We start from the raw sequence: 71608 nt of genomic DNA, 5'->3' as shown, positions 1-71608 counted from the left end.
GAGCACTGTCCTTGGACTTTCTCAAGGCTAGAGCTTCACCGCTTGAGCCTCAGCACCACTTCTGGCTTTTTTTTCTATGTATGTGGTACCGAGGAATTGAACCTGGGTCTTCATGCATGCTAGGCAAGCACTTTAACCCCTAGGCCAAACTCCCGGCCATTGAGTAATTTATTTTTATTGAGTTGAAATTCTAAAATATAGTTTAGATACGTGTGTCTTCTTATTTTAAATTTTATGTTTACTTGTATTGGCAGTACTGGGGATTGAACTTAGGGTCTCACACTTGCAAGGCAAGCATGCCACTACTTGAGCCACTCTGATAGCCATTTTGCATTGGTTATTTTTGAGATAGGGTTTCAATTTATAACCATTTGGCTTGGACTGTAATCCTCCTATTATGCTTCCCCAGGTCATTGGGATGACATGTGGCACTTTACCCAAACAGAGTCTCACTTCTTTTTTTTTTTTTTTTGGCCAGTCCTGGGGCTTGAACTTATGGCCTGAGCACTGTCCCTAAGCTTCTTTTGCTGAAGATTAGCACTCTACCACCTGAGCTACAGTACCATTTCTGGCCTTTTCTGTTTATGTGTACTGAGGAATCAAACCTAGAGCTTCATGCATGCTAGGCAAGCACTCTACCACTAACCCACATTCTAAGCTCCCTTTTTTTTAAAAAAAAAAAAAAGAAATCTTTTTAACTTATTTTTCTTTTAACCTACTGAAATGTTTCAGTAAACAGGGTGTAGGTAGAATATTACGGATGAAAATAAAGACAGAAATTCAAGTAATGTTAGCCAGTGGAATTCTGATCTTCCAAATGCAAATTGGAAGTAACCAAAATAGGCCTTTTGCTTCACCTTCAAGTCTGATTTATAGGGCAGAGTCCTGTTATACTTAGGGACATATTTTCAGTAATTCATTACCATTTGTATGTGCATTAGGATATAATGGAACTTAAGGTAATTGCAAACTGTTTATTTTAAAAGAAATATATGCCTCACTCTATTTTCCTTGTCCTAAAAAGTAAAGTATAATGAAAGAAATTGTAAAAAGCCTCCTATTACTTCATATCTGACCACATGCCCTAAAGCAATAAATCATACATTTATCAAATGAAAGCTTTCATCAGAGATAGATAAGATATCTAAAGCCAGAGTGCCTGGATTTGCAAAAACACTTAAGGCTTCCATTGAGGAATGGTGAAATATTATGGAACTTAGAAAGTTTCATTTTGTGAGCTCTCTATGGAAAGATGATGTAGAGGTTACTTTTTTGGGGGGTGGACTTGAACTCTGGGCCTGAGTGTTGTTCCTGAGCTCTTTAGCTCAAGGCTACTGCCCTACCCCTTGAGCCACAGCACCACTTCTGGTTTTCTAATGGTTAATTGGAGATAAGAGTCTCACAGAGTGTCAAACTGGCTTTGAACCACAATCCGCAGATCTCAGCCTCCAGAGTAGCTAGGATTATCCTAGCTATTTGTAGAGGTTATTTTGTATTTCATAGAGAAACAAGAAAGTGATAAGTATGCTGTGTAAGGCTACAGACTCATTAAATACCAGTTCACATCTTTACCAGTAAGGCTGAGTTCTTTGATTAATAGAATTGTTCCACTGGAACAAAAGGTATCAGACAGTTCATTTGTCTGATCTCACAAGTACACAGGCCCTCTGGGCATTTGTGGCCACATGTGCACAGAGTGGAAGGGACAATCCACTCAGATCCCAGCCACACCCACTAAGGCTAATTATTGACAGATCATCAAGCTTTTAATACAAAGGTTGAAGCCACCATGTTGTAAAAAGATATAAATTTTTATGCTTTTGTACTATAAAATATGGCAAGAGTGAAGATACAAGGCAAGAGTGAAGCATATGACAAGTGTTTGTATCTGAAATATATAAAAATACAAAATATTTAGGCCATTTTATACAAGAAAGGACTTAAAAAAATCACCTGTGACTTACTAGAATCTGAATTATTATAATTCTTTTGAAAAGTAATCTAGCATCATGTATTTAAATTGTAAGTACACACTAACCCAGCAGTCCCATTCTGGAATGTATGCTGCATTAATAAAGGCTTGGGTGTCTGAAGACATATGGAGCAAAATATCCATTTGAGCATTACTTGTAAAAATGTAAATGAATGGGGAAGCTGGAGGAAAACAAAGGAAAAGGTAACATTATGCAAATAGAGAAAAATACTCATTACCTGACTTATGAAATGATAGCACCTCTATACAGCACCTTAATAATAACAAAAATATGTTTTAAATTTTTTTCGTGTAAAATAAAAAAAGAAACAAATAGGCATTCATTAATTGAGAGAAAGGTTGAAATATTTGATTAAATCCATACTTGTGACCTGGAAAGATGATCTGTAATACCGATGAAACATATTTTAAAATGAAGCAAATGAAATATAATTTGTGAACTCTAGTTCATATCCATAAAAACCAACCAATATCTGTATTTTGTATGAGTGCATTATTTAAACATAATTAAAGGCATTAATTAAACAATAATGATTTATTAATCCAGTTTTCTGTATCTAATGCCTCCTTCTATGCTCATAAGTCATCTAAAAAGTCATGAGAACAACAGTGTTAGGTAAAAATAATTGTATCCATAGAATTTTTGGTCTGTGACTCAGCATCTTGTCAAGATGTAGCCTCCCATATCACTTTTTCTTGTGTCTTCCTTGTAATTTACTATATGAACACAAAACAATATGTTTAACTAGTTGCCTGTTGATGAACATTTTCAAGAGGTTCAGAATGTTTCGCTTAAGGACTGATGCTATGAATGTAACTATACGTAGACTTTGTATATTGGGATTTGGATATGAAGTTTTCATGAGAAAGGTGCCTGTGTGAGGGCATGGTCCCCCGCGTTATTAATCAGTACTTACCTCATGAGGACCCCACCTTCACAGTTGGCTTCGTCCATTGATGAGTTCCCACTGGAGGTGCTGTTAGGAAGCAGGCCTCACTGGAGGAGGCAGGTCACTGAGAACATGCCTTGGAAGGGTATATCTTGTCCTCAGCCCCTTCCTGTCTGTCTCTGCCTCATGGCTGCCATCAAGTGAGTCACTTTTCTCCACCACATGCTCTCACCCTGATGATCTGCCTCACCATGCTGGGGGCCCAGAAGCAACAGAGCCCAGTGACCAGGGACTAAAACACCTGAAACAATAAGCCATTCCTCCATTCAGTTATATGGTGTATTTGGCTGCAGTGATTTAAAGGTGATGGAAATGAATATATTTCTAAGATTTATTCCCCTTTGCATAAATCCTTAGACCCAGAACTATTATGTTAAAGGATATTTACACACCCATACACACACACACACACACACAGGTAGATTGATGGGTGGATATATTTACACACATACACACATACACACACACACAGGTAGATTGATGGGTGGATCAATAGATACAGGTCTAGTGATATGTATATTTAGTATGTATATAGATACCTTTTAAGTGACTAAGTTAAATTTTTAATTCATTAGAATGTTGATATATATATACTATATATATGATAGTTATTTAGTATTATATAAACCCAGAATGGTCTATATATTTGTAGGTAGACATCTTACAACCCAGTAGTTATTACTTTTCTGGTTGTTTAGTGATATCTAACATACCACCTTAAACAATATTTATTTTACTCTTGAAGTCTAGAGAAGGCTCGGTAAGGATGGCTACTTTTTATCCCATTGGCTAAGAAATTGAAACTTCCCAGGACTCTTTGCCATGTTCAGTGTCAGAGCGGAGCCACCTTGGGCTCTGCAGACATCTTCCTCTATCTGAATGTGGCTGATGTTTGATTTTCAAAATGACTGGGTTTCTGATGTGACCACCCAGGGCTTTCGGCTGGTGTCTCAACAGAGCCAAGTGGAAGCAATGCTCATTTCCTAACTTAGACTCAGATAGGCAGGAGGCACATTGATGCTACTTTCTAACAGAAGAGCATTCGTGGTGCATGCTAATCCTGAAGAACATGGTGAGGAAAGCCTATGGTGCTGGGTTCCATGCCTCCTCGGTGTCTCTATATCTTCAGAGCTGAGGACATTGCTTTTCTCTGGAAAATGGGGCATACCTCTCAATGGTGGGTATGGCTTTAGGCGATGAGGTCAAAGGGAAGGCTAGTGTGATGTCTCTATTTCTGCTATTTTTGCCAATTTGCTTGTGTACATTGTGTCCTGGACCTCTCAGTATCTTCTTCTAAGTTGATCCTGACTTATGCAGGTCTTCATGTGGGCTGAGGGTCTGCCTAACAGGTGAAAGAGAGCAAATGCCTTTGACATGTAGCTTGTCTCCCTTTGTCTTGCCTTCCTTTCCTGAAGTAGAAGAGAAATGCCACCATGAAGGCCAAGGGCATCTCTACACAATAGTGTTGAGTAGGGTGGAGCCAGGCAGAAGGAAATGAGAAAGACTTCTAAGTCTTCTGCTTTTCTCAGAGAGGTTTGACTCCTGTTGATTTTCAGAATTTCATGGTTTCTTTGCAACATTCTGTCCCCTCAGGAAATAAATTCTTTCTAGAAAAGTAGCCTCCCATGAACTAAAAAAATAGATAGTAGTTTCTTGGGGCAAGATCCTTCTTCCATTATCTTTTTTAAAAATTGTTGTTATTGGGCCGGGAGTATGGCCTAGTGGCAGTGTGCTTGCCTAGTTTGCACAAAGCCCTGGATTTGATTCCTCGGTACCACATACATAGAAAAAGCCAGAAGTGGTGCTGTGGCTTAAGTGGTAGAGTGCTGGCCTTGAGAAAGCCCAAGGACAGTGCCTAGGCCCTGAGTTCAAGCCCCAGGACTAGCCATAAAAAATAAATATAGATATATATTGGTATTATAAAGGTGATGTATAGAGGAGTTACAGTCGTCTACTCCAGGTAAGGAGCATATTTCTTTTTGAATAGTGTCACCCCTGACCTTGCTGTCTCTCCCAGTTTTTCCCTCCCATCTTTACCCATAAGTTCTATAGTTCATTTTCAACATAGTGTCCAGTGAATACCATTGCTGCATTTTTTTCTACCCTTTGTCTCTCCATTTCTGTGCTTCCCCTTCCCCTCCCAAAGACAGGTAAATGAACAAACAGAACAAAAAGGAAAGAAAACAAAACAAAACAAAAAGTAAAAAAGAAAAGGGAGATCCTTCTCATTTTCATTTCCTGGAGTTCATTTAGATAAATATTGTTTTGTTTGCTCAGATGCGTGTAGGCATGACTTATTCTGTTATCTTGATTCCAATTCTGTAAACATTCTGTACCAAGACACCAGCATGTGCCAAGCAGTGTGGTGATCAGACACCATCCCGTGTGTCCTTGTGAATGGGTGCCACCCATCTGGTGTGGTCACAGATGTGCAAATTGGCCTCTATTATAAAAGGTCGCCATCTGTTCTGTTTTTGTCTGAAAAGATAGAGCTCCATCCAACCGCCCTGTCCCCCAGGGTCAGCTGAAATACACCCAAACATTACCGAAGGATATTTGAGTAGAAGTGAAACAGCAAAATCAGGATGTCTCCGTACCTAAAAAACACAAGTATCTAAATCTAGAGATGAGTTAGGTATGACCAAGTTAAACCCACCTTTGTAAAACTCAAAGTAAACCACCATGAGGGTCAACCAGCATTTGTTTCAGGATGTCCTGGGACCTTACAATCCCCGCCCTCAACCTCTTACCTCAGCCTAAAATTACAAGTTCTGTCTTAGCCAGGCATCAGTGGCTCACATGTGTAACCTAAGGTACTTAGGAGACTGAGGTCTGAGGATCACAGTTCAACCCAGGCAAGAAAGTCTATGAGACTTATCTCCAATTAATCACCATAAAGCCAAAAGTGGCTTTGGCTAACTAGGGCTCAAGTGGTAGAGCCCTTGTGGGGTGGAGGTGGGGAGGGTGGAGAGGGGAAGAAGGAAAAAACAAACAAACAAAAAGCAGGTCCTGTGGCTTTGAATTCAGGCCACAGGACCATACCAAAAAAAAAGAAGTACCATTTCTCAAGAGTTATAAACTTTGGGCATATAAGTCTAAAAATGTACACATTGGCATCTGCTCTGCCAGTTTTCATATGTGAAATGAATCGACTAAAAATCATAAATTTACTAGAGCTATGTTCATTATTATAGGCCTATTGCAAAGCAATTAAACTGTGAATATTTGAAGTTCATAAATTACCAAATTGTTCATCTAATATGATCTAGGCATATACTAAGAACTGAGAATACAGAGTCATGAGGCATAATATTCATTTATTAAATATGTATACCCTTTCTTGTCCCAAAAGTTACATAAAATTCTTTATTGTTAATGGTATCCTTCTCAACCTCAAGAAGTAGAGAAGACTGCCAAGGCCAAAGACAATAAAGAAAGAGACAAAAAGCTGGGCGCCAGTGGCTCACACCTGTAATCTCAACTTCTCAGGAAGCTGAGATCTGAGGATCACAGTTCTATGCCAGTATGGCACAAAAGTACGCAAGAGTCTTATCTCCAATTAACCACCAGAAAACCTGAAGTGGTGTTGTGGCTCAAAGTGGTAGCTCACTAGGGTTGAGCTGAAGAGCTCAGGGACAGCTCCCAGGCCCAGAGTTCAAGCTCCATAGCAGATAGATGAAAGGAAAGAGGGGGAGGGGAGTGGCTGGGTGAGGGGCATGGAGCATAGAAGGAGGTTGAGCAATCCCCTGAGAGATAACATGGAGGAATAAACTGCACAATTCAGCAACTTTATGTGTTTTACACACTTACTCCAAGGACACTAAAGAACAAGGGACTTTTATCTCCAACTAACCTCTAGAAAACCGGAAGTGGAGCTGTGGCTCAAGGGGTAGAGCATAGCCTTGAACTGAGAAGCTCAGGGACAGCGCCAGGCCCAGAGTTCAAGCCCCATGATCGACCAAAGAAAAGAAAAGAAAAGATTCTTGGGTTTGTCTTCTGCTACATTGCTCTTCGTTTCAGAAACTATTAGTGTAACTGTGGCCAAGGCCTTGTGCACAGCCATCACAGCTGGGGCCATCTTGCCACTCTTCTCATGGTGAGTGACCAGGACAGTGGCAGCTTTCAAAGACTTTAAGCAGTGAAAGAATTAGCTATTGGTCAAAGTCTGTCTCAGTAGCTGTCATTTTGCTCTGTGTGTCTGTTATGACAAAGGGAGACAAGAGTGCTCGTAGTATTTTTCGACTCTGCGCCTCGTCTCTCCACCAGGGCTGTTCGTTACAGGGCTGGTATGCTTTCTAGTCTATGAACTCCCAATATAACCTGGGGGCAGATATCTGCTCATTCCAACCCAAGGTCCTTGGCTAAGAAGATCCTCACACACAAAATTGAGGCATTTTTCTAACTGACCAGCAATTGGTGGTTGAACTCTTCAAGATAAATGTTCATTTCTGAAATTCCATTTAATTGAGTACTAAATTTAAGAAATATTCTGTGCTTGCTCAGTCAGAGGAAGGAGTGAATAAAAATAACCAGGGTAAGTAATGGCACTCTCTGATTTCCTCTCTCCAATTTCATTCAGGGACCCTTCTATTTAGAAACCAGCATTTCCTTTGTTCATTCAATAACTGAATACGTAACTAGCCACTGCTGTTCCAGTATGATTTATAGATGCCAGGATTGTCAAGAAAAACAAGACCTGGACCTTGCCCTCCAAGAGCTAATGGTTTAATGAGGGAGACTGACAAATAAAAGGATGGTTATCATATAGCTAGTATGTGTTATGGAAACCCACAGATGCAGCAGCCTTTGGAAGAGCTCAGGGTGGGGGTCAGGGAAGTCTTATTATATGACATGACCCCAGAATAAACTTAGGAGGGCTCTAGATTTATGATAGATGGAATCTATTAGGAGTTAGCCAGAGGAAGAAACTTTCTAGTACTGTATTTTTTTTAAAAAAAATCACTGAGATAATCAACTTACAAAGAGAAAAGGTCTATTTTGGCTCACAGTTTAAGAGACTGCCTTGGTGTTTGGGCCCGTGGTTCTATATATGGAACAAAATTTCTTACCTCATGACCAGGAAGTAAAAGAGGGAAAGAGGAAGATCCCTCATTCCCTCAAATGGCATGTCTCTAATGATCAGAATGACTCCCCTGGGGCCTGCTTCCCAATAGTGCTAAATAGAACCAAGCCTTTAACACTGGGCCTTTAGATAACATTCTAGATACAACTGGAATGTGCATGGGCCCACAAAAGTAAAAGCAGGAAAGTGAAGAAAGTCAAGTGCCTTCATGTGAAATAGAACATTTTATTTATTTTATTTATTACATTCAGGACTTTAAAAGTATTTTGTGGCCCTCAGGGTGTGATTCACATGGTAGGACACTTGCCTAGCAAGTGCAAGAGTTTAATCACTCTCCAGCACTGCCAAAAAAATGATATGCAATTATTTATATTTTGAAAATACTTTTGCTGGGTGCTGTTGGCTCACACCTGTAATCCTAGCTACTTGGGAGGCTGAGAGCTAAGGGTCAAGGTTCAAAGCTAGCTTGGGCAGAAAAGTTCCTGTGAGTCTTGTATATCAAATTAACCACCAGGAAACTGGAACTGGTACTGTAGCCCAAAGAAGTAGAGTGCTAGAAGGGCTGTGACTCAAGGGGTAGGACAGTAGCCTGGAGCTGAAGAGTTCAGGGACAATGTCAGGCCCGGAGTTCAAGCCCCACAACAGACCAAAAAGAAAGAAAGAAAAAAAAAAAGAGAGTGATAACACTGAGCAGAAAAAGCTCTGACAATAGTCATCATAGTCATATTAACAACAAATAAAAAATTTTTTAACTTTATATTAGAAAGGCACTTTTAGTTACTTTATTTCTAACCATCAAGTGCCCTGAAACTCTTTTCACTGTTCGTTTGGATGCTTATGGAGGTCATTTGTAAAGGGAAAAATGAAATTCAATATAGATGTAGTAGGTCTTTGAGGGGGGTGACATCACACTTGCCAGTCTTTGGTTTCATTGCCAATAAGCCTTTTAAAACTTACTTTAGAAAGAAATGTAATTAGTGGTTCCTTGGTGGGGATCATGAGTGTATACCCACAGGATGAGCGGAAAAAATATAACTGTCCTTATTTTAAGCAAATGGATATTTGTGGCTTGAGATAAAATTTCCAGTGAGAGCATCATATACAGATGAGAAACAGCTTTCTAAGATAATAGAGAGAAAGCTGTTTTTTAGTGTTATCTTTTGTCTAAGCCATCAAATAATAGCAAGAGTCAGAAAAACAGAATTTATCTTTAATGATACTAGGAGATATGCATAACTCAGACAGAGAATCTGTGAGGACTGAAAGTTTTGAAGCAGTGGTAGCAGAGCAGGATGGAAATGCCCAAGTTCCCGTTAGAACCAGCACCCAAAGAACTGAAAAGCTCAGTGAAAACTGGGGAGCACAGGAGACTGGAATGGGTGAGAGGCTGAGAGTAGGGATTGTAGAGGACGTCTATGCAGGAGCAGCTAGACTCAATATCTCCTCCCCCATTCTGCAGAGAAAAGTAACCAGGCCGCAACCAACATAGCCAGCCAGAATTAATTTCCTGGAGAAATGAAACTGAGGGCCACCAGACTTCAAGGCCCTCAGCAGGGGCAGGGCAGGAGTGAGCAGCCCTATTGAAAATGGTGGAGTGCGTGCAAGTTTCTACATCACAGGGGGTGCAGAGAGAAACCTTTAAAAGTTGACCATCGAGCTCAAAGAAGGCCCCCGTGTCCCCTATCATCCAGTCTCCCTTTACCCTCTTTACTACCAGAATTCTCACCTGTTTTTGGCAAAGAATATGGCTGCCTAACTAGAGGCTCCCTTTCCAGGTTCCTCTTGAGTGTGGTCAGATTCTGCTTCACTTTTTTCTTTTTCTTTCTTTTCTTTTTTTGGGGGGCCTGTGATGGGGCTTGAACTCTGGCGCTGTCCCTGAGCTCTTCATCTCAAGACTACCCCCCTACCTCTTAAGCCACTGTACCACTTTCTGGTGGTTAATTGGAGATAAGAGACTCACAGACTTTTTCAGTGCCTGGGCTGGCTTTGAACCATGATCCTCAGATCGTGACCTCCTGAGTGGTTAGGATTACAGACATGAGCCACCGGGCCCAGCTTCTGCTTCACTTTTAGCTCCAGCTTCCATCAAAATGATTCAAATGGCTCATCATTCATTCACTCCTTTCAAGGGTAAAATGTGGCCTGGCACTGGTGAGACAGCCTCAGCCATAGGGACAGGAACAATATGGGGAAAAGAACAGCGATGTCTATTTGTCATACGCCACTCATCAAATTATGGGATGTTAAAAGGTAGGGAAGAAGCCAGGCATGATGGTGTGTTCCTGTAATCTAGCCACTTGGGAGGCAAAGAAGGTGGGCAAATCACAAGGTCAAAGCCAGCCTAGGCTACATGAAGAGACACTTTCAGGTCTAGAGATATTGATCAACTGCTTGCCTAACAGAAGACCCTATTTAATCCCCAGTACCACAAAAAAGAAAGGAGGGCCAGGAGTTTGGCCTAATGGTAAAGTGCTTGCCTAGCATGCATGAAGACCCGGGTTCAATTCCTTGGTACCACATGCACAGAAAAAAGTCAGAAGTGGTGCAGTGCCTCAAGTGTTAGAGTTCTGCCCTTGAGAAAGTCCAAGGACAGCAGTGCTCAGGCCCTGAGTTCAAGACCCAGGGCTGGCAAAAAGGGGAAAAAAAGAAAGATTGGAAGGAAGGAAGGAAGGAAGGAAGGAAGGAAGGAAGGAAGGAAGGAAGGAAGGAAGGAAGGAAGGGAGGAAGGGATTAAGGGAAGAAGGAAAAAGGAAGGAGAAATATGAGATAGCGAAGGAAGGAGGGAGGAAAAGAAGGAAGGGAGGAAGGAAAGAATAATTGGTTTGAGACATTGTATTTTAGAGGGCTCTTTAATTAATATTGTATAGTTTTTAAAAAGCAAAACAAATATCCTGGGGTTTTGCCCAGATATCCCAATTCACACCATAGCTTCAGATTTTTAGCATGTCCTTATTAAATATGAAGGGATAACCAAGGCTTTTGATGAAAGCATCTATCATGAAAGACTGAAATCAGAGTAAAGAAACAGAAGAGAGAGCTCGAAGGAATCAGAATGCAGGGAGCAGCAGAAAATTCAAAGAAAATGCAGCTAAATCCTCTGAGAAATCAGCAAGATATACTGCATACATGAATAGAGAGCAGAATGCTGCTATTCATTCAGAGAACAAGAAAGAACTCTTAGAAATTAATCATTTAAGAAGCAGATGGTTCAATAGGAGGGTTGGGAGATGAAGCTGCAGAAATTTCCCACCAAGTTAAATGAAAGGGGCAAAGCATGAACAACAGAAACAAAAACAGGAAAGAAAATGAATATACCTGTAAGTCTAAACATATTCCTAATGAGTTTCAGAAAGAAAAAGAAAGGTTAGGATAAGGATATAGTTGTAGAATACCTGCCTAGCAAACATGAAGCCTCGAGTTCAAGCCCTAATACCAAATAAAGAGTGAGGAAATAGTAAAGGAAGATTTTCAATAGTTATCCAAAATTTGTATATTATTGATTTGTAGAACGTGAGACTGGAATAGTGCAGTTTTTCCGAATTAATATGTTACTTTAATTAGATTTATAAGCATAGATAACTTAATGACATTTAAGGACATACTTGATTATTTCCTCTATTCCAAAATAGTACATATTTAAGTTTATACCCCCCCAAAAAAATCTCCCAAAGGTTTTTGGAGGATAGGAAATGGGAAGGAAAATGGACCGACTTTTGCATTCCTTGATGGATTTATAGTGTGATAGCATCATTGAACAAGGGATAATTGGGAGAAAGAAAGTCATTGACTCCTGTCCTAGAAAGATACACCACCTTGCCCCTTCTTCCCCCCTCCCTCCTTCATGGCTATCCTGAGGCAAATGATTTCCCCTAACATGTCCTTCTACCAGTCCTCATGTTCTGTCTTAGTACTGTGCCATCCTGTAATAATGGAAGAAACCCACCACACTAAAATGTCTAAAACCATGAGACATGTTTAATTGATTTTGAGACAGGCTTATGTTGTTTTGTAATTCCTTACTTCATTTCATTTTATTGGTATGTAATAAATATTCAATTGCATGAATATATAAAATATGTTTATATTTCTTTTGATGGGCAGAGGAACTGAGAAATGTTCGCCATTGTCATAAATGTTTTTGTAGAAAAAAGTAAAAATAGATAAAACCATGAACTAAAACTAAATCTTTTTTCCTTTAAGTTGTTCTTAGGTATTTCTCACAGTAATAGAATCTGATAGACACACTGTCTAAGTACAGGCCCAGTTTACAAATCTTAGATTCTCTTTCTTACCTCTGTCTAAAATGCAACTTGCCTACATGAGGCCAACTGTATTGACTGGTAAAATTCTGAAATATTCCATATGCGTTGGCTAATGGTTCCTGTGCCGTACATGACTACTCCATCCTGAGATCTTCAGGGCATTCTGTCATCCATCAATCACAGGATTAATACCTGGACCAGAAGTTGTCTCCAACACCCCCTCCAGTCCTGTGGCTGTTCTTTCTGCTCTAATAAAGTTCTGAACCACACTCCTGTGTGCAGATGGAGTAGGTTGAGCACCTACCACATGGTCATGAGCTTAGTCTGGGTTACAGCCTTCTACCAGCCTGGTCCCCAACTGATATTCCAATCTAACTGAATCCCACTCCTAACATCCCTAGGCTTTCGGCAATCTTGCTCCTCTTTGCTCACTGCTGATCTGCATTTTCTCACCTTCATTATCCAGAGAGACTTTTCCCCAATTTCTGATCATTCTTCAAGGATAATTCATTTTCCCTTCAGCCAGAAATCCTTCATCTACAAATGCTAGCGCACTATTTACCATAGCAAAGATATGGAACCAACCCAGATGTCCCTCAGTTGATGAGTGGATCAACAAGTTGTGGTATTTGTACACAATGGAATTCTATGCTGCTGTCAGAAAGAACAACATCGCCCCATTTGTTAGGAAATGGAAAGTTTTAGAAAAAATCATATTAAGTGAAGTAAGCCAGACTCAAAGGAACTTAGGCTCAATGGTTTCCCTCATTTGTCATAATCAGTAGAAACCTTGGGCTCTCCTAGCAGAGATTTGCAATAGAGCAAAACCTTGATACATAAGGCCATATAGTATGAAGCTAATTTAAAGGACCTCTAGGATATAGAAACAAAAGCCATATAATGAATGATTGCTGTCCTTAAGGTACTATGTTATCTCTCATCTCTTTTGCAGTCCCTTGGTTATCTCATATTGTTACAGTATCTGATATATTGGATATATTTGTATTTGATTATTTGAAATTGGAGAGGGAAGGGGGGAAAACAAGATGAGGGGTGGGGGGAGGGAAATGGGGACCAAGACATGTGAAAGGGTATCAATGTATGTGAATTAATGCACCTTCTATCTGGCAAATATCATGTAACCCTTTTATTAATTACAATAAAAAAATATCAAAAAAAAAAGAAAGAAAGAAATAACCACTGTTTCTCATGGAGAATATCACCTCTGACATTACATTAGGGGTGTCTCAGTGTTTTCTATAATTTTATTATAGTGAATAGGAAGCATATACTTTTTTAATGAATGGGGAAAGTATGGATCTAAATTCAAAGACCCTCTTCCAGTTTTCATTGGTCTTAGTTGTTAGCATTTTCATCACTTCTTTAGATCAGTTATGTGTAATAATGTGAATCCTTGAGAAATCTCCCTGAGTCTGATACTTCTATTTCATTGCATACCAGAATACAGGATAAAACAATTCAAATCAAACAAGTGTAGAAATGTGTGTTGGTTTTCTGTGCTGAAGCTGTTGGTACTTCGAAGTGTGTTTTGCTCGCCTCTCTTTAATGTGAAATGGTAATAGTGGATTTCCACATTCTTCATTGACTTCAATTAATCTTCTAGAAATGCTAGAACAGAACTTTTCTTCTGAGGAGTCTTCCATACTTGCTCCAGTGCAGCAAATCAAGCTTCTACTGTAACTCTGGCAGTCAGGATGAGTCATTGCTTTGGCTGGGATGGAGTTTCCTGAAGTCAAACACTGGAGAATGTGGAAGGCTACTTTACTACCTGTAATCTCTCTCCAACACTTATTCTCCTCTTGCCCTTCAGAGAATAAAATGAAATGAAACACCTCCAATGTTTGATTGAGATAGCAAATAATTTCCACTTAAAGTCATTGGTATTTTAACAAATTGTATTTTCCTAGCACACAATGAATGGCTTTTATATAGAGGTTGTGATATGTTCTTTGCCTTAGGCTACTTTTCCAAAAAGGCAGTGTCTGGCTTTTGCCAAGGTAGATATTGATGGATGGTGGGATGGGCAGAAGCCATTGGCTTACAGGCCACCTAAGACTGTGATTGCTTCCTGAGCACATAGCCAGATCCCACGAAGTAGCTCTCAGCAATTTTTTTTTTGCCAGTCCTGGGCTTGAGCTCAGGGCTTGAGCACTGTCCTTGGACTTTCTCAAGGCTAGAGCTCTACCACTTGAGCCTCAGCACCACTTCCGGCTTTTTTCTATATGTGGTACCGAGGAATCGAACCCGGTTGTTCATGCATGCTAGGCAAACACTTTAACCCTAGGCCAAACTCCTGGCCTTCTCAGCAAATTTTTATTTTGTAGTTGGGAGGGTCTGGAAACTTCATTGAGATGTCACTGAAAGCCATTAGATAGAATAAAAGAATCTAATCTCTTTTTCATTGACACTTTTAATGAAAAGTTGTTCCCTTCTCCCAGGGGCCTTTGTGGAAGGTAAATGTCAATTAGCTTTGCTGACACACAGGTGACTTTGGGCTCAGGGAGGCATCCTAGGGATACATGGAGACAGTTATTGCTGCTTCTACAGTGTTTCTCAGAGCAACTGTCAAAACCAGAATCCTGGGGTGGGTGTGTCCTCTGGGGGCCATTTTCTCCTTACTGGAATTGGAACTATGTCAAAAGTCAACCCAACAGAGTCTGTGCTAGCCTGACTCTAACTGTAGAAGTTCAATCATAACATAAAACTCCCACGGTCATCAAATGAGACACACTCACCTCACACTACAGCATCTCCAACTGGGCAGGCTAGCCAGACAGACAGAAGATGCTCAAATGTTTGACTGGGAAATTTTAGGCTTTGTGTAGCCCAGAAGGTAAGTGGGGGGAAATGGGAAGGAAAGAAAAGGCCCGGTACCTTGCCCTCTGACATTGGAAACAAGAAAAGAAAAGAAAAAAAAAAGATTAGCCTAGTGACAGAATATGGCTTCCAGCTTTTACTTCTATTAGGTCTTTTACGATGGTGTATCCTCAAAACACGTTGTGACATTCTTCAGTGTATTCATTGTGATCTCTCTGGGTGACCTGGGTGAGGACTTGCTTTTGTGGGGGGGCGGGGTCATGGGGCTTGAATTCTGGGCCTGGGCACTGTCCCTGAGCTCTTCATCTCAAGGCTTGAACCATAGCCCCACTTGGGGATAAGTGTCTCAGGTTCTTTAGTGTCTGGGCTGGCTTTGAACTTTGATCTTTAGATCTCAGCCTCCTGAATAGCTAGGATTACAGGCATGAAACACCATGCCCAACTGAGGACTTGCCTTTTAAAAAGTTTTATTGACTATGAAAGTAAAAGCTGTGAACAAGGAAGTCGCCTGTAGTCCAGGCTCTGTGCTTGGTGATCACCCTTGCCAGGCGGATGATGAGTGAAGGAAGGCCCTGGGACCCTTCTGCCTTGTGATCTAAGAGTTGGGGCCCAGGTGTGGGCAGGAAGCTTGTATATCTCTCATTAATTTGTCCTGTTGGAAGTTCACTCTCCTGCTGGCTTTTCTTACTCTACCTTTATTTCCTGTGCTGAGTAGTCAATAATATATTAGCTACTTTTCCACCTGGATGATTTGGCAGTTGCTGAAGAATCTGAAAAGGTGCCGGTTTGGGTTTTTAGAGTGGCATGAAGGATCTGTCCTTTCCTCTTCCCCATGGCTGGCAGACTTCCACTGAAGAGTTAGGAGTGCAGAATTCCCTAAGAGAATCTCACCCTAAAGCTGGCGGGGGCGGGGAGGGGGTGGAATATTGCATGGGATGTTCAGCAGTCCACAGTAGCTGATTGAGCTAACACCTGGGAGAGTGAACTTTGCAAGGCTGAGGATTCTGTATGCTGCACACAATGAGATGGCTGAAATGTCACAGCCATGCCAAAATGCAGAATTCATCTCTCCAATGACAGAGCCATGGGATCCCATCAGAGAATCCTTATCTGCCTAGCACAGGCTCTTCTTGTAAACAAGAGCAATATGCTTTCCGAAGAAGAATCAGATTGCCAGTGCCATTTGTTTTCAGAGACATGATTATTAGAAATGATTCTTAGAATAACTCATCCTGAATCACAGCTGACAACCTGCTAGGAGGAAAAGTTTGTGATGGCCTTGGTGTTGCTCATATTTGGAAGACTCTATTTTAAATCCCTAATTAACTTGCTCACTTAAGGTGAGTAGGAAATATGTGTTGATCTCCGGCCTTATTCCTGTCACAATTAGATAGGTCACAGTTGGGTAAGTGGTACTGGAAGGCAGAGGTCAGGAATCCTGCTCTTGTATTTATTTTTGTTGGGGAGTGAACCGAGAACCTGCATGTGGTAGGCAAGTACCCCACACAGAGCTATATACTCCAGTACAAACATTAAAAACAATTAAGACTCAGTCAAGTCCTGGCATATTAGAAACACTAGATTGTACTGAAATACCTAGACCTACAATGATGGTTATCTTGCAGAGACTACAAAATCCTGGGTTTCCACAAAGGCCTTTCTGAGCATCTGGAGCATCTATAACCTAGCTACTCAGGAGGTTGAGATCTGAGGATTAAAGTTCAAAGCCAGCCTGGGTACAAAAGAACCTGAGACTCTTATCTCCAATTAACCTCTAGAAAACTGTAAGTGGGGCTTGGCTCCAGGGTAGGACAGTAGCCTTGAGCTAAGAGCTCAGGGACAGTGCCCAGGCCAAGATCAAGCCCCATGACTCCCCACCCCCACCCCACCAAAAAAATTTTTAGTGTCACTGTGAGGAGAGAGTTGGTTTCTAGCTCTCCTGGTAAAAAGCTTTGTCTCACAGTTCTTTGAACTCTGGTTTTTTTCCTTCTTTTCTTTTCTTTCTTTTTTTTCCCCCAGTCCTGGGCTTGAGCTCAGGGCCTGAGTGCTGTCCTTTCTCAAGGCTTTCTCAAGGCTAGAGCTCTACCACTTGAGTCAGCACCACTTCTGGCTTTTTCTGTATATGTGGTACCGAGGAATCAAACTCAGGGCTTCATTTATGCTAGGCAAGCACTCTATCACTAGGCTATGCTCCCAGCCCCTAAACTCTCATTTTAAATGCTGATACATTAAGCCATTACTGGCTAGTGGGGTGTGTGTGTGTGTGTGTGTGTGTGTAGAATTGGAAAGAATGTGAAGGAAAGCTAACATTATTTTCTCCCCATCTGAATACTATCATATGTCAGTGAGATTTCTGATATTCTGGGTAAAAAAGAATAAAAAGAAAACCTTATTTATGTCTTCTAGGTAAATCTATATTACTCTGAAAAATATCTAAAGCTCCAATTTCCCTTGTATGACATACTCCTTGGTGATCTTTTCTTTCCTTTCTTTTTTCTTTTTATCCTTCCTTTCTTTCTCCTTCCTTTCTTTCCCTCCCTCTCTCCTTCCTTCCTTTCTTTCTTTGCATCAAAATATTGAATGTTTCTCCTTTTTTTCTCTTCTTCTTTGTCACCTCTCTTTTTTCATAATGACAAAAAAAATGCCAAAAAGAAAAGTCAAGACCTATCCCTTCACTGATTCAGTGATTTCTATACTAGCCAGTGCTATCATGACTATAGTCTTTGAAATCTATTACTACATTGTAATAAATTCTTTATAAATGTAGTATCTAACTTAATACTTATTAGTTAATAAACATCATCACTATCATCATCGCTATTCTTGCTTTACAGAGATTCTAGAACCTGCTCAAAGTCTCAGATCTGAAAAAAATAAATAAAATAAATAATGAGAAGACTAAGACTCAAACACAGTATCTGTCCCTTGCATTCACAGGTCATACGAGCTCTCAGTCTTCAGGTTTCAGGAGTACAGCTGAGTGGTTAAGGGCCTGGTATTGAGAGCTGGATCGAATCTCAGCATACCAGTTACTAATCATGGGACAGACACTGCATCAGCTCACCTCTGTGAGAGGCCCTTTCCAGTCATCTAGAAACTGGAAAATAATACTGTGAAGCAGAACACTTGCAAAACTCTAAGTAAGCATGACACACGGCCAACTAATATTATTACAGACAGAGGAAAAAATAGCATTTGCTTCCTCTGGCCATCTTCAGTTAATTACAAACATAGTTTAAATTATTATTTAGTCTTATGCAGTGATTAGAAGTTCTAAAAGGTCTCATGAAGGAGAATAGTGAAGGACTTCCATGCAACAGACTAGGATGGTCTCCTTCGACTCTTGCTCAATAACTTGGTGCTCTTTATATTGGCCTGGGAACAGAACTTCTGAAAACCTGAGAGAGAGGAATTGAGGCTCCCTCAACAGGCTGAGTCTCCTGATCTGAGCCCCTGCCTGGCCCAGGGGTGGACAGAGCAGAGCGCGGGCTCTTCCTTCACTTGTCATCTGACCATCTCCAAATCTGATGTAGACATTACTAGTGACTTTGTCACTATTCCCAACTCCTTGATGTTATTGGAAAGCTGCTAAGAATGACAAAAGTAAAAGCAGGTAGGGCTGGGATTAGCTCCGTGGTCAGCATTTGCCTCATGTGCAAACACAGCAATGTACAAACAGCCAAGTAAAAGCCACCACGTGGTGAAATTCATCCAAAATGAGTGTAGTCTGTGCAGAGTTGATTTCCTCTAACCCAGGCAGCAATTTTAGGTTGACTGTAAAATGTACAGAAAAAGTAACAATAACACTTTCTTATAGGTACACCCCAGATGATGAGTTTTGAGTTACGTCCAAAAGCATTCTCAGCAGCCACTAAACTCAATTATAATGAAGCTTTCTTTAATTAAAATAAAGTTTTCTTCTCTCTTTAATTATGAGGTGGAAGATTTTGGTTCTTAAGAAGCCAACTAATCAAAGTCAATCTGGAGATTACAGCCCTGAGAGGCATTAGCTGGGCTTTGGCTGTGCTGCAAAGCCTATTTCATCACTGTGGCCATTCCCAGCCTATTTTGAAAGCAGTGCTTTCCCTTCTTCCATTAGCCAAACTGACTGCCACAAAGGCAGTGTCCTGTGTGGGTAAATAGCTGTTGATTCTTGCATTGAAATGCTTAGCTTTATAGGACACATGGTCACGTTCCTCAACAGTTTCTCAAACGTGTTTTACTTGGTCCTGAGTACGAAACACATTTTCCAGTCTGGCGTAAAATCTTACCAACACAGCTATGTGAAAGATACAGGTAGGAGGATCATGGTGCAAGGCTAGCCCAGAGAGATGTCTCATGTATATAGTATGATTCTGCATGATATTGTAGGCAACATCTGAAAGTTGTTATGCTATAGCCCTGTCCTGGGACAGCTTCAAAGGATGATGGGGAATAGAAATTCCCCCACTGGGTAGAACTTAAGTATTGCATCTGATGGTTCATATTGCTTGGGAAAAGAAATGCTAAAGGTATGAGGCTATGTGGATTCCAAAAGATTGATGGTTAGGGACTTGGAAGGGATACAATTGAAACAAAACAAACAAAGCAGTGACAAAGAGGACCAGGGAAGAGGACTGTGGATGGACCCCATAAAAAGGACAGTGTGTCAAGGTATTTGTCCCTCAAGAACACTAACTAGAGGATTACCTGAAGGCAAATTCTTTAAGTCAGTATCCACTGTTTCTCTCATAGCCAGACAGCGGCCCCAACAATCAAAAGATATAAATAGGATTGCCTTTATTTGTCATGACCCTTAGTGGAAGTTTTGTTTCCCATCTGGAGGCATGCCTATGTTCCTAAAGGAAGAATGCTTCACCGGGAGCCACAGCAGTGATCCCCTCAGTGCCAGCTGAGACTGGCATCCAACTAGAGTGTTCCCTTAGCAGACAATGCAGAAATTGCTATAGTGGCTGGAGTGAGTGATCCTGATTACCAGGGGAAATTGGGGTGGAAGGCTGGGGGTGGAGGGGTGCTGCACAGTGGAGGTGACAAGGTTTGTCTAGAATACTGTGAGCCCCTGAAGGCATCTTTTAGTACTCCCAACATCCTGTGATTAAAGACAGTGAAAGCCAGAACAACTCAGGATGTTCAATGACTCAAATTTATGAGGGATTCCGCTATGGGTTTTCCGCCTAGCAGAGAACCACAGCCAGCTGGTTCTTGCTGAGGGCAAAGGTACTATAGTTAGCAGATTATCAGCCATGTACACATGACTGCTTGGGGAAAGAGGGACTCTAATAGCTGTAGTTCTTCCTTATTTGTTATGAGTATGTTTGTTCATAAATTAACCAAGGATTTTTGCTTTTGTTTTCTTATTTTATCCTTTTATCATCCAATGGAAGAGACGATACTAATAGTTAACTCTACATATTATTTTTGTTTGTTTTTGTTTATGCTGGTCCTGGGACTGAACTCAGGGCCTGGGCACTGTCCCTGAGCTTTTTTATTCAAGGCTGGCTCCTTACTACTGAGTCGTAGCTCCATTTTTGGCTCTGTGTGTGTGTGTGTGTGTGTGTGTGTGTGTGTGTGTGTGTGTGTGTGTGGTTATTTAGAGATAAGAGTTTTATTGACTCTCCACCCCTCCTGACTTTGAACCAAAATCCTCAGATCTCAGCATTCTGAGAAGCTAGGATTACAGGTATGAGCCACAGACAGCCAGTATATATCATGGTCTTCTAAGCTACAGGATATCAGAGAAATGCAAACATCATCCAGGAGCTAGACTGACATCCTCTTCTGGGAAAGGGTAGTATATTTTCAGATGCATGTGGGATATTGGAATCATGTAAGCACAATTATGACTTTGCTGTTGACTGTTTAGAGATCCAGTTTTATTTGAAGTCATTTGTCTGGATGCCAAGTTGACAAAGGGTGGAGTTTGATGAGCTCTCTGATGTGTCGACTTGGCTAGGTTAGGGGCCCAGTTACTCCAAAAGAACTCTAATGGTTAATTAAACCATTGCTGTGTGGTTTTTTATAGATATAATTAAGGTCCATAGTTGATTGGCTTTAAATAAGATTATTCAAGGTAATCTGGGGACCCCTGACAGAACATACTGGAAGGTTTCAAAAGACTTGCGGCTTCCCTGAAAGAAGCCATTCTACCTGCAGTCAGCAGCTTTATTCCAGGTGTGTGAACTTCAACCTGCACTTTCTGATGACTTGCACAGAGATTTCTCACCTTCGTTGGCCAGCCCCCATCTCTATCAATTCCTTTCAACAAATCTCTTCATGGATCACCTGTCATATGAAAAGAGATAGACAATATCTGTCTGTCTCTTGCTCGTTTTATATCCTAGTTGAACTCCTTCAGGGTTTTGGTTTTGGGTTTTTGGTTTGGGGGGGGGGTTGTACTGCCAGATGGGGCCAGCACAGATCATCCAGGAATCAGACATTCAGTGTGTGTGGAATGGAAGTAGTTTTCATGAGTTCTACCATTGTGGATTTGCTCCCATTTTTCTACTTGCAGTAGCAAAAAAACTTACAAGGCCAAGTAGCAGGCACTCCTTTGCCGTTTTTCCACTCTGGGTGGATCCTGATTCACAGCATCCTAGGAAACTGGCCAGGAGAGAAACGACCGCCCACGTGGCTTCCACTCCGTGGGAGAAATGTTTCCAAACACTGAGGCTTCACATCAGAAATCCTCTCTGCCTCTGTTACTAGTTCTATTATTTGCTTTCCTTTATAAACCATGAAGCATATGTAATTGAGAATGTTGACAGACCCATGGACAAAAACCTAGAAAGGTGCAAACATTGATGTAGCTTTGAGAGCTGGGTAGAGGTGAGAAGCAGCCACAGAACAGTCATTTTCAAAAGGAGTAGGTCCTTGCCTAGACCTAAGTTAGTACCTATGAGCCATTTCAGGAGATTGTGTTCAGGCACAGTCAGTCTTTCTGATGCAAGTGATGGGTCTATTACCAAAAGTCAAGTCATTAAGCAAAAATCTCGCTGTGAACATCACAGCACTGATTCAGAAAGTTCATCAGTGGCAATGACAGTTTCCAAGCTCTTTGTAAGTGGGGCATGAATCTATTTGTTAGCTTAAATGTATATGCTTTCCAAAAATATGGCATTTGATTATAAAGTACTGTCTCAGAGTTTACTAGTATCTCAGGAATAAACTTGAATCTTGATTTTTAAAAAAGGAGAGGAACTTAGTGAAAAATATAGCACAGTGGTATGGATGTGAATGGTTAGAAATGCTTACGTGTAATAGATGTGTCATTTGACATTGAAGAAGTAAAGTTTGCTGCAGATAGGAACATTTGGAAAAGGCATCTGGGGATGGGGGGCAGAATGAGGTGGTGGAAGGAGGGCTGTTGAAAGTCAAATGGAAACCAAGAATACCTGGTGTAGACAGGCATATCTCACATAGGCAAGAGACTTGGGGTTGTGCTGATAGGAGCTTTTAATCTTGTTTCTCTATACAGTAGTTTTCTCTATTCCCTGACAATTTCTCTTTTTTGATTTATTATTATTTTATTGGTGGTGGTGGTCATGAGACTTGAACTCAGACAGAGCCTGGGCTCAGTGCCTGAACACTTTTGCTCAAGGCTAGCACTCTGCCACTTTGAGTCACAGCACCACTTCTGGTTTTCTGGTGGTTAATTAGAGATAAGAGTCGCCTACTTTTCCTGCCTGGGCTGGCTTTGAAGCATAATCCTTAAATCTCAGCCTCCTGATTAGCTAGGATTACGGGTGTGAACCACCAGCGCCTGGCCACCTGGTGTTTCTTGTGGATGAGATGTCACACATCAACCACATTGGAACAAATGTGCATTCTCTGAACAAGGGAGATTGCGAGACCAACCGAGGAGCATAACGGAATCTCTGTCCTTTATCTGCATTGTCAGTGTCCCAACAGTTCTTTGTAAGTCTGGTACAAACTCATTGGTTCACAAAGCTTACTGTGAACATTGACATTTCCAAAACGACTGTGTTTGATGGTGAAATGCTGTGATAGACCCTGAGAGAATCTAAATGTACTTTTATGCAATTTGGAAATTGCTGACTTCTCAGCTATCTGGCTGAACAGAAGATCCATATTATTGAGTAGCAGGCACCATGCCTGGATGCTGAGGATAGAGAGAGATCAGGCACAGTTCCCAGGGGGCCTGACCAGTGAGGAAGCTGTCACATGCTGTGCAGTATGCCAGCAGACAATGGAGGGAGTTGCACTTTCTGGTTGGAGTGTTCAAGGAAAGTTTTCTAGAGAACATGGCACCTGAATTGCCTTTTAGGGTGGGGTAGGGGGCATTATAGGAAGGAGGACTGGAAAGGGACAAAGGCACCAAATTTACAAAGACACAGAGCTGAGGTGATTTCTAACATTACACACCTACAAGGAAGTGTATTAGTTTGCTAGAGTAGATTAAACACCCACTGCTGGCTTAAACAATGCAGTTCTCCCCCTCACAATCCTGGAGTCAAAAGCCCATAATCAAAGTGTTGGCAGTGTTGCTTGTCTTCTGAGAGCACTCTCCTTGCCTTGTGCATGGCCACCTGCTTTGTCTCCACCATCATCATCTGTGTGTGTCTGAGTCGATCAACTCTGTGAGATCCTGGTTCATATTTGACAAGTAATCATTTTTACCTCTTTACCTAATTAATCTTAAATGCCTCTTAAAGATCTTGTCTTCAGATAGTCAGGTTTTGAGGTATAAGAGTTAGGATGTTAAATATATTAATTTGCGGTCCACTGCCCTAAGTGGTATGAGGAAGCCAAGAGTGAATGACCCACATGGGGGCCAGAGGAAGGCATGGTAGATCACCACTGGGTTGGGTCATGGGGAAATGTTTAAGGAAAAGATCTCAGAGAATAAATAGAATCGCCTCCGCTTTAAAGGGGGGCCCTGGTGGCTCACGCCTGTAATCCGAGCTAATCAGAAGGCTGAGATCTGAGGACTGTAGTTCAAAGCCAGCCTAGGGAAGAAAAGTCCTTGTGAGACTCTTATCTCCAATTAACCACCAGGAATCTGGAAATGGAGTTGTGAGTGCTAGCCTTGACCAAAAGAGCTCAGGGACAAAGTCCAGGCCCTGAGTTCAAGCGTGAGACTGAAAAAAGAAAAAAATAATAATGAAGTACAAATCCGAGCTTTGTGCCTGTTTCAGAGGACAGGGCATGCACCTTAGCCTGAACCCTCAGGTGACCTGAGAGTCCTGGAGATGCGTTTCTCATCACACTCTCTGCCTCTGACTCCTGATTATGACACACAGTCTCTACTGTCCCTAAGACTCTCCCTGTAGTTCCAAAGCCCCCCCACCCAAGGAATTCCAGAGCTGTCTCTTCATTTTCTCACTTAGCAGACAGCAAGTATCTTCCTCCAATTCTTCTTTCCCTTAGTAACTCAACCAGCTCCATACCGCCTCTCCCCTTCTTGTCTGGAGGTAGGGCTTGGGCCTCAGCCTTGAAATTGCACAGCCCTGCACACACTGCATAGCCCGTAGTCATCACTGCAGTGACCTGCGGCTGTGGGTCCCGGGTGGGATGGTCATGCCATCCTGGCAGCATAGTGCGTTCTTCAGGGTTTTTTGTTTGTTTGTTTGTTTTTGTGGGTCGTGGGGCTTGAACTCAGCCTGGGCGCTGTCCCTGAGCTCATCAACACAAGGCTACCACCCTGTCCCTGGGCCTGGACATTGTTCCTGAGCTCTTCAGCTCAAGGCTACCGTTCTACCCTGGAGCCAAGCCCCGCTTCCCATTTTCTAGAGGTTAACTGGAGATAAGAGTCTCCGGTTCTTTTATGCCAGGGCTGGCTTTGAACCTTGATCCTCAGATCTCAGCCTCCTGAGTAGCTAGGATTACAGGCATGTAATCTTTTGTTGTTGGTGGTGGTGGTGGTGATCTTGGAGCTTGGACTCAGGCCTGGGTGCAGTCCTTGAGCTCTTTGCTCAAGGCTAGTGCTCTATCACTTTGAGCCACAGCCCTACTTCTGGTTTTCTGGTGGTTAATTGGAGATAAGAAGCTCACAGTATGATAGGGCTGGCTCTGAACTGAGGTCGTCATATCTCAGCCTCTTGAGTAGCTCAGAGTACAGAAGGAGTCCAGATGTGAGCCACTAACACTGGATAATCTTTTTAACTTCACAATCTCTTCTAAAAAGTCTTCAGTTTTCCAAAGCATTGCAAAAATCTTCTTAAATTAGTAAACCTCAGGATTCACACAATTAGCCTTATTAATCAAGAAAGCCCAGTATGTTTCAGTTGACTCACTCATGTTTATTGAGCAATACGCCCAGTGTGTTAGAGGAGGTGTGTGCGTGTGTGTGTGTGTGTGTGTGTGTGTGTGTGTGTGTGTGTGTGTGTGTCAGAGAGAGAGAGAGAGAGAGGGAGACATTTAAAGCACCTAAAGAAATGATGGTGTCACTCAGCGGTAATGAGCTCCCCTACAATGCTTGAGGTCCTGTATTTGGTTTCCAGAAAGTAGAGGGGAGCAGGAAAATATGTTAAACTGTAGTCACCGTTAACAAATGTGTTCACTTTATTTGACCTGGATTCCCAGATGGATAGGCCTTAAACACCTAGTACCAGGCTAAGACATTTGTGCTACTTAAAATGAACTGTCCCCGGGAATTTCTGTTTCTCGTGTGGATGTGCAGCACAGAAGAGTTGGATATTTCAAATATTTAACTGTTATGAAATGAAAATGTAAGGACTGCATCCTTATGACCAATGGAAGATGATTCACATTTGCTTGACTTGCCCAGTGATTTTTAATTTTTCAGACTCTTCTATATAAACTAGCAATTAGGATGATACAGTCATCAGATGTTACATGATTTTTATCCATGCAATAAGAGGTAATGAGCACGTCTTTAAATGAAAGAAAAAAAAAACAAAGTAATTACTGGATCATGAAAATAAATTAATTTTAATTTAATTCCTTAAACATCAAAATTGTCGTGATCCCTAAGGCAGTCCATATGCACATATAAGTTCTTTCATGTGGAAAATTATGACAGAAAGATACTTAACTATGAAGAAATGTGGCGCCCACCACCTCATTGCCTATAAATTTAATCTTACAGCTTAAGATGGCAAATTTCTGGAGAGGCTGGGGAGCAGATGTTTCAAAGCTAGTAATAGCTGGAGATCAGGATTTGAGCTAAGTGCTCTTCTCTCTGAGACCCATACACTTAACCCCTAATGGGAGCTGAAGCCAGTAAAATAAAACGGAACTTGGTAATAGTTATATCTCTCTTTCCTCTTCCCCCTCCCCTTCCCTTCCTTATCCCTACACTCAACAAGGGTAAGTTTTGTAAGTTTTTGTAAAATTCTAAAATATAGTTGTATTAGAGGCTACTTTGCTCAAGTACCCTTCTGTATTGGCAACTGGGTTGGGGAACACGCCCCATTAGCATTGTAGACGTGTACTTCATTTTACTAGATTGGTATAATTGCTCCCAGCTTTTAGGGCCCATCGTGTACCACAAAGCCCATCACAATAGCAATTGCTCCTTGTCAAGCAAATAGCAGCTACTGGCTATTTTCAGTGTACACAGGCCATCCACTGTTGATTCTGTGGAGGCAAACTGCAACTACTGCTCCAGAGTAATAAGCTGAGGACAAAATAGTCTCATGGATATTAGTATTCATATATTCCTATTGTTGTAGCATGGAATTGCATGTGTTTTATAACTTACTTTTGATAGAAGAGATCTTATATTTGAGAATATAGATTGGGAAATCAAATAAAAATGTAACTCATTGCTGGACGTGGTGGCTCACGCCTATAATCCTAGCTACTCAGGAGGCTGAGATCTGAGGGTCACACTTCAAAGCCCAGCCAGATGGGCACTAAAGAACATGAGACTCTTATCTCCAATTAATTACTAGAAAAGGAGAAGTGGGGCTGTGGCTCTAAGGATAGGGCAATAGCCTTATGCTTAAGAGCTCAGGGACAGTGCTCAGGCCCAGAGCCGGGGCCAAGCATGGGTCAAGAGCATGGGTCAAGCCCCATGACCCACACACACAAAAAAAGTCATTATTAAATCTTTTCATGAAGTCACTCAGTTGCCAGGCAATGCTAAAAAATAGAAATCACAAGATGAACTTTAGTGTCTAAAGATAGTTCTGATTTAGAAGTGAAAATTTGGGAGATTGTTTTCCATAACTGAGATGTCCCTAGACTCTGGAACCAGGAAGCTTCTATGGTCTGAGTTTACCTAAGAGAACTTACTGTTGGCACTTCAGATCTCTTTTTCTTTGTTGGAAGGGCTGGTTGTTTGAAAGGAGAGCCACGTTAGGTTTTATTGTTCTTGGCCTTTGTGATGATAGCCAAGGTACTGCTGAAACTGCATTCCTGGAAGGCCAGAGAAGAGCATGGAGTGACCCTGGACTTTGACCTTGTATATCATCCAGGAGGGAAGCCACCATGAGTATGCATGCTGTGATTGCCTGTATAAGGAGCAGTACCAGGCAGACCTTTACTAGCAGTCCTGAAATTGGATAGCTTTGCAAATGGATCACTCCAGGAGACCCTTCTTTGGGGTTGAAAGCCACCCAGGGCCTCCAAAGGCCTCCTTATCCTGGTATCCTCTCCTTCATCTTTTTTATCTTCTGCTACACCACAGGGTTAGGCCCAGATTCTGGTGCAGGACCTTCCCTAAGGAACTATGGGCCCACCAAGAGTGAGCTAGGGAGGCTGGACCTGTGTGGTTCCTGCAGGTCTTTCTCCTCCCTGTGTGTCAGCATTAGGTCTTGAATACTCGGAGCCTCTTGCTTTCACTTGGCTTTTTCACTCACACATGGTACTCTACAACTTGAGCCATGCCTCTAGTCCAGCATGGTTTTGCTAACTAATTGGAAATTAGAGTTTTGTAAGCTTTTCTGCCCTAATTGGCATCAAACCTTCATTCTCAGATCTTAGCCTTCTGAATAGCTGGGAATTTGCAGGTGTGAGTTGCCACCTGCTTTCCTGCAGGTGCTTTTTTTTTTTTTTGTGGGTCATGGGGCTTGAACTCTGAGCCTGGGTGTTGTCCTTCAGCTCTTCAACTTAAGTATATTGCCCTACCTTAGAGCTACAGCCCCACTTCCTATTTTCTAGTGATTAATCCTGATCCTCAGATCTCAGCCTCCTTAGTAGCTAGAGTTACAGGCGTGAGCCACCTTGCCTGACTTCTTTTTTTATTTTCATCACCACGAGGCCCCACTTTTCTTTTCTTTTGTCTTTTTTTTTAAATGGTGGCAAAACTGTTACATAAATAGCTTTTTAAGTTTCCTAAAGATTAAAAAAATACACACACACACACACACACACACAGATACCAAAAGATGCTTCTCTGGGAGATGTGAGTGAAACTTTGTTTTCCAAGGTAGAACCATAGGAAGGACTTCTTAATCTGGAGAAGCCGCACTGAAAAGTAGTTTGTGAACTCTGAGTAGTGAATGTTGGCAGCGTGCCTGTGGCACACCTAGGTGCAGTGAGTGACACATGAGGAGATGTGCATGAAAGCTCCATTGGGGCTCCTCATAGGAGACTGGTTTTTTTTGTTGTTTTTTTGTTTTTTTAAGATGTGAAATAAACGATGTAGAGAAGAGAGTGTGGGGAGAGAGGGGGGGTAGAAGACAACTAGTGCCAAGAGGTAGCAGTTACCTTCTGTACTTAATAAGGACTAAAGCAGAATGAGTGACATTTTCTTAAACACCTGTATGACTTACATGTTTTTCCTCAGCTTCTTCCCTGGACAAGGGCATTGGCCAACTGCTTTGTTAAAGAAAACAGGCCTCACCCTCTTGTGGCAAGTCTGAAGGGGAACTAGGAAGCTCCTGCCCCGTTTTCTCCCCAGATGGTTCCTGGGATCCCGAGGGAATCAACTGTACACCAGGCCTGTGGATTGCTGGGTTCATCAGCTGGCACCAGGCTGGCCTCGGTATTTTGGACACCAGGCTTGGCTGATGGCTGCCCTTTGCCCCAGCTTTCTTGTTTGTAACTTGCCCTTAGGCTCGGAGGCCCAACCCTATCAAACTGCTCTGCATATTTATCTTGTAATCCACAGACAAGAAGAAGGGAGGCAAGTTCCAGCCTTTTAAGAAGTTGTTTGGCAAAAGGAAAAAGAAGAACACTTCCTTTTCCCGGGAGGAGTTGGTGAGGCAGAAGAGTGATTGTGCCCCCAGTGTCGGCAATGGGACTTTCTCTTCGGATGAGGAGACCCTGGAGGACAGTCTGAGGTAACAAGGGCATGGGATCCCGAGGGAGGCAGGTGCTGTTTTGGGGTTTAGAAGATGGGCGCGGCATGCTTGGTGTGCCCCACCTGAGATGTGCACAGGGCACTCGGTATGCTGTATAAGGAGATGGCACCTTGGAGACTCAGCAAATGAGTCTGCCACCATTTCTCCCATGCCAGGAGATTGGGCTTTCTCACTGAAGACCAAGTTCCCATGTCCCAGTATTCCACCAAGAGAAGGCAGACATAAGTCAGTGACTCTGAGCAGGAGTGGAGGACACAGATGGCTCAAGCGCAGGGTACCATGCTTACACCCTGGCTATCTCTAGCAACTCTGGACATGAGTTCTTGGTGGACTTAACTTCTCCTTCTTAGTCACCTTCCATCCTTTCTCCCCTTTCTCCTTTCCTTTCCCTCCTTCCTTCTTCCTCTCAACTTGTCTCTTTCCTTTCTTCCTTCCTCTCACAGGACTCAGACCAGCACACATGTGGTGGAGAAACAGAAAAGTCAGATGGGAGGGACTTTATCGCCTGAGTGCTGGGAAGGGAGATTGGCCTGTGAGGGCTAGGTCTGTCATGGTAGCTCAGAAAGCAGCTCTTTAAAAAGCTTTGCAACTCCCCAGTCTGATTTGTTGGCCCTTGCCTGCATTTCTAGCACTGATTCCCCAGCTCCTGCAGAGAACTTGTTACTTTCTGTGGAAGTTAGTCTCTTTTTCTACTATTAGTCCCACGAATATAGAGATCACATTTTATTCCACCTCCTATTAGGTGCTTAAAAAGACATGTTTCTTTTAGCTGAGTACCAATGGCTCATTCCTATAATCCTAGCAACTCAGGAGGCTGAGATCTGAGGATAGCAGCTCAAAGCCAGCCTGAGCAGTAAAATCCATGAAACTCTATCTCCAATTAACTGCCTGCCAAAAGGCCAGACGTGGAGCTGTGGCTCAACTGGTAGAGCACAAGCCTACATGCTAATGGGATAGATGGTGGTCCAAAGACAAAAGCAATCTGTGGGGTGCATCATTAAGGGAATTCCAGTACATACTACTTGTATACCCCAGAACTACAGAAAAGCAGCACACATCGAGTCCTAGGGTATCACGAACAACATCCATTGCTTCTCACCAAGATTGGCTCTTTGCCTAGATGGGCCTGCATCAGTTTTTCCATTGCCCTTACCCTTTAGGGTAAATGATTGATTTCATTGTAGCCTTCAGATTAAGGAAATTGGAAGGAAAGGATTTACCTGGAGGGGAACAGAGCTAACACTGAGTGATAATCCCCTCCTGTCTCCCACCCCCCTACTCTTCACCCCCTATCCCCACTATTTTCAGTATGAATCAATGTTGACTTCACTTCCATTTCATCAGTTATAAATAGGAATGGATTTTTTTTACTTCAATATCAGAGACCAAGAAGCAATCTTCTGCAAAATGAGGTCAAGTGTGGAAAATTCACCTTCAGAAGGACTGTCCTATGAAAACATGTCATTTGCGGACTGGGTGTGTGTTTGCTCACATCTCTGATCCAGTGAATTGCCTTAGACTGACAGAAGTTGTATGCTCCCACTTAAGTCTTATATTCCATTTACTTCTTGGAAGTTTCCTTAAGCTTGAAGTTTTGCAGAACTTGGGATAATGCCACATTAGATCTAACAGTTCCCTTTCTATAGAACATAGGCGAGGTTTCCTGGTTTCACTATTCATTCTTGTTTAGAAATCTATATGTATAAGTCATATGCTATATTTCATTGAAACATTTGTATATATAAAAGCTGGCCTCATGAACAGGGGGCTGAAAGATAAAGTTTGCATTATAAAGTTGGAACATAGCTGGGCATGGTGGCTCACACTTGTAATCCTAGCTACTCAGGAAGCTGAGCTCTGAGGATTGCAATTCCAAGCCAGCCTGGGCACTAAAGAAAGTGAGATTCTTACCTCCAATTAGTCACTAGAAAATGGGAAGTGACTGTGGCTCAAGGAGTAGGGCAGTAGCCTTGAGCTGAAGAGCTCAGGGACAGCGCCCAGCCCAGAGTTCAAGCCCCAGGACCCATCAAAAAAAAAAAAAAAAAGGAATATGTCTCTTTGAATAGTTTAAAGACAAAGATAGGAAAATAGAAGTCTTTTTTAAATGCATTCCCCTTTCTTTCCAGGAAATTGGCAATTGTACAGTAATTCTATGCATCAGTTAATTTTTTTGTACACTGCTTACAAAAGTTCCAGTTCTGATTGTTCTATTTACAAATGGAGAAAATGAAAAAAATACAGTTGCCAACAAATCTTCCAGTTTATCATTCAGTTAACAGATACATTATTTTATATCCTTAATTTGTGTAATGATTTCAAAGAACACTCTTGAAACGTTTTCTTTTCTATTTTCAGAATAGAAAGCTGTCCCTAACACACAAACCTCAAAATTGAATTAACAAGGTAGAGACCCAAGGACTCAGATTTCAGCCCAATGGGAGGGAGAATTACTGAATTACTAAAAATCAGGAGTCTGGGTTTTCCACAGGGTTTGTGAGGATGACATTTCTTCACGGAGGGCTAATTTCACGTCGCTGAACTTTAAGAGGTTGAACTCTTTAGAATCTGTCCTTTGAGAAATGTCTCTACACCTAAAAATAGCTCCTCATTGATCTTTTGCTGCAGTAACTTCCCCTTTCCCTCAGGCTTTAAAAGCATTCTGTTCTGGAGTTTAGAAGCCATTGTACCTCATGCACTGCTGCTTTCAAATTATTCATGCTTTGGGAGTAACGAAATAAAACGCAATTTTTTTTTACCAATTTTAATGTGTTTTTTTGTTAATTAAATATAACACATACTCTATTTCCAAAAAATATGCTAAATATGTGTTACATGTAAAAATGAAGAAAGAAGTCATCTTGATTTGTGGGGGCGAGGAATGTAATTGGATTCTTTTTTTTTTTTTTTTCCAGTCCTGGGTTTGAGCTCAGTGCCTGAGCACTGTCCTTGGGTTTTCTCAAGGCTAGAGCTCTATCATTTGAGCCTCAGCACCACTTCCTGCTTTTTTCTATGTATGTGGTACCAAGGAATTGAACCCCGGGTTTTTGTGCATGCTAGGCAAGCACTCGACTACTAGGCCAAACTCCCAGCCCCATGTAAGTGGATTCTTTTTAGGGGATAGTACAGGGGTTTGAATTCAGGATCTGGTGCTTGGTAGGCAGGTGCTTTTATGTGAGCCACTCAGTCAGTCCTTGGATGTTGGTTCTTTATAAGAGTCCAACTTGGTGCCCAGACCAGTGTGATCCTCTTATTTGTGCTTCTTTGGAGTTGCTAGCACGCCACTGGTTAAGAGGGAGTCTTGGAAAACTTTCAAATGGAGTCTTAGGAAACTACCTCTGCTACCCCCTCCCCCAGGCTGGCCTTGAACCTTGATCCCCTTGTTCCACCTCCACCTCACAAATAGCTTAGTATTGCAGGCATAAAACACCACATTCAGCAAAATAAGATTGGTAGTATAGAGCTGTATGAGGCTTTGACTGTATTCCTGTGCCCTGTGCCTCTATAAGAATAGTGTTGTGGGGCCGAGAGCGGGGCCTAGAGGTAGAGTGATTGCCTTGCATGCATGAAGCCCTGGGTTGGATTCCTCAGTGCCACATACACAGAAAAAGCCGGAAGTGGTGCTATGGCTCAAGTGGTAGAGCTCTTGCCTTGAGGAAAAGGCCCAAGAACAGTGCCCAGGCCCTGACTTCAAACCCCAGGTATGGCCAAAAAACAGGATTGTGGGATGTAGCATTACCAAGACTCCTTTGACCTCAGACCCTATTTTCATTGAGTATATATCAAAGCCACCATACTTTGAACAAATGGTGATTTTGTTTTCCATAGGAAACTGGTAGAGTGTTCACAACTCTCTAAAACTGGCTTTACTGTCTTCAGTTCAAAGAGGAGAAAATGAAAGCTAGCCTCCTAAAGCCAGTAAACAGTATGTTCTGCCCACTATTTTGTCCCTCCAGCATTCCAGGGAACTCTGAGCTATCCTCCTGGCAGTGGGTCTGGAGGCTCAGGCGTCTGCCTGCCTCTGCTGCCCAATTGAAGCTCTGCTACTTACTGGCACTCTACACACGCTGCTTCTTGTGTCTCTTTGACGCTCAGTATTTCTGATATCCTGCTCAAACACAGTACTTCATATCAAATGCTAATTATAAGCACAGTCAGAAGTGACATTCACCCAGAGAGAGGGAGACCAAGAAATGGCTCAGGAATGAGGAGGTCTTGAGCTCTCTCCCAACTGTGGCAAGCATGTAAAAGTAGCTGAAGATGGAGCCTAACCTGTCATGTAAGAAAGACCTGTTTCCTTTTTTTTTTTTTTTTTGTCGGTCAGGAGACTTGAACTCTGGGCCTGGGCATTGTCCTTGAGCTGTTCAGCTCAAGTCTATTGCCCTACCACTTGAGCCACAAGACCACTTCTGGTTGTCTGGTGGTTAATTGGAGATAAGAATCTCATGGCCTTTCTTAGTGCCTGGGCTGCCTTTAAAGGGCCTTCCCCAGATCTCAGCCTCCTGAATAGTTAGAATAATAGGCGTGAGCTTCATGCCCAGCTAAAAGAGTAAATTTCCTTTACCTAGAGTCCGTCAACATTTTGTTTGCTTGCTGGAGATTAAACTCAAAGGCCACATATATGTCAGGCAAGCACTCAACAACTTTCCATTACCTTGAATTAGTCATGTTTTCTTAGGTGCCAAAGCACAAATGAACCACATAAACTGTGAAAGCTGGAAGTGGCTCTGTGGCTTAAATGGTAGAGTGCTAGCCTTGAGCAAAAAGAAGCTCAGGGGGCTGGGATGTAGCTCAGTGGCAAAGCACTTGCCTAGCAAGTGCAATGTCCTGGGTTCAATCCCTGGTACCAAAAAAGAAAAAAGACAAAAGACAAAAAAAAAAAAAAGGAAGAAGTCCAGGAACAAGATAGAGCCCAGGATCTGAGTTCGAACCCCAAGACTAGCCAAAACAAACAACAAACAAAAACCTGTCCATTAATTTATAAGCCATATTTTCTGAACATCATGCAGGTCACATGAGGAGGCTGGCACGGATAGAACCCTCATATATTGCTGGTAGAACAGTAGCAGAGGCTAAAGGTTTAGGGTTTATCTAGTTTATCTAAGGTTTATCTAATACTTCACTTTATAAATGAGGGAACTAAGACTTGCACTGATCCCAGTCTGCTTCCTCTTCTCTCCCCAATTCTCTGCACCAATGAAGAAGCATTCATCCATCCACTCAGCCTACACGAAGTCCCTCCCCCAGTGTTGTTTTCACAACTTTATCTTTTCATGGGGTAAGTCTTATGGATTATCATTCTTTTGTATAGCCCTCAGCCTGTGCCTGGAACATACCAGGCATTCATTCAATACGTATTGAATGAATGAATGAATGAATGAATACACAAATATTATATTTTATACCATGTTGACACTTCCCACTCATGTAAGCCTATGTTTGTCTCATTCACCCTCTCATTTTCAGCAGGGTAACATATCACATTTCCTCTGACCTGCTGGAAAAGTTACACGTTTGGCTTCATGAGACCTTGTGTCCCCAGTGAAAAGGCAATAGAGACCAGGTTCCCTGGTATAATATATGCCTTAGGTCCCTTGGCCTTGATTCCTTTCTGAGGATGAAGTTAGTAAAGACCACTTGTTCTCTATCATTTACTTTCTCCCTCTTAGAAATGCGTGAGGTACTGAATTGAACAGAGGAGACAGAAACTTAGGGTTTGTTAAATGAACACACAAGAGAAGCAAGCTGAACGAGTCAAGGGAAAGCAGAATGGATCAGTAATGGTGGTTATGAGACATACTGTGTGCAGCTGGAGGGGGCAGCAGATGAGAGAGAAGCCAGTGGTCCTCTTGTGAATCTAGGTCCTGTCATTTGTGAGCCTGTGACATTAGCGAAGCCAGACTGTCATGCATTCAGTGGATATGCTGTCTCCCAGACTCCTCTCATAGACAAAACACACACACACACACACACACACACACACACGCCACTATGGTTACCCTCTACAAATTGCTATACACACATGACATAGAAATATTATGACTCACATAAAGAAGACATTGATGACTAGAACTCAAAGCAAGAGGAAATGGACTCAGATGAAGGCCAGAAAGGTTTATAAAGATATCTTTTTCCATGTGAGGCAGATAAGGAAGCATGGAAGTCTGTGGAGCCCACAGAGCTTGGGAGGCAAGTGGTGACTGATTACTCATCCTGTGATGTAGACTCTGGTATGAGCATAAGAACTACAGTGCATGGCTCTCTTGATTTCCAACTCTAAGACTGTGTTTGAGGATTTCACATGGCTCCATCCCATGGATTTGTGTGACATAACCTGGTTTCTATTTATTCTGCCCTTACCTGGTACTCTGTCTTCTGTAGATTGTCACTTACTTTTTGTAGGATACTGGATTCTCCAGTGAGCCTCTGAGATGCTGCATGGCACAGAATCGGGTCCCAGTCTCTTCCAGCAGCTCTAGTGGGTTTGATGAAGACATTTAATTGCCCATTAGCATTTCAGTTGAATGAGATTCAGGGAACTGTTTAGAAAGAAAACTGCTGATCAATTGCAATTGGTCCCATTGTCATGGAAACAAGCTGAAATGGAACTGTAATTATATTTCCTTATTCCTGAAGTGAATTCCTAATCATTACCATAGTAATTACCTAATATCTATGCCCCAAATTACATGATGCTTGTCCAAAAAAAACCCAACAACAACAAAGGATGAGGAGTGGGCAGCTGGCCTGGGGCACATATCTGCCATGCAGCTGCAGACAGGCTTTTTTTGGGGGGGGCGGGGGGGAGACATCGTGGGACAGGGAGAATTTCCCTCATGGGCTAAAACCCAAGGTTAGATGATATCAGTGGGGCTTGGAATGTGCCCAATGCTTCAAGCAGTAACCAGAAAGCCGAATCAGATGGGATAATCCCAGTTATAACAGAAAACACAACTACTATTATATTTACCAGTTATAAAATATGACCCCAGACTCCAGTGAAAAAGCATGGAGATTGAGATTTGGTGAACCTAGCAACATCGTCAAGCTCTAGTCAAGAGTCTCTTCTTTCTCTAGCATCTTTGGGTCTGATCCTCAGGCTTGTGTCTTCATGGTCACAAGATGGCTATCATGGTTCCAGGTGTCACACACTGACAACAGAGACCAGGAACAGGGAGAGGAAACCAGGCAGGAAGATGTACAACTGTCATCTCAACTACTTGGAAGGTGGTAATCGTAAGATAGTGAGATTCAGGCCAGTCCAGGAACCCCCCCCCCCAATATTAAAAAGTATAAACAAAAAGCCCGCAAATGTGACACAAACGGAAGAGTATTTGCATATGTGGAGTCCTAGGAATAAGACTCAGTACTTCCTAAAGGAATTTTGGGGTCTTTTGTGGGAGGGTGGCGGTCATGGGGCTTGAACTCTGGGCCTGAGCATTGTCCCTGAGCGATTCAGCTCAAGCCTATCCCTTGATCCACAGCCCCACTTCCTGTTTCCTAATGATTAACTGGAGATAAGAGTCTCATGTTCTTTTTAGTGCCTGGGCTGACTTTGAACTGCAATCCTCAGATCTCAGCCTCCTGAGTCATTTTCTGTAGATGAGAACTTTCTGAGAAATAACAACCCTTAAAAATGGTCCTTTGCTTTTCCTTATTCCTGACACAGACCGTATCCCACTGGGTCCACACAATGGGACCCATAGCTCTTCTTGACTCCCTGACTCCCTTCTTGGAACTGAATGTGGGTGTCATGGGTGATGGAGTCTCCTAGCTGCAGGGGTGACTTCGGTTCTGCTTTTTTTCCTTCTCTACTTCCCTCACCACACTGACCTTCCAGAGCCCTGGACTCTAGGCCACAGGTCCAGCACACACCCTCTGGGTCTTCTCCTCCATGCAGATAAGCATGGCCACAGAGCACTGGGCCCCGGTTCAGCCATTCCAGTTGCCTAGACTGGGCACCCCATGCTCTCACACATGCATCCATTCCATCAGGAAAAGGGGAGCCTCGAGCAGAGAAGTAGAGCCCAGCTAGGGGAGAGCTGTTTAGATGAGCCCACCACATAGAAGGCCCCGATCTGAAAAGAGATCTAGACACATATCCCCAAACAATGTGGGGATCTAATTCAGGTCACTGAGCCCTTAGTAACCAGTTCTCCTCAATAACAGCACCCCAGTTTCTCATCAGGAACACCTTGCTGTGGGTAGCTCGGGTGAGATTCTATGTCTCTTTGTCATGACAGAAGCCAAAGACCCAGTCCTCCACTTTCCCTCCCACTGCAGCCTGATACAAACAAGTGACCCATCCTGGTCAGTCAGACCTCCTCTTCCAAGATTTGACTTTGACAGAGGAAAGGACTAGACTCAAGAGCTGCCAAACTCATTTATATTTTTCTAATTACTGGTTCTAGCTTCTTGTATTTGGTGAGCCATTGCCATTTCTTTTGGTTGAACAAGACCAGGTTGTTGCTTGCAATGAAGAACCGTAGTGCCACAATTAGACAGGAAAACTGGGTGCGAGAAGGTTGAAGGAGGAAGTAAAAATAAACCTGTTCCCTGGCTTGTGTTGAAAGGAACTCTTCCTAAGAAACTTGGAAAATACTAATATCTCACAGACTTGGCTGCCCACAGGCTGCTCAGAGTATCCCAGAGTGGCTGCCACACAGGCCCGTTCCACCCCCAAAATACCCACGGCCTGAAATTCTCTTTCCTACCATCAACCTTTTTACATAATACTTGCCATTCCCTCAGCAGCCTGTGAATAGAAAAGCCATCCAAGGCCGGGCATGTTGGCTCATACCTGTAATCATAGCTACTTAGAAAGTAGAGATTGGAGGATTGAGGTAGAAGGGCCAGCTCAGGCATAGTTCATAATACTCCATAGTTCACACAGAATTCCATTTCAATTAATGGAATAGTTCGGGGGCATGTGCCAGGCATCCCAGCAACAAAAGGAAGCACAAATTTAAAGGATTCTAGCCCAGGCCAGCCTGGGCTCAGGCTGAGTCAAAATGTTATCCGTGCACATTATTTTAATCTTGATTTTTAATGATAGTGCTGTCATTGTAGCATTATTTCTAACAGCCAACAGACAGGAATGCAAATTCCCATTGATGGATGAATAAGCTATAAACAAAATGTGGATTTTAACATCCTGGGATTCCAGCCTTTAAAAAGAACCAACTTCTGCTAGGCACAATGGCTTCTGCAATCCTAGCTACTTGACAAGCATCAATAGGAGGGTGGCAGTGCAGTCTGCTCCAGGCACAAATGTGAGCCTCTATTCAAACAACAAGAATGACAAAGCAAGCAGGGCTGGACCTGTGGCTTGGGGTAGAGTGCTTGCCTAATAAGAACAAAGTCCTGAGTTCAAACCCCAGTACTTCAGGCCACTGTTCACGTAGCATCTTTGTCACCAAGGAAACATAAGCATCTGCAAAAACTATATTACATGGAAAACTTGAGGTGGGAATCAGGATCCTGAGTTAGATTTCCATTTAGTCTCTATGGGGTCTCTTCATGTCACCTCCCTTGGTCTCTGCATCCTTGTCCCTAAAATGAGGACAATCATTATGAGCTGTTCATGTGCAGTTGGTCACTTGTCACAGCCAGCCACTCCCTAGGGATGTCTAGAGCAGCCATCTGAGCAGACACCTGTGTAGAGAAAGCACATCCAGCAGCACAGAGTCTAGGATTCCCAGTTCTGTCTGCTCACTGACTTTTATGTTGACTTTGAAGGCTTTCTAAATGTATATAAGCAAGCGTGTCACCTGTGGTGATTTGTGATGTCCTATGCGGTCTCAGAGCCTGGCAGGGCCAGAGGGATGAAGCTAAGAAAGAAGTAGGAAGACAAGTGTTTTGTGGGAAATGGCAATGAGTTTAGTTTATTTACAAAAGAGAGTCAGGCAGCCAAGCCACAAAGTTCACTAGGTAACTAGAAAAGAGAGTTGTTAAAGAGACTGTCCTCTAAAGAAGAAAGTTGTTTGTGTGTCAATACAACAGAAAATCACAGGAGAAGAAAGATAACATGGAAAGCCAGAAGAGTAGCGTAATCTATTCCATTACTGATGGGTGTAAAGATAGCGTAACATTCAGAAGAAACTACAAGGGAGGAAGGCATGGGAGGATCTTGAGCTGAAGGACAGGAGCCCGGGCAAAGTTAACAAGACCTTGCCCCCAATACAACAAAACAAAATGAGCTATACAACTTGTGGGTGGGGATGGGAGGGAAAAAACTGGAAGAGAGCAAGGGAAAGAAAGACATTATCAAAAAAGAAATGTTATCATTACCTAACTTATATAACTGTCACCCCTTCTGTACATTATCTTTATAATAACAACATTAAAATTAAAATAAAACAACTGTAACAAAAATGATTAGGGCATAGTTCAAGTATAAGAATACTTGTCTTGTATTAATGATATTTTTGATTCAGTCCCCAATATGAAGAAAACAAAGAAGAGCTTAAGAGTCAGCAAGGAAACTAGTCACCAGAAGTTCAGGCCTGTAATGTAATTAGCCATTCAGAAGGATAAAATCTGAAGATCATTGTTTGAAGCCAGTCCAGGCAGAAGTCTGTGAAACTTTTATCTCCAATTACTCAACAAAAAGCCAAGAAGTGGAGGTGTGGCAGCTCTTTTTTTTTTTTTTTTTGTCAGGTCTGGGGCTTGAACTTGGGGCCTGGGCACTGTTTCAAGGCTAGAGCTCTACCACTTGAGCCACAGCACCACTTCTGGCTTCTCTATGTATGTGGTACTAAGGAATCTAACCCTGGTCTTTGTGCATGCTAAGCAAGCACTCTACCAGTAGGCTAAACTCCTGGCCCAAAAGTAGACACTTTTTTGGGGGTCAGTCATGGGGCTTGAACTCTGGGCCTGGGCATTAACCCTGAGCTCCTCAGCTCAAGAATAGCACCACTGAAATGCCAGCTTTGAGTGCAGAAGCCAAGCAAGAGCATGAGGCCATGAGTTCAAACCCTATGCACACAGACACAGACACAGACACAGACACACACACACACACACACACACACATACTATATTAGGAGGGTCAACAAAGAGTAGAGAACTAGACTGAAGGGCTGGTCCTTCAAAGATGCCTCTGCTTATGTTTTTAGAACATAATCTCTGTGATTACAAAAATATCAGTGACAACAACACAGCCCGGGCAGAGACACAGAAATAAGAATTCTGGTTATCTCATCCACTTGTGTTCTGCCCTCAGCAAGCTGATTGCCGTCCAGGGCCTCTGAAGGTCCTGATGATGATCTTCAGGCCCAAAGAGGCCATTTGGGGGGTCCTCTAGAAGTCACGGCTGTCACTCTCCTCTGGGCTTTTGAAAACTTCATTAGAAACCAGGCTCGTCTGAGCTTCCCAAGTGAGCCCCTCTTCTTTCTAGAGCTTGCTTTTACTCATGGAGTTTGCATCCACTTCCCGTCCTATTCAAGTTAAAATGGCAGTTAAGTGACTGTGCTGATGATGTAAAAAGGTTGTAGGACTGCCTCTTGCCACAGACAGGAAGCTCCTGTATGATCCCAGCTTCAGAAGAGATGGCTCTGTGGCAAGGCTTCCTTCTTACTTTCCACCAGGAAAGGCCAAGGTCAGAGCCAAGGGCAGGTTGTGGCCAGCAGCCCAGAGGCACGCTCATAGAAGGAAGAAGAGAAGAGGGAGGGGTATCCAGTTCATAATCAGCTGTGAAAAGCCTTTAAATGTCCAGACAAAAGAGGTCCAAGATGAATTCTGCTAAAGCACAATTTGTGGTCAGTTGTCCCTCCACCTCCCATCATGTCATTTGAGGCCTCCAGCTGGTTATGGACCATCATCCTCCAGGTTCTTCTCTTACTGAATGTGGCTTCAAGCTGTGGACCATCAGGCAGCCTCTACCCACTCTGCCTCAGCTCCCCTCACAGCAATGGGAGACTACTTTGCAGAGATGTGTGTGGCGCTGTAACATAACCATGATTATACAACTGGCCGAGAAGTTGCTGTTAATTTGCATTATGTAAATGAAATTACTTACTAGAGAGCATTCATTTGTATAGCTAATAAGACATTCTCCACTGTTTCCACTCAGTGCTTTAAGACAAAACAAACAGGACTGGGAGTTGGCCTAGTGATAGCGTGCTCACCTAACATGCATGAAGCCCTGGGTTCAATTCCCCAGAACCACATACACAGAAAAAGCCAGAAGTGACATTGTGGCTCAAGTGGTAGAGTGCTAGCCTTCAGCAAAAAATGTCCAAGGACAGTGCCCAGACCCTGAGTTCAAGCCCCCCCCAAAAGAAAAACACTAGTTGGGTACACCTACAATCCCAGTATTAAGTAGGCAGAATCAGGAGGATCAAGAATTGGGAGTCTAGCCTGGGTGCATAAAGCAAGTTGGAGGCCAGAGTCAGCTACATAGTGAAACCCTATTATTAAATGTATGTGAGTGTGTGTGTGTGTGTGTGTGTGTGTCTGTCTGTCTGTCTGTCTGTCTGTGTGTCTGTGTGAAAAGATAGAATTTTTTTTTTGTTGGTTGTGGGGCTTGAACTCAAGGCCTGAGAGTTGTCCCGGAGACTCTTTGTGCTCAAGGCTATCACTTGAGGCACAGTACCACTTCTGGTTTTTGAAGATAAGAGTTTCACGGGGACTTTTCTGACCAGCTGGCTTTAAACCTTGATTCTCAGATCTCAGCCCCCTGAGCAGCTAGGATTACAGGTAACAATGCCTGGCTGTAAATATTTCTGAGCACTGTTGAAATCAATCTTCTGTGAGCAATATAAATGTATATTATGGGGTAAGAACTTAATAAATATCAACAGTCATTTACGTCTGCTTCTGATGGCTATCAATCACTTGTGGCACAATGAAATGCAGGTAGGCTATCTAAATCAAAACATGCATCCTTGAAAGTGTCTGGCTGCTGACGCACCAACTGGTGCAGTGACAGCATGCAGAGAAAGGAACCCCTTTAACTGAGCCCTGTCTTCTGCACCCTGTTCTGCTCCTATGATCCAGGTGGCTTTGGGTGCTAGAGAAGAGGGACTGGCTGAGAGGGTAGCAGAGCTGTTGGTCACCCCAAGACTGCAGACATAGCTACTGGAGAATGAGGCTGCTGAGACTGCCAGGAGGGGAGAGAGTAAGAGCTGAGAGAGGAGGGAAGCCTAGAATGCATTCAAACCTAGACCATGAGAGTGTGTGTGTGTGTGTGTATGTGTGTGTGTGTGTGTGTGGTGTGCCCAAAGGGGCCAGGGGAAAAGTGAGTGTAGCTGAGTGGATTTGATCCGCTTGCCCTGCATCTGTCTAGAAATGTCACTGTGAGTCCTATTCATTTGTCTAATTTTATTTTAATAAAACTATACACGGGCCGGGAGTTTGGCCTAGTGGTAGAGTGCTTCCCTAGCATGCGCGAAGACCCGGGTTCGATTCCTCGGTACCACATACATAGCAAAAAGCCGGAAGTGGTGCTGAGGGTCAAGTGGTAGAGCTCTAGCCTTGAGAAAGTCCAAGGACAGTGCTCAGGCCCTGAGCCCAAGCCCAGGACTGGCAAAAAAAAAAAAAAAAAAAAAAAAAAAAAACTATACAATGTAGTGGGGAAACAATATCCAGGGCTGGAGATATAGTTCAGTGGTAAAGTGTTTACTAGTATCCACAAAGCCCTGGGCTCTATCCCAGCACTGGAATTAAAAACAATAGCAACAAAAAGAATAGAAATTCAAAGTTTGAAAAAAAATACTTCTGAAATTAAAAACTCAACAGACGGATTTTTCACATACATCTTTTTTTTTTTTTTTTTTTTTTTTTTTTTTGCCAGTCCTGGGCTTGAGCTCAGGGCCTGAGCACTGTCCTTGGACTTTCTCAAGGCTAGAGCTCTACCACTTGAGCCTCAGCACCACTTCTGGCTTTTTTCTATGTATGTGGTACCGAGGAATCGAACCCGGGTCTTCATGCATGCTAGGCAAGCACTTTAACCACTAGGCCAAACTCCCGGCCCCTTCACATACATCTTTTTTTTTTCCCTTCGCATCTACTATTCAGTATAGAAGAGAAAACAAAACAAAAACCCAAGGAAGCCTACCTGTGAAAGGGCCTGTCACTACTCTAGCATCGCCACACTGGCTTTCATCGCTGCCTTGGCATCACCAGCTTCCAGCACATACACAACTGGGTTCAAAATGCATGCAACTCATTGCTCTTTATATGATAACTCTATGGGAGCCGTTGGTCAGGGGCAAGGCCTGGTTCCCTGAGTTCCTCAGCTGGCAGTCCCTGTCCATTCCAGTTCTCTCAGAGTCCTTGCTTTACACACAAATCTCTGCTTTCCAATTTGATTGTAATATGGCTGCTTATGGACCTGCAAATTACTTAATTAAAAAAAATATTAGGTGGTAAGACTTTCTGGGCCAAAACTAGTTGGATCAACTCCGCTGGGCACGCTGGGCACGCTGGGCAGGGCTTTTGTGTTCAACATCTTCTGTCCTAAATTTGGACAAACGTGTAACCACCTTTAAGTTGTCCCAGCAGGTGATTCTGAGCCATGTAAAGGTCCATGTTTCTCACCTCCTCTGTACCCCCATTCATCCACCCAGCTCCTGAGACAGAGACTGGCAGGAAGGGCTTCAGCATGGGAAGGGCTCCCCAGCGAACACGAACACGGAGAATGTGGGTAAAGCCAGTGCCAGTGGCTCACACCTGTAATCCTAGCTACTCAGAAGACTGAGATGTGAGGGTCGTGGTTGGAAACCAGCTGGGGCAGTTAAGTCCTCCACACTCTTATCTCCAACTACCCATCCAAAACATCAGAATTGAAGGCTTTGAGTGGCAGAGCACTAGCCTTGAGTATAAGAGGTCAGGGTCGGCACCCAGGTCCGCAAAAAAGATTATAGGCGGAGTCCCCCAAGTCAGAAGTACAGAAAACTGAATTGCTAAAAGAAATGTATCATCCTAATAAAATAAAGCATATGCTTTGCATTCCAGCTCGTTCAACTATTCTATGGGCACCCGGGCATTTTCCCATGACAGTATCTTTATCCCTGATGGGGGAGCAGAAAGTGAGCAGACAGTTCAAGCAATGTCACAGGACAACATCCTGGGCAAAGTCAAAACTCTTCAGGTAAGAGAGCTGGAGACCAGAGGGGCGGGGCCGGGGAGGGGAGGGGCGGGTGGGTGGGGCCAGAGGCGGGGCCTGGGCGGGGCCTGGCTGTGGCCGGAGGTGGAAGAGACCCCAGCCACTCTTGAGAGTAATGCTGAGACGGGGGCCAGGACTGGCTATAGGGGAGAACGTTTGGTCTCCTATAGTCTCAGTTCTCTAGAAGCTCGCCGTCCCCTGGTGAGAGGCCTACGTTCTGCCTACCTGCACGACTGTGCCTTCCTTTCCTCTCGAATGGATCCCTCCTTTTTTATTGGGTGTGGGAAGATGCTCGCCGCTGTGGGCTTGCGTGGGGGACAGAGCTCCTAACCACTGAGCCAGCCTGTGATCCAGCCACACGGCACAGGTTCACAGTCCAAGTCTCCAACGCTAGACAGTCAACGCTGGGATCATTTTTCTTCTGTGCCCATAAATGTGGCTCTGAGCCTTCTCCTCTCAGAGGCCCTTCACCAACTCCCTCCTGCTCACACTGCAGTGTGCTTAGTTTTCCTACTTACCAATGACTCCACTGGTGACTGCCTAACGAGGAAAATAGAATAAAGCAATCCTTTACTGAAAGCAAGCAGCAAGAATACAGACCCTTAAGGTTTGACTACCTAGGTTTGACCCAGTGTTTGGGAGAATGAATTCCTTCACTGGAGAGCAATGCTTAAGCCAGGCTTCTATGACAGGGGAAGGTAGGAGAGCGGGAGGATCTCTCCAGACCCTGCCAGAATGAGGAGCCCTCTACATTAATGAATGAGTGAATGAATGAATGGCTCAAGTAGTTACTAGTACAATGATGCATGTGCTCAAAATAAATTGTCTACTTTCTTGAGATAATATTGCCTCTACTGAGCAGGAGCTGTGTGTTCTGTGACCTGTGTTTGGTCACATACTCTGGTAGCACAGAGTAAATAGGGAAGTAGCTAACACCCTGGCACCACAGCCAAGCTTACCCAGGTCTATATGCCAGCATCCACCACTAGCCAAGACCAGAGTTCTACCCTCAGAGCCAGCGCTGGCTGCCTGGCACATTCCAGATTTCCTGAGCAGGCTACTGTTTGTTTGGTTCTTGTTGGCTGTACTCTTCCAGTGTGTCTGGGCTCTGGAAAAGAGAGTGAGAGCTCACTTCCCAGAGATTGCTGAAGATGGCCAAGGAAAATCTGAATCTCTATCTTCCTTTCAGTCTTTTGATTCCTGGCATATCATTCCCAGGAAGTTCCAAACCTCTGACTTATCAGATCATTATTTTTCTCAAAGGAATCCTGTCCACAAAGTACCAGTATTATAGACAAGTATTATAGACTTTAAAAATGGATGACAGAATGTTATCTTAAATGAAGTACACTCCAGCACATCACATGACATGCCACTCCAAAAACTGGAGCAACAGTTCTAAAGCAGAAGTCATTGTACAGTGTTTGAAAATATAGAAACTCAAGAAAAATTGAAGTACTGTGCCAGGCGCCACACATCTGTAATCCTACTTACTCAGGTGGCTGTGATCTGAAGGACTGTGGTTCAAAGTCAGCCCCAGCAGAATCTGAGAGACTCTCACTAGTCAGCAAAAAGCCAGGCTGGAGACATGACTTGAGTCATGATTTTAACTAATCTGATCTCATAATTCATGAGACATAGAATGGTCAACTTCCCTGAGGCAATAATTCTGCTCACTTGAAAAGAAACACATGGGAGGAATGCAGAATAACCATTTGAGGACTCTTACTCTGACCATTTCTAGTTACATGAGGCCTGCCTCAGTTTACCTCTGCCTCATGGATTCACAAGCTCTCCTTTCAGCTCAACAGTGATATATACATATAGATATTTTTAATAGAAAAGGCTTTGCTCTCCAAGGAGGGAAATGGGGGCCCAGGATGATAGCAAATGTAAATTTTGGAGTGACCTGAGCTATAACTGTATCACCCCCAAAAGCCTGTGCTTTATTTTTCAGTCGACTGAGCAGTGTGCTCCTGGTAAGTGGTAGAGCCCAGTTCTATCCTGAACTTGCATGACTGCTTTGCATTTTTCCGCCACCACGTTATGCTGGTGTTGATGCTTAGTAAGCAGCATAAACGACCGCCTTTCGTCTACTCCAGCATGGAACGAGACGGTTTAGCTGTGTCTGAGGCATGTGTGTTTATATGTCTGGAACTGTCTTTGTGTATATGTGTGTATTTTTTTTAAGGGAAAAGGAACAAATAACACTTATTTGACAAGAAAGGTCCTGGATCACTGATTAGCCATCATCGCAAAGACATTCTTTTGAATTTAAATTTCCACTGGCATGACATTTAAAGGGGAGGGAGGGTCTCAAAAGCCATTTTCAGTGTTACTTAAGAAACTGCCCAGCCCATAGAGCCCTTGAACACCCACTAAAGGCACCTAAGCCTAACTAATGCCTGCCTTTGGGAAAGGTTGCTCCCTTGTGTCCATGTGGAGTCATTGCACTTGCAGACTTTATGATTGAATACTGGCTAATGGAATACCACACAAATCAGCTCGCCCTGTCCTCAGTTACCTGAATCTGCCACCTGCCATACTTTCTGCAGAAAACACTTGGCTCTTGATTATAAAAGCTGTACAAAGCAAGAGCCAGTTTTTAATATACCAGTAGGTATACAGTAAGGTGGAGACTCTGGACGAGACTGTAAAATGGGAAACACAAGTTGTGTGTCCACCAGCCCTGGCTGTGTGGCCTTAGAGGGGTAGTCATTAGCCTCTGTGACACTCCCAGTATCCACCTGAACAAACAAGGATACACGTGATGGTGGATCTGGGGGGAGGGGGATCCTGAGGTGTGAGGTCTGTGATCTGGGGCACCTGCTATTGCACAGGTGGTTTTGCAAGCTTCGCATTTGGGCCACAATAACTCTCCAGAAGCATGAGGCAAGGACGATGCCTGTTTATTTGAGATCAGAATAGGCTATGATGATAAAACTCAGAGGCAACACAGTTGAGGTCTATGGTGAATTTTACACCATACCTCTATTAAAGAAATGTTTAGATTATTTTTTTTTTCTTGCCAGTCCTGGAGCTTTCGCTCAGGGCCTGAGCACTGTCCTTGGGCTTTCTCAAGGCTAGAGCTCTATCACATGAGCCACAGCACCACGTCTAGCTTTTTCCATGTATGTGGTACTGAGGAATCGAACCGGGTCTTGGTGCATGCTAGGCAAGCACTCTACCACTAGGCCAAACTCCTGGCCCTGTTTAGATTATTTTTTTTTATCACAGTTCTTAGGCCTATCCTCAGTTGCTAGTGCCTCCAGCTGAGTTGGCCTTCACTTGAAAATACCAAAGGCTAAGGACTCAAAGAATGAGTGCCTTTTCTTCACCATTTTAAATGGGTAGGTTGCTTCTTTCTTTACAAATTGCTTCAATCATGGAAATAGATTCTCACAAGAAGATAGCCACTTTGATTTTCCTTGGCTTTGCTCTTACAGACATAGGCTGAAGGATGGCTGTGAAAAAATCTGGGCAGTTCTAGACGTTGGCAATGTAAATGCTGCAGAATATGATGTGTTTGGCATTTTCCACAGCATGAATATGGATACACATTCCTATCATATCATTCTTCAACATTCCATATTACAACAAAATGGCCCAATGTGAATGAATAAAATATAGTTTCTTTCAGTCCACATTCCAGTCTCAACAGTAACCCTATTCATAGCCATTAGCAGCACAGACTCAGCACATGCATAAATCTCCACTCTGCCTTAGGTATACTTGCAGAGTGTATAAAGACAGAGCTTGTAAGCATTTATTTACTTAAATATATTTATATGTATATATATATATATGCACTCCTATTCTCTCACCTGATTTTCCTGTTCTGAGAGGAGCGGGGAGTTATTAGTTTCTCTCTCTAAACTTAAGGGTCAGCTCATCTTAACAGTCTGATTTTCAATAGTTGCTCACTTATATTTACTGTCAAGAGAATACTTGAAGAGAGGCTAAATTAAATTTTAAAAAGCCACATGTATCCATGTCTTTTGAATTCAAGTGACACCTGCAATTGCCAGGTGGGTTTTAGCAGTAATCTCTCCTCTGTTGACATATCTCACAGCCCAGTCTCCTTTGAAAGCTGGGGAAGGCATTTGGAGAAAGAAGCAGGGGGAAGCAAGTAGCTGGGTAGTCTGGTCCTTGGGTATCAAAGGACAAGTGGCATGCCCTGGACCCTAAGTCCTGCCAGGCCCTGGTTCTCACCCCCTCATGCTAACAGCTGCAGGGCCTGTCTGTGAGGATAGTCCTTTGTCCAGACACAGATTCACCCTACTGCTTCCTCATCCCAGCCGCCACACCCCCTCTCCTACCCCTCCCCCAGCCCCCAGCCCCAATCTGTTCTCTCTAGGGGATTTCAAATCAGCCTCTGTGGTAGAGTGTACATTTTCAGACTCAATGGCAACAGCATTATGCTCGTTTTGCCAGGAGGAACATACGTGTCACATAAATCAACCCTTTGACAGGCGTGTACGGTGCACGAACACTCTCATTCCCTCCCCTTTGTTCCTGCTGTCCCCTGGCTGTCTGAAGGGCACTCTCACCTTCCTCCATGCCCTTCGTTTCTCAAGCTACCTCTTCCCACACCCCTGTTCATCTTCTGGCGGTGAGATTTCCCTCCATGATCTCTTTTTCCTGGAGCACAACTGCGATACTATGAGCGCTATTTCTGTCTAGACAGGGCCTACATTTGACCACCTTCATTTTTGTCTCTTAAATATCAGGATAAGTCTGTGTTCTAAAACAAGTCCTGACACAGGGAAAACATCAGCCTATTTGATTTAGTGGAGTTTTCTTTTTGTTGTTTTTGTTTTTGTTTTTGTTTTTTTGCCAGTCCTGGGCTTAAACTCAGGGCCTGAGCACTGACCTTGGATTTTTCTCAAGACTAGAGCTCTACCACTTCCGGCTTTTTCTAAGTATGTGGTACCAAGGAATTGAACCCGGGTCTTCGTGCATGCTAGGCAAGCACTCTACCACTAGGCCAAACTCCCGAGGAGTTTTTTTGTTGTTGTTGTTGTTTTGTTTGTTTATTTGTTTTTTTTTGTCTTGCTTTGCCTTTGCAATGAACACAGAAATCTTAAGGAAATGGCAGTAGAAGATCAGCCAGCAAGTGCATTAGGAATTATTCTTTCCACTGGAGATGTAAGGAATGCCATCTTCTTGGCTGGCCAGTGGACACAACAAGACAGCAAATAAGAGGAATGGATTCGAGCACCCTACAGCACAGTGGGGCAACAAGGGTTGACAATTGACTGCCTGTGTCAAAATAGCGAGAAAAGAATCCTTCTCACACACAGTCATAGCACAGAGCGAGAACAAGTGTTCCAGGTAGCAGATATGCTGCCAACCACTTGTCCAGCTGGAATCTTGACAAGTTCTGTGCATGCACTGAAGTAGCACGCTGGTCTCCAGTAATTCATGCACTCCGGCAATGGCAAGTAACTGGCTAGCCTGGTGTAAACAGTGAGGCTGTGGCTCAAAACAATCAAAAAAAGTGTTGAGATCTGAGGAGCTTGGTTCAAAGCTGGCAGGGGCAAGAAAGTCCTGGGGACTCATAACCAATTCCACCAGAAAATCAGAAGTGGCACTGTGGTCCAAAGTGGTAGAGTGAAACTGTGAGCAAAAAGCACTGAGGGACAATGCTCAAGCCCTGAGGTTCTGGCCCCACAACTGACACACACACACAAAAGAAAAAAAAATAAAGAAAAGAGGGAAGGAAAGAAGGGAGGGAAGGAAAAAGGAAGGAAGGAGGGAGGGAAGAAGAGAAAAAAGAAAGAAGGGAGGGAGGAAGGGAGGGAGGGAGAGAGAGAGAGAGAGAGGCAGGGAGGCTGGCCTGCTGGCTCATAGCTCAGTCATTTAGAACCACTGGCAGATTCTACCATCAGGAAGTCTCTCCAGTGAAAATGGCCTGAGACCAGTTTGCAGTTCTTGGTCACGGTTCCCAGGGCAGGCTGGGCTGGCAGGTCTTCTGCCCAGGTTCCCATCCCTCCACGCAGGGCAGCAGTGAGCTGGGCCTGTGGCTACATGACTCCATGTCCTCCTGTCTAACTCCATTGGCTGTTCTACCTGTGCCTGCTTATTGACCTGCTTAGAGTAGATACTAACTGCTGCTTCCTGCTGCACCTGTTTCTGGAGGACACCCCTTTTTCAGCACCACCACTCTTGGGGCTGCTGAAGCTGTCCTTCCTGGCTGCCCATGGGCTTTGGATGTGCGCTCCCCACCTGTGGGGCTGGGGTCCCAGCATCTGGAGTGTCAGCCCGTGCCTTGCCATGCTCCTGACTTGGCATGTGGGGGTCCTGGAAGGTGAGGGGATGGGGAAGGCGTCTGGATCATCTCTGTCATGTGTCTGCAGTCTCACTGCCCACCAGGCCAAGGCCGGTGGAAAGCTGGGACCGAGCAGGGGCGATGTGGGAAGATTGGGTAGCGCAGCATTTGAAGGGAGGGGAAAATAAACAGTAAGCACGCTGTGGGATGTCTTCATGGGATGTCTCTGCAGGGAGAAAGTGCAGCATCAGGTGTATGAGATCCACTGAGGTGCATTCATGTAACCCTGAGTGTGATATTGCAGGGCCGGGGCTCAGATTCCCTTGGGGTCACTCATTCCTTCCACAAGCGTGGGCCACTCATCTCCAGTACTAGCGTGGGGCAGGGTCGTTTGCAGAGGGTCTTTGGAAGTGCATAGAATTGCACATTAGGCAATTTAAAGATGAAGACCTGAGATCAAGTCATCTCCGGAGGCTTCTAAAGCCTCTGAAACCCAGTTACCTGCGTCTGGAGAATTGGCACTGTGCTGGGGGCGCATTTACCACGCCCCTCCCCCAAGACACTGGGCAAGTTGAAGATCACTTCCCTTTTCAAATCCTGTCCTTGTCTCAGTCCCAACTCTATTTACCTTCGAGTTCTACACTGCTTCTCCCTTCCCTTCGGCCACTCAGCTGATCCTCTGTACTTTAACTTTCTTTGATGCCCTTTTCAAGATGGGGAGAGGCGAGGCACAGAGGTCTCAGGCCAGTAATCCTAGCTATTCAGGGGACTGAGATCTGAGGATCACTGTTCAGATCCAGCCTGGGCAGGAAAGTCCTTGAGATACTTAGGTCTAATTAGTCAAAATCAGGAAGTAGAAGTGTGGCTCAAGTGATAAAGTGCTAGCCTTGAGCAGGACACAAGAGAGAGCGTGCGGTCCTGAGTTCAGAGCACAGGACTGGCACATCACACACACACACACACACACACACACACACACACACACAAGCACAGAGTAAAATACTGTGAGATACTCCTCGAATCTAGTGGAAAATGGCAGTATTTCCATGAAAGAGATGGCTGATGACAAAGGTACTGGCTTAAGATGGACTGCCCCCTCCCCCGCACTTTCGCTGGCACAGCGGGGTGTAGAGAGCAACTTTGCCATGCCTCAGTGCCCCCTAACTATGCTGTGGAACCTGCCTGGGGCCTGGGGACTGCCTCTCTGCCTCAGAACATCTTTCTTTTGTTTCTCCCCAGCGACAGTTGGGCAAGAATATCAAGTTCGGGCAGCGACCCTCCAATGCCATTCCTATGAAGAAGCCTGGCAGTGGAGAAGTGAGCTCAGAAGAGGACTTGTTTCTGACCAGTCCCATGGAAATTGTCACTCAGCAGGACATTGTCCTCTCAGACACGGAAAACAAAGTAAGTTTCCTCCAGGGATTTGATGGCTAAAAGCCTGGGCTAGAGGCTGCCCAGGCAGCTGAGATCTGAATAGGGGGACAAGGTGGGAGAAGGTGGTCTACTGAGCAGCCCCAGGCTGGAGAATATTTCTCCGGCAGGTGGATTGGCCTGAGTCCAGTGAGAAGAGAACAGGGAAGGAGAGGGAGCAGGGCCTTTGCACATGCTCTTGCTAGTGATGTCCACATACCCCTCAAGGCTCAGGCTATGCCGACTTCTGGGAAAGCCCAACTTGGCCTTTTTTTCCGGTGACATTGTCTCCTGTCTATGTGTCCTCACCACATGCACATTGGAGCCCTCGTGTGTGTGTGTGTGTGTGTGTGTGTGTGTGTGTGTGTGTGTGTGTGTGTGTGTGTGTGTGTAGTTGCTTCCTCCCTGTCTTTAAATGCTGACTCCCTTACAGACAAATGTCCTCACACAGCTGTGTTTCTCAGGATGTAGCCAGGGCCTGCTTAGTAACACTGAATAACTACTTGTCACATTGGACTGGGAAATTAAAGAAAAGAGAAGGGACTCACTCAGAGGGACAGAGCCCACCCTACAGGCCTTCTCCAGTCCCTCAGGATGGAAAACAGGCACATTCCAGACCTTCCTGCCTAATGTGATTGGCTGATTTTTTTTTTGTAGTGCTGGTGATTGAAGCCAACAAGTACCTACCCCTTCCGTGTGTGTTTTGTTTTTGATATTGAGTCTCTCTAACTTTGCCTAGGCTGGCTTCAAGCCATGACCTTCAGATATCTGCCTCCTCAGTAAGTGGGTTTACAGGCATGTGTCACCAAGCCCAGCTTTGTTGATACTTTTTTTTTTGCCAGTCTTGGGGCTTGAACTCAGGGCCTGAGCACTGTCCTTGGGCTTTTCTTAAAGCTAGCACTCTACCACTTGAGTCATAGCACCACTTCTGGCTTTTTTCTGTGTATGCAGTTCTGAGGAATCAAACCCAGGGCTTCGTGCATGCTTGGCAAACACTCTACTACTAGGCCATGCCCCTGGCCCTCTGTTGACACATTTGTGGAACTATCAAGTATATCCTACATTGAGAATTCTTCTAGCAGCACAAGTGCTATCCTTCAGTTATGGAAAAAGGAACAAAAGTCCTACCTACAACTAGAGGTAATGATTCTTTAAGTGCTGTAGTCCTAGCACTCAGGAGGCATGAAAGTCTTATCTCCAATGAAACACCAGAAAACCAGAGTGGTGCTGTGGCTCAGGGGTACAGCACTAGTTTGGGACTGAAGAGCTCAAGGACAGCGCCCAGGCCCAGAGTTCAAGCCCATGACAAAAAGAAAAGGCCCAGAGTTTAAGCCCCATGACCAGGAAAAAAAAAAAAAAGGTTCTGTAGGTGAGGGATGGAGCTTCAAGTGTTAGAAGACAGAGAGAGAGGAGAAAGAGAGAGATGGATGGAGGATGGATGGAAGGATGGAGGGAGGGAAGGAGGGAGGCAGGGAGGGAGGGAAGGGGATGGTCTACCCCTCTGCTCCCCTCAGCCAGGGCCTGGTGGCTCTCGGCACACAGCACGCGCCCTCTTTGGGCAGCAGGTGAGGCAGTGGTGGTGCAGCCTTCCTTCTGATCTCCACAGGAGTGCTGTGGCCCGGGGGAAGAGGCAGGCTCTTTGATCCACAGACCTTAGCTTAGATGTGGGTGTTATGGAGATGAGCAAGATGTGCCATAGACCAACTCCAGTAGCTCACATCCCACACAGACCAACATACAGCCATGATGGGTGCAGATCAAGAAAAATAGGGCTGTGCCCAAGAGAGTAATTTGGAAAGAGGTTTAGATATAGGGTTGGGCACAGAGCTAGGGAGACCAAGGCAGGAGGATGAACGAGAACAAAGGGCCCAATGGGGTGGAACTCATCCAGAGAGAACCAGGAAGCCGGTCGGTGTGGCTGGACAGAGACTGGAGAGGTGCCAAAGGCAGATGGTGTTGGGCTGAGGAAAGGGCAAATTCTATGCTGAAGGCAGTCGGCAGTCACAATCAGGTCTGTATGTTCTGCACATCATTGTGTGATGTGCAGAATGCACTGAGGTAGAGCACGCTGACTCGGTGACCCTGGATGGGGAGCTAAGGAATGGCAACACCAAGCCAAACACTGGTAATTCTGTAATCCTAACAACTCAAGAGGCCGAGATTTGAGGATAAAAATTCGAAGCCAGTGGGGACAGAAAAGTCTATGAGACTCTTACCTCTAATTAGCAAAAATCCCAGAAGTGGAAGTATAGATCACTGGCCTTGAAAATTAAAAAAAAAAAAATGCATAGGGAGAACCAGGATGAGAGCCACAGCTCTGAGTTCAAGCCCCAGAACCAGCACAAAAGAGGGGAAAAAAAAGAAAAAAAAGTGGCAACACAAGATCTGGCAGGTTTAGCAGGCCACCCAGCTGGGGCAGGGAGGGTGGTGGGGCAGAGGGTAGTGGTGAGGGGAACTCCAGAGCATGCATAAGACACAGCGCTGTGAATCTCGAGCCTTTGTCCTCCATCCTGGGTTTTAAGCCCCTTCCTACTCTTTCATTTTCTCCGCCTCTTGCCCATTGCCCAAAGAGAGGTTTAGAAGAAGGTCAGAAAGCAGTCAATAAGGCCGCAGGCCCCAAGGTTTGTGCCCTGAGTAAAGCACAGCCCTGTTTCCTGCTGAACAGCCCCCCAAGGCATGGAGAGACCACAAGGATGGTGGCTAGGGTCCTGCCACGTGTGCTCCTGTTGTTGGCGTTGTTACCACGACTGTGCAGCACGTGGAAGATGCTGCACCACATCTGGAGGGCAGGCCACCCTGCACCGGGCACAGCTGGTTCTTTGTCCACAATTTGCTGTCCCTGCATTTGACTTGCTCCCTCTCCATTCTTGCAGTCCAGCGATCCACCAAGCTCTGCAAGTCCTCTGAACCTCCCTGGAGCCGAAAGTGAGATGGAAGACAAGGTAACAGGATCTGAACTTCTTAGCTGAGCTTCCTTCCCTTTCCTTTCTTTCTTTTTTTGTTTTTCCCTTTCAGTTTTCTTCGTTTTCTGTTCATAAAGGTTGGCTTCCTGTGTTATTCCGTCAACATGCAACCAGGAGTACAAGTGCTTCCTTCCTTGACAACACAACTGCTAGGACTGAACCTGGCCCTGAAAAATAGCCAGGAGAAATTAAATATGTAAATAAGAAAAATGGTATTCAAAATACCGGAAGGTATCTTTTGGGGGGGGGTCCTCTTGTATTTAGAGACATTGAGAAACCAACCAACCAAAAACCACCCAATGTCTATCTGTCTGTCTATCATCTGTCCATCCTTCTGTGTTGTCTGGCTTTGCCGGTGTGTTGCTGGGCTGTGGGCTCCTGTCTGTAGGGCTGAGAGCGCCCCCTGCTGCACGCTGGTTTGGAGGAAAAGCAGCCTTTCTCACCGCTCCTCTAAATTCTCTGTCCTTACAGGCGTGCGTCCCACCATCTCATGCTTCATCCTGGATTTTGACTTGGGTTATCCTGTGGTCACCCTAATCTTTTGAACTGTGGGCAGTTGGTTGGTCTAAGGTTGTGATCTTTGAATGACTGCACCTTCACTCCAGAACTGTGGACGGACTGTTCTGCAGTTCATTCTTTGGGTAGATTTTTGGCACTCACTTTTTTTCCTTAGGACTCTTTTGTCTTTTAGCTTGTGGCGTACTCCATACTAGGTGACATTAGAGTGATTATGACAAAACTTTTTTTTTAAATGCCATCAACATAGGTAGCTAGACTGTCCTTGAACTCCAGTCCCCTTGCCTTAGCCTTGTGACTGCTGGGGTTACAACAGATCTTCACATGGCCAAAACTTTTTTTTTTCTTTACTGATTATATTATTCTTTCAACCAGTAGGGATGGAGCACTTATGAGGTTTACTACTTGGCATAAAAAGGACTGCTATAAAGATAAGACACCTTCTTGCCTCAGAGGAACTCAGGTCTTTTGTAGGAGTTAAGTGTGTAGCTGTGACTGACAGGTACTAATTAGTTTAGGCTTTGTGATAGTGAGACTGCAACTCTACAATGCTCCTTCATGCTCTTCTTCCTTTGTGGCACAAAATCAGCCAAGGCAGAGGGCTGTGGGCACCAAAACATGTGCTCACTTTGTCCCCTATCGCTCACTCAGCATTGGAAACCTAGTCTTGGAAAGGCTTTTTTGTTTTGGTCAGTCATAAAGCTTGAACTCAAGCCCTAGGCACTGTTCCTGCTCTTTTGTGCTCAAGGTTAGTACTTTATCACTTTGAACACCAACTTCCCTTCTGGTTTTCTGGTGGTTAATTGGAGATAAGAGTCTCACAGACTTTTCTGCCATGGGTGGCTTCGAACTGCAATCTTCAGATTGCAGCCCCCTGAGTAGTAGCCACGAGCACCTGATTTTCAACTAAACTTTACAGTGAATACAAAAAGCCATCCTGGTACAGCTCCTTCCCATGGCACTGGGAATGAAATCAGGGCCTTGAGCTTGCACCAAGCCCTTTTTTGTTCTTTTTTTTCCCATAGTCTCGTGCTTTTGTCCAGGACAAGCCTTGGACTAAAATCCTCCTATCCCAGCCTCCTGAGTAGCTGGGATTACAGGTATAAATCACCACTCCCAGCAGCATCTTGTCTTTTCATTTTAAAACCAAGGCTCATTTCACTGTAGCAGTAAGGCCTCCTGCCCTCTGGCAATCTCTAGGCCTGATCAGGTGCAAGTGCATATGGGCTACCATTCTGGGATTCTCTGGAAGTGGTTTTCTGCTCCAAACTGACTTTATGTCTTAATCTGCACCCTAGGTTACTCCAGTTAAACCGTCTCGTCCCAAAAGGCATTTCTCCCCCGCTGGCACCATTGAAAGTGTCAACCTGGACGCCGTCCCCCTGCCCATCGCCCGCCTGGACAACAGTGCTGCCAAGCACAAACTGGCTGTTAAGCCAAAAAACCAGAGGGTGTCCAGGAAGCACAGGCGTCTCATCCAGGTGTGTAAGCTTGTCCTGGCTGTCCACTCAAATGTCCTCGCCTGCTGGACATTGATGTTAGCAAGTGGGTTGGGGCTGCAACATAGACATCAAAGGAGCTAGGTGTCTGCGTGTGAGGGTCAGCAGGTCTGTTTCCCTTCTGTAGCCCTTTCTGTCCAGCGGCCACAACCACCCAGCAGGAGGTCATCTGCTGGGTGCAGGGTTGTTGGCCAGGTGCCTTGTGTTGGCAGTATAAAACAACAATGGACTGGCTCTCCTCTGCTGTGTTGCTTAACCAGAGGTCTGCAGTCTGATTAGGCTGGACTGCTGAATCACAAGGTTCAGGGGACAATGATGGAGGCCAAATCTGCATTTTGGTCATCTCCTCCTGCTGGGCTATTAGTTTTATTGCCCATTCATAACAATAAGAAAAAAATGGGAGGATGACAAAGGAATGGGAGGGCAAGACATAAACATGAAGCTGTTTATCATTTTCAGGTATTTATTACTTTTTGTTGGCCATGGGGTGCTGTCCCTGAGCTCTTCAGCTCAAGGCTAGTGCTCTACCACATAAGTCATGGCACCACTTCCCATTTTCTGGTGGTTAATCGGACATAAGAGTCTCTCAGACTTTTGTGCCTGGACTGGCTTTGAATAGTGATCCTTAGCTCTCAGCCTCCTAATTAGCTAGGATTACAGTCGGGAGCCACTGGCGCCCCATTCATATTTATTTAATACCAATCCTGGGGTTTGAACTCAGAGCTTGGGCACTTTCCCTGACTTTTGTGCTCAAGGCTACTACTTGAGCCACAGCTCCACTTTTAGTTTTTTAGTGGTTAGTTGGAGATAAGAGTCTTACAACTTTCCTGCCCATGCTGGCTTCAAAGTTCAGTCTTCTGATCTCAGCCTCCTGAGTAGCAAGGACTAGGCATGAGACACAACCAGCAATTACATTTTTATTAAGTAGTTGTATAAAGGAGTTGCCATGGGGCCGGGAGTTTGGCCTAGTGGATAAAGTGCTTGCCTAGCATGCATGAAGACCCAGGTTCGATTCCTCGGTACCCCACATACATAGCAAAAAGCCGGAAGTGGTGCTGAGGCTCAAATGGCAGAGTGCTAGCCTTGAGAAAGTCCAAGAACAGTGCTCAGGCCCTGAGTTCAAGCCCAGGACTGGCAAAAAAAAAAAAAGGAGTTGCCATCCCACAAATCAATTTACAAATACTATGCATCTTGATCCACGTCATCCCTCTTATCATTTTCCTCTATCCCTCCACTCCAACTTCTCCCTTGATTTTCTTAGTTTCATAGAACACACACTGAATATCATGACTGCATCTCCTCCCTCCTTCCTCTCTAAGTTGAAGTTCTTGAACTTGGGCTAGAACTTGGGACTTAGGGTCTGGGCATTGCCTCTGGGATTTTTGTTTGGTTTTGGTTTTGGTTTGGGGTTTTGCGCTTCCCCCCCCCCCTCAAGGCTAGTGTTCTATCACAGTTCCACTGCCAGCCTTTAATTGGCAATAAAGAGTCTCTCGGGTTTTGTCTGCCCAGGCTGGCTTCGATCTTTAATCCTCACATCTCAGCCTCCCCAGTAGGTAGGGTTAGGCAACAGAGATTTACCCTCGGTGAGCTGACCAGCACAGCACTCTCCTAACCTCCAAGGAACAGGTTCCATGTCCCCTAGTGGACATTCGTGGTCCTTGTTTCTGTACTTGAGGTATAAGTTAGACACAGTAAGAAATTAACAAAAGCAGTAAGAAGAATTAGAGCAATGTGCTGTAATTGAAGCTATTTGAAACATGAACTGTTTGTTTCTGGGAATGTAATATTTGGTTGTCCTTGGGCCAATTGCGGGTGAGCAGGAGTGAGGGTTGTCTGTGGAAAGGGTCAAAGGTTAACTGTGTCCCTTCTTCCATGTTAGGACTGGCAAAGTGAGCCAAGCATCCTGGAAAGTCATCCCTCCCTGGAGCAGAACGGGCACCCAGGAGAGGAGAAGCCCATCTGCCCTGAAGAGGAACCAGAGACCCTGGACTCAGAGGAAGAGAAGCGACGCCAAGAAGACTACTGGCGAGAACTCGAGGCCAAGTGCAAACGGCAAAAGGCTGAAGCCGCTGAGAAGAGACGCCTAGAAGAGCAGAGGCTGCAGGCGCTAGAGAGGAGGCTGTGGGAAGAGAACCAGAGGCAGGAGTTCCTGCTGGAGGAAGCAGAGGAGGAAGGCCTAGAGGAGGACCTGAAGCTGGAGTCAGAAAAGGAGCGGCAGTGCAGCCTGGAGGAACAGAGCTGCCAAGAGCAAGAGCAAAGGGAGCAGGAGGCTCAAGAGTTCTTGGGGGCTGCACAACAGGGGCATCTACAGGAAGAGGGCCAGCAACTGAAGGAGCATGGGTGGCAGGAGGCAGAGATACAGTGCCAGGAAGAAGAAACGAAGGAAGTCCAAAGGCTTGAGGCCCTGGAGGCTCAGCAACAGGAAGCTGAGAAGCAGAAGCTGGAGGAAGAGTCCAGGAGGCTGAAGGAGGAGGCCAGGAGGCTGGAGGAAGAGAAGACCAGGAAGCTGGAGGAAGAGAAGGCCAGGAGGCTAGAGGAAGAGAAGACCAGGAAGCTGGAGGAAGAAAAGGCCAGGAGGCTGGAGGAAGAGGCCAGGAAGCTGGAGGAGGAGAAGGCCAGGAAGCTGGAGGAAGAGAAGGCCAGGAAGCTGGAGGAAGAGGCCAGGAAGCTGGAGGAGGAGAAGGCCAGGAAGCTGGAGGAAGAGGCCAGGAGGTTGAAGGAGGAGAAGGCCAGGAGGCTGGAGGAAGAGAAGGCCAGGAAGCTGGAGGAAGAGGCCAGGAAGCTGGAGGAGGAGAAGGCCAGGAGGCTGGAGGAGGAGAAGGCCAGAAGGCTGGAGGAGGAGAAGGCCAGGAGGCTGGAGGAAGAGAAGGCCAGGAAGCTGGAGGAAGAGAAGGCCAGGAAGCTGGAGGAAGAGAAGGCCAGGAGGCTGGAGGAGGTGGAGGAGAGGCTGCAGGAGCAGGAGGAGAGGGAGCAGGCCCTGCAAAGGGAAGAGCCGAGCAAGCATGAGGAGATAGAGGCAGAGAGGCCAGAAGATGACAGGCCGGCGCAGCTGGAGGACGAGGACAGCAGGACCCCGCCCAGCCGGGCGCGCAGTGACCTGGAGGAGAGGCCAGAAGACCCAGAAAGCCTAGCACGGAAAAGGCAGAGCGAACCCCCGGCGGAGCTGCAGGGCGCCGGGCGCGTGGAGCGTGCGGAGGGCCGGGAAGAAGGGCCGCAGCCGGCGGCGGAGCGGGACCGGGAGCGGCGGGTGGAGGAGCTGCGCTGGCGGGAGGTGGACGAGCGGCAGAGCACGCCCAGACCATACACCTTCCAGGTGTCGTCGGGCGGAAGGCAGATTCTCTTCCCCAAGGTCCACCTGAGCCCGGTGACCCCGGTGCAGGACGCGGGGCCCGGCCCGGCCGCGGCGCCCCCGGCGCCCCGCGCGGGCGTCTTGCCCTCGGCGCTGAGCATCCCGCACACCGCCATCCTGGTCACCGGGGCGCAGCTCTGCGGGCCCGCCGTCAACCTCAGCCAGATCAAGGACACCGCCTGCAAGTCGCTCCTGGGGCTGTCGGACGAGAAGCGGCCCCCGGGACCCCCGGGGACCCCGGGCGCCAAGGCCCGGCCGCCCCCCGAGGCGCCCGGCAGCGCTGCCCTGGCCGAGTGGGCGTCCATTCGCTCCCGAATCCTCAAGAACGCCGAGGGGGACCCGCGCTGCGGCGGCGACGGCGACAACCGAGAGCCGCCCAGGCCCGGGGACGAGCCGGCGCCCCGCGGCCGGTGCGATTCGCGGGGAGCCCCGCGGCGGACCCCGCCGGTCAAGTTCTCCATCATGCCGGCCTGGCAGAAGTTCTCCGACGGCGCCGGCGAGACGCCCAGGCCGGGCGCCGAGGCCGAGGGCAGCCGGAGGAGACCCGCGGCGGGGCCCGGGGAAGAGCCCCCCACGAGCCCAGATACACCCGAGGGGCGCCAGGATGCCGCCGACTCCACCCAGGGCTGCAAATTTGCCAAAGACCTCCCATCGTTCCTGGTCCCCGGCCTGCCCGCCGCCCCCGCGGCGGACGCGGCGGACGGCGAGGCCCCGGGCGGCCCGGCGGCGGCGGCGGTGGCTGTGGCGGCGGCCGCGGAGGCCGCGGGCCCCGGCGCGGAGGAGAAGGCCTCGCCTTTCGGGATCAAGCTGCGCCGCACCAACTACTCGCTGCGCTTCCACTGCGACCCGCAGGCCGAGCAGAAGAAGAAGAAGAGGCACAGCAGCACCGGGGACGGCGCGGACGGCGTCCCCGGGGACAGAGAGCCCCACCAGGCCCCCGGCGTGGCGGCCAAGGCTGGCCCGGCCCTCCCGTCCGGGAAAAAGCCAGCCCCGGCCTCCCGCAGGGAGGGTGCCCAAAGCCCCTCCGGCGGCCAGGCGCCCCCGGCTCCCCAGCCACCCGCCAGCAGCTCTGCCCTGGTGCCTGAGCACGACAAGGCAGCCCTCAGGACGCCACCAATGCAGAAGCCGGCCCTGGCCCCCAAGCCCACCGGCCAGACCCCACCATCGTCCCCGCTCTCCAAATTCAGCAGGCCCTACCTGGTAGAGCTGCTGGCTCGGCGAGCTGGGAAGCCGGACAGTGAGCCATCCAAGGAGGCCGCGGAGAGCACTGACCTCCAGCCCCCCTCATCGCCCCCCTCCGAGGACAGCAAGGGACAGAAGGGCCATGAAGAAGAGGGCCCAGAGCGGAAACTCACTTCCTCCCCGCTGTCTGCCAGTCAGCAGGAGAAACCCGGCCAAACCCCCGAGGCGGGAAGGAAAGGTGGGTAGGGCCAGAGAACCAGCAGGGGATCTGTCCAGCTCCTCTGCCACTAGAGCCACAAGAGTTGGCAGCCTAGGACAGCTGCCATGGGAAGCATCCCCGATAATCAGGGCCCTGGAAGCCGTGTGTGTGTGTGTGTGTGTGTGTGTGTGTGTGTGTGTGTGTGTGTGTGTGTGTGTGTGTGTCCATCCGTCCTGGGCTTGAACTCAGGACCTGAGCAAGACCCCTTCCCTGGGGTGTTGCTGTAGGCTAATGCACTTTCTTGGAATTCCCCAATAGGAGAGAAATGTGAAGTACCAGCTGGAACTTGCATCTCTTGTTCGGTCACTGTATCCAGTGATAGCAAAGTGTGTTCAACAGTCACCTTTCCCAGGAGTCCTGTCTTCCATCTACACAGTAGTCCTGCGTGGATTGCCTTTCTCTGTTCCTCTCTGTAGTTCTCTGGCTGGGTGTGAAGGAGAAAGTTTCCTCTTCTCCCCACTCACTACCTTCTTAGAGAACTGGAGACTCAATCCAAGGCCTCTCCCATGCTAAACACGAGCTCAAACACTGAGCCCTTTTCCCAATTTTTTTTTTGTGTGTGTGTGAGTTGGGGGGCTTGAACTCTGGGCCTGAGCTCTTCAGCTCAAGGCTACCACCCTACCTTTGAGCCAAGCCCCGCTTCCCATTTTCTAAAGATTAACTGGAGATAAGAGTCTCATGTCCCTTTGTGCCCGGGCTGGCTTTGAACCTTGATCCTCAGATCTCAGCCTCCTGAGTAGCTAGGATTACAGGCAAGAGCCACTGTGCCTGGCTCCTTTTCCCATTTTTGAGAACTGAGAGGCACTCGTGAGGATATTGGTTGAGATTATAGGCATGTGCCACCATGTCTAGCCTATGTACGTTTTCATAGCAACCTGATAAGGCAGACATAATGCTATTATCATTTCCAGTTAAGTCACATCTGTTCCATCTCAGAGCCTAGTTCTCACTCTGATGCCAAGGTGTTTACCCCAGTACAGATGGGAAATGAGAGGACTGAGATTACAGCTTCTGCTTGTCCTACCTGCTGATTGGCCTTGGGCAGGACACCCTTGCATAGAACCCTAGTAGTACCAGCAATTAAATTGGGTATTAGGCCACAATCAATCACAGTTTCTCTGTCTTCTCCAGAGCCTTCAGCCCTCAGCAGCCCCATTAGTCCAAGCAGTCCCTCTTTTTTCTGACCTTTCTACACTGGGATTCAGTAAGATGTTGGTGAGGACAAAAGCCTTCATCACTAAAAGTAACTTTCATTAAAGCAATGAAAACCAGAATAGTAATGAACTATATATTTGTAAGCTTGGAATTTCCTAACATGAGAAATCTTTCTCATAATAAGTAACTCCTTCGATTTCTAGGGAATAGCATCACTCTTCTATGATTGCATCAATTAGAGATGTTACTTACCAGCTCTGAGTCCCTCTGGCACCAGCACGTTTCTAGGCTTGATAGTATAGCACAAGTTTTGTGGGTGAGGAGCTACGTCAGCAATCGATGTCACAGCAAACCTCTTCTGTCTTTTTGTCCAGATAAGCCCTTGCTTCAGAGTAGGCACTCATTAGATGGCTCCAAACTTACTGAGAAAGCAGAAACTGCCCAGCCACTGTGGATAACATTAGCACTGCAAAAGCAAAAGGGGTTCCGTGAACAGCAAGTGACTCGAGAGGAGAGGAAGCAAGCCCGAGAGGCCAAACAGGCAGAAAAACTGTCCAAAGAAAATGTGAGTAGTCTGCCTGCTCTTCAAGTGTGATTTTGCTGTCTTATGTGTGGTTGCCTTTTAGATCACAAGGATTTTTGTTTTGTGTTGTTTGTTTGCTTCTTTTTTTAACCAATGTGGGGCTTGAACTCAGGGCCTGAGCACTGTCCTTCTACTTTCTCAAGGCTAGAGTTCTACCACTTGAGCTACAGCACCACTTTTGGCTTTTTCTATGTATATGGTACCAAGTAACCAAACTTGTTACTTGTTACTTTGTTCATGCTAGGCAAGCGCTCTACCACTAGGCCAGACCCCCTACTCCTCTTTGTTTTTGCTGTTTTGTGGGCCTTGGGCGCTGTCCCTAAGCTGTTGTGCTTAAGGCTAGCACTACCATGCTACACTCAGGTACTTTAATGTTGGGGGTGAGGCTTGCACAGGCCTAACTGAGCAGGCCTAGCTGATTGGTGTGGTCAAGCTCCTCCTCTTGGAGATAAGGTCAAAGTTGGTAGATAGAAGCTCTGAAGCATGAAAAGTCAATCTTCCCATGTCATAGGTTGAAAACATGCTTTTCCTATCTCTGGTCTCCCAGGTCACTGTCAGCTCACAGCCTGGAAGCAGCAGTGTGAGCAGGGCAAGTTCCTTGCAAAAGTCCACAGCTCAGCCGGAAGAAAAGAAGCCGGAGACTGCAGTGTCCAGGCTCCAACGCAGAGAGCAGCTGAAAAAAGCCAACACTCTTCCCACATCAGTGACAGGTAGAGAGCAGGTCCATTTCTATTTAGCTCTTTATTTTCTATAGGGTAGTTAGTATCACAGCCCCTTAGGCATCACAGAGTACAGAAACTTTGGCATTGGTAAAGCCCATTGGATAACGACTACCAGGAGGGCTGGTAGTACCAGGAGGGTGAGTCAGTGGTCCAGTACTTGCCTAATATGCATGAAGCCCTGGGTCCGATTCCTCAGTATCACATAAACAGAAAAGGGTAGAAGTGGTGCCGTGGCTCAAGTGGTAGAGAGCTATCCTTGAGCACAGAGGGGCTCAGGGACAGAGCCCAAGCCCTGAGTTCAAGTCCCAGGACTGGCAAAAAAAAAAAAAAGACTACCAGGAACCCCCCTATCCATAGTATAATGGTAAATTCCAATTTCCTGTATTCTGAAAGTTTTATTAACTTGTTGCAACAAGAAAATCCACCAGAAAAAAACTTTAAAGGAAGAAATAAGAGCCTAATAGAATTTGAGTAGAGGCAGTATAAAGTTTAAATAAAATTTAAATGGAGCTTCATTTTGATAAGCAAAGCAAGGTGGACAAAGAAGGTTGGATAGCAAGTCTAAGCTGAATAGACTCAAGGTCCAGTTTCCTTAGAAACTGCAGTGTTGGGTGGCACGTCCTACTCAGAGCTCTGCATATGGGTTGGAAACAGAAGCTGCTGCTGTGTCTTGGACCCACAGGGCCAAGGTAAAAGTGACTACTGATATGATTTTAAGCAGCAAGTTTCTGATAAGTCTGTGACTTTACATGGTAAAGTTCTTAGTACTGGGTCCTTGATTACATTTTGTTAGTTGCACATAAAGCATACATTTAAACATTCTTTATTTTGTTAAAAGAATAAAATGGTCCAATAATTTCCAACTATATCCTTAATACAAATTACTCTGAGGCTGGATGGATCAGAAAGACTCCTATTAAGGGTTAGAAGGGGGGCCGGGAGTTTGGCCTAGTGGTAGAGTACTTGCCTAGCATGCATGAAGACCCGGGTTCGATTCCTCGGTACCACGTACATCGAAAGAAAAAAAAAAAAAAGCTGGAAGTGGTGCTGAGGCTCAAGGACAGTGCTCAGGCCCTGAGCCCAAGCCCAGGACTGGAAAAAAAAAAAAGGTTAGTAGGATATCTATTTCTCTGCTTGCCAGAACTGTTTCCCAGAGAGCATCAGTCTAGAACTGTTCCCCAGAGAGTATCAATCTAAGTCCTTCACTACTGTAGAAACAGAATACCTGAGCCTGGGTAATTCATAAAGACAAGAGTTGTACTTTAGCTTACATATCAGGACACTAGGTAGTTCAAGATTTAGGCAGCTATCTCCAATAAGGGTCTTGTGCCACTTCAAATTGTGGTAGAAAGTGGATGGGCAAGTGAGTGCACATAGAAGAGAGAAAAGGATAATGAAGTCATGTGACAACCTATTCACATGAGGGGAAAATCTTTTTCCCCTTGAGGGTTCCCTGACAATCCTCTCCTCCTAATACAGCCACACTGAGGAATTAAAGTACTAACACATGAATTTTGGGCAGACACACTCAAATCACAGCAGAATCCATATCCTAGCCATAAGCTTTTCTGTGCTTTGGTTACCTGTTACCCTGAGGTCTAGAAAGAGGTTTTCATGGAAAAAATATAGTTACTACTTGGTGGGATGAGGGGGGAAGGAGGAGGGCACATGTCTATTTGAAAACCATTTTATATTATTGTAATTTCTCTAGAACTTCTGTAAGCATTATTTCATTTGACCTTACAGGAATTTAAGAATTTGAAGTGTTTGGCCAGGAGTTTGACCTAGTAGTAGAGTGCTTGTCTAGCATACACGAAGACCCAGGTTCAGTTCCTTGGTACCACATACATAGAAAAAGCCAGAAGTGATTCTGTGGCTCAGGTTGTAGAGCTCTAGTATTGAGGAAGCCCAAGGACACTGGTCAGGCCCTGAATTCAAGACCCAGGACTGGCCAAAAAAAAAAATTGAGCCAGGTGCCAGTGATCACGCCCGTAATCCTAGCTACTAAAGAGGCTGAGTTCTGAGGCTCAAGGTTCAAAGCCAGCCTGGACACAAAAGGACCTGAGACTCTTATCTCTAATCAACCTCCAGAAAACAGGAAGTGGGGCTTGGCTCAAGGATAGGGTGGTAGCCTTGAGCTAAAGATCTCAGGGACAGTGCCCAGGACTAGTTCAAGCCACCATGACACACCAAGAAAAAAAAATTTGAAGTGTTAGAATGAGGAAGGAAACTAAAATGAAAGTTGCAAAGTTGGAGAGGTCATACCTTTGACTGCCTGATTGAAAGTTTGAAAGAGTTATTACAATTCAGAATAGCCCCATTGTAGCAAAGGAAGCCATTGTCCTGAAGTGTGTCAGTCAATATTCCCTCAGTTCTAGAAGCATATGTGTAGGCTGTGGTCACAGACAGTGCATGTGTGACCCCAAGAAGAAATGTAAGCCCTCTGCCCTCAAAGAACTTTCCACAGAGAACCCAGGCTCTAAGTACAGAAAGTAGTATGCTGCAAAGGAATTGCTAGCTAGGACTGTTAAGTCAGCTGGTAGATTGGTGGAATCAGGTAAAGGGAGATATTAATCTCACTAGGTCCACACTGAAGGCTCCATGTCTGTCTTTATAAAATTGAGGTTGTGAAGTATGACCTAGTGGTAGAGTGCTTATCTAACATGCACAAAGCCTTGGGTTCGATTCCTTGGTATTGCATACATAGAAAAGGCTGGAAGTGGTGCTGTAGCTCAAATGGTAGAGCACTAGCCTTGAGAAAGCCCAAGGACAGTGCTCAGGCCCTGAGTTCAAGCCCCAGGACTAGCAAAAAAAAAATTACTGGTTCTTGCTGTTTGTAGGCACTTAAGTGTCAATAATGAGGCTCCATTTTTCTTTCTGAATCCATCTCCCTCTAGATATATAGATAAGTAGATATTTGTCATCATGTTGTAACAATAAGTTCTGTTAATTAAAGATTTAAGTGTGGTTCTCATCTCCTTCTCCTTCAAAATGAATCCAGTGGAGATCTCAGATTCGGCTCCACCAGCGCCACTGGTGAAAGAAGTCACCAAGAGATTCTCCACCCCAGATGCTGCCCCTGTGTCCACTGAACCAGCCTGGCTGGCTTTGGCCAAAAGAAAAGCAAAGGCTTGGAGCGACTGTCCACAGATCATTAAGTAAAGAGTGATTCTTATCCATTCCTATTGCCAGTTATCGGCTCCTCTCTTGCCCTTCTTATTTATTTTTTTTATATGCAGTAAAGAACCAAGCTAGGAGAAAGACGCATGTTTTATAGGCTCTAAAATAATGTTTAGAAACTGAACTGGTGGTGTTCATTGTAAAGAGTGTATTTGCACAACTCTGGGTCATGGTGCCTTGAGCTCCCCCTAGTTCTCAAGAATGGTTCCTTCTGTCCAAGGGACTACAAGAAGCGAAATCTCCAAACCAAGATTCCTCAGGAGAGCCTGTCATGTCCATTCTATGGCCTTCACACATGCACACACCACCCAGAACACATGCTTTTGCCAATCCCCATAATGTGTTTTTGATTCTGTACACTTAATTTCTTCTATCCAAAACATTTACCTTACCATGTTTGCATATTCAACCCTTTCTACAATAATGGTGAAAGAATTGTATATAGATAAAAAAAGAATGTCCATTCTCTTGAGTGCAAGAACAGGGAAAAACATCTGTGCCTATGTTTTGCTTTCATCAGTTTCCCCACCCTGAAGCTGTAACCCAGAAGAGGGCCACAACCTCCCCCACACCGTGGGGTACACGCTGATCAAGACAATGTGGGTCCCCATTATACTGGTACTTCCCTGGACATGGGGAACATTTGGCCTAGTTGGCTTCTGAGGAACGTTTTTATTTACTATGGTGAATAAATTATGTATCAAGGAGAAAAGAAATTGCATAGTCTGTCTCTGAGGATCTCCATTTAGTACAGTGGTTTTTCGGATGTCCAGGAGGCATCCAGATCCTGGGAGGACATTGTGGGGACTGTATGTTCCAGCAAAAACTCTTCAAAGAATTCTAACCAATCACCGAGGTTGAAAACCTTGAGCTACACTGACTAGTGTAATTTGGGTATTCAGACTGATGTGGAGGCTCATTCATCCAAAGCATAAAATGAGACAGGAAAACACATACAACCACCATCCAAACCAGCTATCCACTTTACATGGGTCTTAAAATTCCCTTTGGTCTTTAGGGGAAAGTTAACAGGAAGATTTTAGAGCCTTTATACTAAGGACTCCTTGAAGAATGGGTTTTTTTCCTTTGCTATAATTGAACTATTCATATTTAGAGTCCAATGTTCAGTACCATTTACAATGTAGAGCATTCACCTTGCTACCTTTACAAAGTATCTCAGAGTTTAAGTGGCCTTGTTATTATCATACACAAAGAAGGGACCTGGCAGTTTCAAAGCCACATCTTTTGATTATTTTTTTTAACTTTTATTTCCCTAGATTTGCTCTACCAGAAACATAGACATACCAGCAATCCCTCAACCATATACTGCTGACACTACCTTTACATTTCATGGTGTTGCCATCGCTCTTAAGATTCTTATTCCTAAATATAGATGTGAATTCTTTGTCCATTGTAGGGGGGATTATGTCCTTTTTCCTCTCCTATAACAACATGTTATAGTATCCATACTTACTTTCCTTTATGCTTACTCAATATGCAATGTGCTGTTATTCTATCATTTACCTTAAAGAATATCAGCAAAGCTGTTTACCTTATAAACCATTTTCTTTCTACAAAAAAAAATGGCTCAGCTTCACTATAGTAGCTGGCATGTGTGGTCAAGTGCGTAATTGTACTCTTACAAGTTGGATTAATACTATATATATTGGATTGTCAGACAATGTAAAGAATCAGTGTAACTTTTTTATTGCTGCTGGAAGCAATTAATACTCTACTGCACGTTTTCCACACCGATGTTCACTTTTAACCTTATATGTAAGCATTTCTTAGTTCAATGATTTCCTCACTACTATAACACTTTTAATAAGCATCTTTCAACCTAGAGCCCTGGAATTACAGTGTCACAGTAATTCTTCCAAGTTGACTTTTCTTTCCATCCTATCAGCTTTGGATAATGTCTCAGTTATGGCAGGGGACAAGTGAGGAAAGAAGACCATTCACCAAGAATGGGGATGAGTGAACTCTCCTGGCGCACACACCACTGAGCCCGCACAAAATGGGAAACGTGCTTCAGTTCATAACGTCCCACCAAAGTCTGTCAAGAAGAGTCTACTGAGGGAAGGGCAGTCACAGTACCTACTCTTAACAACCTCTGATGGGTATATGTTTAACATTTCATTTACAAATCACCCCAAATTTGCACTAAATACCAATGAAGTGTTATTTTGCTTTAGTTGTGTTGCAGTCTTTTCTGAGCAACAAACTATGTATGGGGAAATTCTATAAAAAACATAAAAACTTCAAGACTTTTTTAAATGAATGAGTGCTATGTTAAATACATAAGCTTTTTTTAAAATTTAAATCTGTTTTCTCAGCAAGGTTATAGATGATTAAGCTTGTTCACAGTTATATGTGTGTGTGTTTATATATATATATATACAGTCATATATATATGTATATATGACTAGAGAGTTTTTGTTTACTTTTTTTAATTTTTCAAGTGCAATTGTTTCTGATACAGAAATTACTATTAAGTTATCATTTTTAGCCAGTTATCTGCAAATGTATAGTATGTATTCATTGTCTCTTCTTGTGATGTTTAGTTTGCTTATTTTAAAGCAGCAATGTTAGCTACAAGTGTCTTGCAATATTTTTACCAACAATAAAAATTAAGTAGAAACAATGAAAATACTTTAGTGTGATTCTAATATTATTTGAGATTCGGGGTGTACAATGTTCATTAACGAAGGGAAAGAACTTTCAATAAAAAAATACTAACAAGCTCTTTGGCATTAATGGAATTTCCTTTTGAGAGTTTACTAACTTTCATGATGGCCTACAAGCAGTTTCAAATTTACCTAACTTTTGAGAAACAAGAAAAATTACAAGGTATATGAAACAGTAATTGATGATTGTTTTTGCTATGTATTTTGGAGAAAAATAGTCAATAGTGGCAAATGTTTATCTCAGTTCTACATTGTAAATTAGCCTTAAACCTCCTTACACTGTGGGCCAGGTACCACTACCACTAGCTTCATCAGAGAACTTGTGGGAAATGTGGCTTAGGGCCAACTGCCACTGGGCCATACTCGAGCCCAAGCTGAGCATTTAGCGCTTAAGGAACAACAGCTGTGTCCTTACCAGCTTGGGCTGAAAAACTGTGAAGATGTCTTGAATTACATAGCTGGGAACAATGAATGCCTAAAACCACAACATACCAAATTGTACAGCATTTGCCTTTTATTCTACATTGGTATTTTTGCTCATTCCAAAATACCAAATAAGCTGGGGATACACCTCAGAGGCAGAGTGCTTACTGAACATGTATAGGCCCTGAGTATGATCTTTAGCAACATACACACCAAATACAGAACTGCATTTGATAGATTAATTTTATCTTTTGCTGTAGGTAAGTGAGTAAATGGCGTGTTACATTAGTGGCTCTTTTAAGTCACTAAGTCTATTGTGATCCTTGGATTTCCACGTTTTGTTTTTTGTTTTTTTGTTTTTTGTTTTGTTTTGTTTTTACCAGTCCTGGGGCTTGAACTCAGGGCTTGGACACTTTTTTGCTCAAGGCTAGTGCTCTGCCACTTAAGCCACAGCACCACTTCCACCTTTTTCTGTGTATGTGGTACCAAGGAATCAAATCCAGGGCTTCATGTATGCTAGGCCCCTGGGGTCTTTTTTATTGTTTGTTTGGGTTTTTTTGTGCCAGTCCTGGCGTGAGCTCAGGGCCTAAGCACTGTCCTTGGGCATTCACAAGGACAGAGCTCTACCACTTGAGCCACAGAACCATGGATATGGTACTAAGGAATTGAACTCAGGTCTTCAGGCATGCTAGGCAAGCACTCTACCACTAGCTAGGCCAAATTCCCAGCCCATGGAGTCTTTTTTATAACACCCCTCCACACATACATACAGACATACACTCATTAAACCTACCTAAATGTTTTCGGGTTCTACAGAAAAACGTAACTGATAGAATATATATAGGAAATGGGAAGCAAGAAAGCACTCTCTTATATAAAATATGTAGCCTATTGTAAGCTCTCCAGAAAACTAACAGAAACATTTGATACATATGAAATTACAGGA

General features: G+C 44.6%; 1 protein-coding gene across 1 annotated transcript; it reads left to right on the top strand.

The window, feature by feature from the left end:
• Positions 1-24443: 24443 nt before the first annotated feature.
• On the top strand, positions 24444-70289 carry Cracd (capping protein inhibiting regulator of actin dynamics). The gene is made up of 10 exons (XM_090343566.1): positions 24444-24557; positions 29165-29336; positions 44313-44448; positions 51974-52138; positions 55018-55086; positions 56922-57104; positions 59002-61891; positions 63442-63632; positions 64198-64360; positions 67374-70289. The coding sequence occupies exons 3-10, from the start codon at positions 44329-44331 to the stop codon at positions 67532-67534; spliced, it is 3942 nt and encodes a 1313-aa protein (XP_090199692.1). The 5' UTR covers positions 24444-24557; positions 29165-29336; positions 44313-44328; the 3' UTR covers positions 67535-70289.
• Positions 70290-71608: the final 1319 nt, after the last annotated feature.

The sequence above is a fragment of the Megascapheus bottae genome, chromosome 13 (assembly GCF_031878675.1).
Source record: "Megascapheus bottae isolate mThoBot1 chromosome 13, mThoBot2.hap1, whole genome shotgun sequence".
Taxonomy (NCBI): domain Eukaryota; kingdom Metazoa; phylum Chordata; class Mammalia; order Rodentia; family Geomyidae; genus Megascapheus; species Megascapheus bottae.
This window is presented reverse-complemented; position numbering and strand designations above follow the sequence as displayed.

Coding starts and splice junctions, on each gene's coding strand:
- Cracd (XM_090343566.1), top strand. CDS start 44,329: ATGGGCACCCGGGCATTTTCCCATGACAGTATCTTTATCCCTGATGGG. Junction 57,105..59,001: donor AGCACAGGCGTCTCATCCAG/GTGTGTAAGCTT, acceptor CTTCCATGTTAG/GACTGGCAAAGTGAGCCAAG. Junction 61,892..63,441: donor CCCCGAGGCGGGAAGGAAAG/GTGGGTAGGGCC, acceptor CTTTTTGTCCAG/ATAAGCCCTTGCTTCAGAGT.